General features: G+C 35.6%; 1 protein-coding gene across 1 annotated transcript; it reads left to right on the top strand.

Moving 5' to 3' along the window:
* Positions 1 to 18158: 18158 nt before the first annotated feature.
* Positions 18159 to 63545, top strand: LOC149072427 (pyrokinin-1 receptor-like). Its single transcript, XM_089246856.1, has 5 exons — positions 18159 to 18604; positions 54763 to 55053; positions 55257 to 55526; positions 60067 to 60198; positions 62053 to 63545. Exons 1-5 carry the CDS (start codon positions 18349 to 18351, stop codon positions 62712 to 62714), a joined length of 1611 nt encoding a protein of 536 aa, XP_089102982.1. The 5' UTR covers positions 18159 to 18348; the 3' UTR covers positions 62715 to 63545.
* Positions 63546 to 72089: the final 8544 nt, after the last annotated feature.

Raw genomic sequence — 72089 nt, 5'->3', positions numbered from 1 at the left:
ACCACAAGGGAGCCATATGGTTCCAGGTTGAGAATCACTGGTCTAAAAATACAGCTACCCAAAAATAATAAGCCAGAAAAAGTAACTAAACAATTAGAATACCCACCCATACAAATCACTTATCATAATTCCTCTTGAAGGTGCCTATCGTGGGGGGAATTCACGACCTCAGAAGGTAAGCTATTCCCTGTTAGAGAAAAACTCCCTGCGACACAATGACCTAGAATTATTCCTAACTAATCGGAACTGGTGTCCTCGAGTCGAAGCACTTCAAACACGGCGTAACAATATTTCATGATCCATCATATCTATCAACTTGGAAATCTTAAATACTTCAATCATATCTCCACGACTCTCCTACGTTGTTCCTAAGAAAACATATCCAACGAATTAAGTCTTTCTTCGTTCCTCAAGCCAGTGCTCTAGTGGCTTTTCTTTTTGCACCCCCTTCAACTAAGTCTATATCCTTCTGAAGATAGGGTCTCCAAAACCCTACGGAGTACTCTAGGCCAGGACGAACTAAGCCTCGGAAAAGTGGAAGGATGACTATGATAGAACGCGAAGAGACCTTTTTAAGAATCAAACCGGGCATTCTCTTTGCGTTTTTGACCACCGCGGCAGAACAATGTTCAAAAAAACCTAAGCCGCTCGTCAATGAGAATTCCCAAATCGGTGAGAGCCCAGTTTCATCCGGAATAGTTTTTCCCATTTAGATCGTAACTGAATCGTGGGTTGTTCGGACGAAAATGAGCGACCGCGCACTTGTCAACGCTGAAGGTCATGCCGATACACTGCAATCCTATTAAGGTTGGCCCGGAGCAACTCCTTATCGATTTGATTCCCAACTACTCCCGTTAATTTAACGTCAGCCTCAAATTTGCTAACAATCGATAAAAATTGAAAAGAGTGGATTCGTGGACAATTTCCAGAGGGACTCCGCTTGTGACGCCTGACATGCTTGCATTCTTTCTTTGGGTCTTTCACTGACCTGGTCTCTCACTCTCTAGGTCACACTTTTGCTCACTCCCATGATCACACACACTCTCTAGGCCAGTCACTCCCATGATCACACACACTCTCTAAGCCGATCACTCTTTTGGTCATCCCCATGATCACACACACTCTCTAGACCGGTTACTCTTTTGGGCTCTCCCATGATTACACACACTCTTTAGGCCAGTCACTCTTTTTGTCGCTAATCGACCTGGTTCCCCGCTCTCTAAATCACCATTTTGATCGCTCACCTGCTCGCACATTCTTTAGGTCACTTTTGGGTGCGGTAGCCCAGGTCGATAAGATACTCGCCTAAAGCACCAAAGGATGTTTAGAGGTGTCGCGAGTTCGATACCCGGTTCGTCCTCGTCAGAAAACTTTCCTGACACAGGGGTACAACATAAACGGCGATGTGACCGCAGAGAAAATTGCTACCGCAGGGAGTCCCCCATCGAGAGTTTAGCGCACCAACCTCTCGAAGAGTATAAAACAAGCCTGCCGTTCTGAATCGGTAATAAATTGTAGGTCTCGGTCTAATTAGCCCTCGTGTGCAGAAAATGACCGTGCTGCGACAAAAAAGATCAAATTAGGTTACCCTTTCGACCATTCAAATGCTTGTACACTCTCTAAGTCACTCATTGGATTGGTCTGTCTTTCTCTCTAGCTCACTATGTCGGTCACTTACATGCTTGCCCACTCTCTAAGTCACGCTTTTGGTTTCCACGTAAAAATTGTTTTCATAACTACAGTCGAATCCCGTTATAACGAACTCCAAGAGACCGGAGAAATCACTTCGTTATAGCGAAATTTCATTATAAAGGAATTCCAGGTGTTTGAATTTTCCCTATGTGAACTTATTTGGAGGATTAGAAAAGTGTTCGTTAAAACGAGATTTTCGCTATAACGGCATTCGTTACAACGGGATTCGACTGTATCTGCCAGGGATGTGTCTGGTCTTAAACTCTTTTTGTTTGCTCGCTGATCTGGTCCCTTGCCCACTAGGTCGCTCTTTCTTTTGCCATCGTGGTAGGGCCAGGTGAGAGCCCCGCTTTGATTTCAAAGCGCAAAAACCAGAAGAAATTATCTGTAGATATCGTAAAAATTTGCTAAATAAAAAAAATCCTTCAAATTCAATTTGTAAAAACCTCCTCGAGAGAAAATCCGCTTTAATGGAAGAATAAATAAATACGCAAACTCTGTCGGAAAGACGGAATTACAGGAAAATGCAAAAGAAAAAGCGTCAGCAAATCCTGGATTTTGAATCACTTCTTTAGAGAATCTCTTTCTAGCTGTCTTCGATTCAACAGAAGCAATTGAATCCATAATTACGTCACACAACACACGCACACACTTATTCTTTCCCGTTATAAACAGCTTGTAAAGCTCCTGCTGGGGAATTGATTACTTCGGATATAAGCATTGGAGCACGATAGAGCGATTATTGAACCCTAATTCCATCTTGTCCTATTGGAATTTCATTTTATTATTATTATTATTTTTTTGAAATACCTTTGTTGAAAACCACAGATTCTTTCAAACACGTGGGTTCGAAAAATTTTTCTTCTCCGATGTATTTATCTATAATATAGGAGAAAGTGTGAAACCCTATCTAAGCAAAATCGTCAATTCTGGAAATTTGTTTAAGAGTTGAAAATAGTTTAAAAAAACTGATTTAATCAACTCGATTCCATATCTATTAGTGCCGTAAATGTTTATTGCACTGAATGAATTTTTTTTCTAACCGAAATACAGTTGAATCCCGTTTTAACGAATACCGTTATAGCGAAAATCTCGTTTTAACGAACACTTTTGCAATTCCACCGGATAAGTTTGCATAGGAATAATGCAAAAATCTGGGATTCCTTTATAACGAAATTCCGTTATAATGAAGTGATTTCTCCGGTCTCTTGGAGTTGGTTATAACGGGATTCGACTGTATAACAAATAATCAAAACAACTCAGAATTTGGGTTTTTATCAAGGATGTCCTATAATTCCGTCCCCGTTTTCCAGTTATTATCTACACATTTATTTTTGTTGCTTATATTTATTAGTTATATTACATACAGGGTGATTCAGAAAAGATAAGGGAAAACTTTAAGAGGTGATGGTACACACCAATACAAACAATTGTCATGAAAGAATGCATGGTCTAACATGAAACGCAAACGCGTTTTGAGAACGAAACGGCCGATCCACAAACGTTAAAACAGCATTCCTGTTAAAATTTATCCGGAGAAAAAGAACACCATGTATGCAAATGTAACCTGGGGAAGAAGAAGAAGGAACCGTATGCAAATCTGCGTCGCAATGAATGAAAGGCGCGGACGTCGACCCTGTGGAGTTATTTCAGCGTGCAACCGTTCTAACAATTGTAACGTACAGGATAATGGCACACTTTAGTAATACTGAGTCCGCGCCTTTTATTCATTGTGGCGCAGATTTGCATACGGTATCTTCTTCTTCTCCAGGTTACGTTTGCATGCATAGTATTTTGTATTCTTTTTCTCCCGATAAATTTTAACAGGAATGCTGTTATAACGTTTACGGAGCGGCCGTTTCGAAAGCGCTAGCGCGTTTGCGTTTCGTGTTAGACCATGCATTCTTCGATGACAATTGTTTGTATTGGTGTGTACAATCACCTCTCAAAGTTTCCCCATCTTTTTTGAATCACCCTGTATATAATATAACTAATAAATATAAGCAACAAAAATAAATGTGTAGATAATAACTGGAAAACGGGGACGGAATTATAGGACATCCTTGATAAAAATCCAAAATTTGAGTTGTTTTGATTATTTGTTATACAGTCCAATCCCGTTATAACGAACTCCAAGAGACCGGAGAAATCATTTCGTTATAACGACATTTCGTTATAAAGGAATCCCAGGTTTTTGCTGATTAATTTTTGTTATTTTTCCGGTTTTATTCATTTTTAAAGTTTCTACGGACTTTTTGCTCACCCTGTATTTTCTTTGAGAAATTAAAGCGCAAATGAAGAGAGGAAAGCAACGACGTTACTGGAAATGGTCAGCTGTATGGTGATGAGTTTCCTGGCACTCTAGCAACATAGCAGCTCTGTACAAGCCACATAAGAAGGGGGAACGGATTTGGAGCACTTGTCGTTGCATTTAGGGTTCCTTCAAGTGAACATTTTTCTTAAGAAATTCTCTTAAATCAGGGGTTCCCAACCTTTTTCAGCTAATGCACCCCAGCTGGCTCGGTTCCTTTCCGCGTATCCCCGACCCCGAATCCTCCAGGATCCCCCCCCCCCCAATCTGTTTCACCCATTGCAGATTCCGAAAACTTTTCTAAAAAATAAGTATATGTTGAGAATTAAATTAAATGATCTATTTTTTCATTATATAGTTTTTTATTTTTGAAGTAAGCAAACAAATTAACACAAAGATTGAAAAATAAATTAATGTGATGTTTGGGACTGTATTGAATTACAAAGTTTTGAAAAATTAAGCTCGAAAGAGGAATAATACAAACTCAAAACCGGAGCTGCGTTCAATTTGCTTCTATATTTATTTTTTATATAAGTACAGACAAACCTCGTTAATGAGTCACTCTTTGGAGAACAAAAATATGACTTGATAAGCGGAGTGACTCGTTAAACGGAGTGAGCCATAGCTGTGCCAATTCCTGGTTGAGGATAATTGGTATTTCCAAAAAGTGATCCGGTAAGCGGAGTGACGTGTTAACCGGGTGACGCACTAACGAGGTTTGACTGTATACGAAGAAAACGCCCGTTCAACAAGCTCCGTGATAACAAACGGCAATAAAAACATTACGGCTTTTTTTAGAAAGTTCACTGTATTCGACCGAGGCGAGCCCAAAAACTCACTAGGTTCGCCATTCCACCATTGAAGAGAATCTTCAGAGTGCTATCTGATGTGAGCTCTAGCAATTTCTCCTTTTCTGGAATCGATAATGAAGCCGGTTCGAAATACTCTTCTTTGAAAGGATTAGACATATCCACCGATCACCCATTTGCAACTCTGAAAAATAATTTTCAAACGAGGATTTGAATTATTCCAAGCGACTGACTGTCACATTTAGCTTGGCTTGTGACAAGAAATCGTGAAGTATCGAATACTTCCAAAAAAAGAGCTACATCGTGCCGAAGTTCGAACAGCCGCGTCAAGACTTGACCCCGGGACAACCACCTGACATCGGAAAATTGCAAAAACAAAGCGTTGTGAAGGCTGTCCATGTCTTCACGCAACAATTCAAACAACCTGTAGTTGGTAAAATTCACCTTGATAAAGTTGCCAACTTTACCGCTTCATCAAGAACGTTTCGCAAATTTGGAGGCAAAGGTTTCGATATGCAGGGCTCTGTCTGTGAAAATATTTTTTTTAAATCACGTATTTTTAAGGAAGAATAAAGTTTAATTTTAATGTTGTTTCTATGGACATATGGGAAAGAGTCCAGAAAACCATACAAGGGAATTTTTTTCTGATTGATATGTCTAAACTAAAGGATCAGGAGAGGAAATAAAAGTAAAAAAATTTTAAAATTCAATCTATATATATATATAAATCTGAATTCGGCCGGTAAAACATCCCATGTGGACACGGGGTTTCATATCCGGGAAGAGGGCTACATGATGAGATCTGGTGCTATGGTTTTTGAATGTAAGTAGGTAAATATATAAGCTGTTAGTTCTCCAGATAAGTATGGGGCCAGAGAACATCACTTTGCCCAGGGACCGATGATATTGAGACGGGCATGCGTAAAGCCTCGATAAGAGGTAGGTGCGAACCCAGGGTGATGTGTCGGGAGGGTTGATTGCAGGTTCCGTTATGGATAGTCTCACATATTTTACACAGACCTATTTTTCACATTTAATTCCACTCTTGGGAGGGATGATCATCCACCATCACCCACCTTCTGGATCTGTGCCTGGCCCAGGAGTCCAGATATCGATCTTATTCATAAAATCTTTGTTCATTATATAAATTTGGTTTTCATTAATTCAATTCTATAAGTAGAGCCTCGATTTGGGATGAGGGCATGGGGCCCTAGATAAGACGTGGGGAGGGGACACGAGAGGAAAAAATTCTCCAACAAAGAGGGCAATGTGCTCAAAAAGGTTGAAAAACACTTTATAAACCGCTAATAATCATAATATTTCTAGTAATGATGATAATAATAATAATAATGTGGTTTTTTTTTTTGGGGATCCACGTCTTGCTAAGTTTAAAATTGTCTCCTCACTCAAATTGTTGAGATTTTGTTGTTCGTTCAAATAATTAAAAAAATCTGATCTGACAAATTGGTTTTGTCAGCTCTAGTTTTTGAGATAAAGTGAAAATTAATTTCAATGGTGATACATAAGATGCATGCAAATTACATTCGAAGTGTGTAGAACGCAAATCTAAAAAAACTTAATGTCAATAAATATAAATAAGTGATCACATGATCACCGATGTCTGATCATGATATACATGTAATAATATATTGAATAAAATAGAAAAATAAAAAAGAATAGAATTAAAAGAAAAACTAGTGGCTGCAGACTATGTTGGAATGTTTGGACTGAATGAATGAACGCCAGAACTTTGCCACTGGACTTATCCCGTTGCCGAGATCTCTTCCAGCCCAGCATGTTTGGACTATGCATTATCTCAAAAACTAGAGCCAATTCGGCATAACCAACAGCAGTTGTCCAGCAGCCCCAATATACCCCAAAACCATTAAAAAAAATTTTGAAAACACGAAAAAAAATTTATTTTTTTTTGTTGAGCATGGTAAACTCTTGAAGCGTTTACACGAGATTGGGATTGGTTGGATAGAATCGTGGTTAAAAGATAGGTCACAACGGGTTATAGTAAACGGCGAATTCTCTGATTGGACAGGCGTCACAAGTGGAGTTCCTCAAGGAAGTGTCCTTGGCCGCATGCTTTTTTCACTTTTTATCGAAAAACTCCATCAGGGATTGATAGCAAATTCGAAGCTAATCGGGGTAGTCGGGAATCAAAGCGATAGGGAATTCCAGAAACCACTAATTCATACAGGATTGCAGCATGGACAAATTATAGGAGCATGACGTTTAGTGTTAACAAGTGCATGGTCGCTCATTTTGGTTCGAGTACCCCACGTTTCTCGAGTTGAATGGAACTAGGGTCACCGATTTGGGAATTCTCATTGACAAGCGGCTTAGGTTTTCTGAACATTGTTCAGGTGTGGTCAAAAAATCGTATAGAATGCTTGGTTTTATTTTCAAAAAGGTATCTTCGAGTTCTCCTAATGTCATCCTTCCGCTTTTCCAAGGCATAGTTCGTCCTGGACTGGAGTATGCTGTAATGTTTTGGAGACATACCTACAGAGGGATATAGACTTGCTTGAAGGGGTGCAGAGAAGAGCTACACGTGTCCTCAGTGGTACACGGGGCTTGAGTTATGAAGAGAGACTTCATTTTTGAATATGTTTGCATTGAAATAACGTATGGGTCGTGGGGGGGGGGGGGGATACGATCGAAGTGTTCAAAATTTTCGACAAAATGGACCATGAATTATTAATACACCGTCAATCGACTACTTTGACAAGGGGACACCAGTATCGATTTATATGGGACAATTCTAGATTTTGGGGTCGCGCAGAGAATTTTTCTCTAATGGGGTTGTTAATAATTGGAATAGTTTACCCCTAAGGGTAGTAAATACCAACACAATTGGCATGTTTACAAATAAATACGATAAACATGTTGGGGTAAATCAAACGGTAAATAAAAAGACAACCATAAATGTTTTTATGGGCATTGCATTATATTTTATCATGTATATATAGTCTTTAGTTTTTATAATTGTATTTTTAATTGGGTTGCTGTATTTTAGAAATATATGGTATCCATATTTGTTATAGGCATCTATCTCTTTCTGTTGTGGCCTTGTATTTGTATCAATGTTATTATCACCAGTGGTTGTTATTTCGAGCCATTCCGAAATCGACTTCCATTACAATCACCCTGTATACCAAAACAGTATTTATTCATCCCATAAATTATAAATAAATATTTAATTATCTCGAAACACGTCGCTTTCATTCCACGAAAATAGGATTTACTCTCTCTCGACAAATGTCTTTCACATTCAGCTGTTTCTCCCAACGTTTATCGCCATTCTTTTCGTAAAAATTTGAGAATGTATTTCCAAGAAATAGAAATGATCAACGACGGTTTTTTTCCGGTTACATAATTTTTCTCCAGAATTTCGAAGATGCTTGTGGTTTCTTTTCGAGAGCGAATGGGACACATTCATTGCCGCAGCTAAATTTTTCCTGTCCTGGGGGATCACTATCAAGACAAGAAGCAAACCATACTTTAAGTAATTGAAAACGTTAAAAATATATACATTCTTTGGTTTTGTATGTATTTCTTGAAGAAATATTCTTTGTTGACTCACACACACACACAAAAATCGTTGTCAGCAAATCTTTAGATGCGTCTCTGGAGAAAATACGCATGAGCCCGTTAAATTTAAGAGTTTTTTATACTCTTATTTTTCTAGTTTTTTTTGGAATTTTCCAGGTATATCTCGAGTACCATTCTTTCCATCTGAATAAGGAACACTTTATAAGGTGATAAGATATCGTTTCGTTCTTGCAGCAAAAAGAAACGAAAAATGATGTCAATATCACATTTTTCTAGCGTACTTTGAACTTTCGCATGAAAGACCATGAAATATCCTCAGAAGTAAACAACTCCGGGCAATACACGTGGTGATAAAGAGTTAAAAAGTATTGAATCCTCACTGAATAAATTCTTGAATTTTTCGGAATGATGAAAATATTGATATTTTATGTATGGATATATTACTGTTTGACTCGGTAAAACAAAACCGCAACAATTCTGTATATTTTTGGTACATTTATTTTATCTTGTGTTTCCCAAAATCTCAATTGATTTCATTTGAATACGAGCTTCTTTATGTTTGGTTTTTGAATATGGGTTTGAAAATTGTCAAAATTTCTTTGTTTCCTGTTATTTTGAATTCTATTTTATTTATCAAAACAACAACTCATGTACAACACAGAGCTTATGTAAGCATATATGTTTTCTTTGAAATTAAACAATTTTGTGTGTCATTTGATGATTATAAAGTGTGTTTGAAGATGTGTCCTTATGATGCAGTTATCATAATACCATTACGTCGAATCAGTGAGGCATAAACAATTTTCAAGTAATTGGCAAAACCCGTTGGACTATGGACCACCTTTTGAAAAACTGTAACGTGATGTTCCCCCCACACCGTTGCAGGGGATAGGTCAGTGTTTCTCAAAGTGTGCAACGCGGTTCCCTGAGATGTCACCTTTTTTCATGGGCATCGCGACGAGCTGATGATATTTATTTTTGTGCCTATTTATGCTTTGAAGTGGTTCTTTTACAAGTGAACATATCTACTAAACTGTTCTGTTGATACGCAGTTGAATGAGGAATTGGGCCAGTGCCGTCTTAGCGCATGGGTCCACCCGAGCACGGTCCGGGGGCCTCAAGTGCAAAGGAGACCATCGTAATAATGATACCTGGTCAAGATTTTTGAGTTTTAGCATGTGAATTGATAAGCAGGCATTTATTGTCAGAGATAAAGAGAATCAAACAAATCAATTAGCCCTAGGGTCTATGATGCTCTTAAGAAGACCCTGAATTGGGCAAGGGAGCCGTGGGTGACAAAAGTTTGAGAACCACTGGGGTAGGCAAAAAGTCCATGAACATTTTGTAAATAAGTAAAAAAATCAACCAGTGGACACATAAAAGAAATGCGGTTTTTTTTATAACTGAAAAAAAATTATTTCGAAATAATTTCACTCACAGATGGCGCTGTGCCATAAAAAATCTCGACGTAACGCATAAAAGCAACAACGATATTTTCGGAATTCACTGGCCGATGGATTGGACGAGATGGACCCGTGTTGCGGCCAATTCGCTGCTGGTACGATTTAACCCCCCCCCCTCCCTCCTACCCAGCTTGATTTCTTGATGTTGGGATACGGCAAAGGTGAAGTTTATGTCTCAACTGTATCTAGCATCGAGGAACTGAAGATAAGAATCACAGAAATGATCAAGAATCTTCTGAAATGGATTTTAATAGATAATTGGGTTGGAAGAGTTCAGGTGCAGCCCGAGCTATAGAGGGAGCTTAAATTGGAGTCTGGTTGTTTTACGTAAAACAAATCGAAATAAACAGTAATTATGCACTGTTTGTAGCGCATTCAAGTGTTATGCCCGGTTTTTCCATTATAAAGTGCTACCTGTGAGGAAAATTTTGAAAATTTTTTTAAGTTTTAGAAAAAAAATATTCTACGCCATGAAAAGCATTTTGTGCAAACCGTACATTTCCTATGTCTATTTGTTGATTTGTTATTAGTTTTTGTTATGTGCCTTTTCGCCCACCCTGTACAGTCTGTTATTTTATAGATCTAACTATTGCTATGACCCCGGCTTTTATTCCTTTTGGTGTTGATCTCAGCCATTACCAGATTATGCGCGAATGAAAAAAATTATGCTTTGGAAATTGATTTTAGTACGTGCTGCCATGTGTATTATTTTCGTTTTCAGTGGATGCTGTCATATATTGGAATGTTGTCCGATATATCACTCGGAGGTGAATCTCTACTACAACATACCAGCTCGTATTTGCGTCGTAAGTTCAGAAACTGCAAAAATAACTCTATCACGTTTTCACAGAATATAGGTTGTCCGGACTAAAGGTATCCAAAAGTAATGGCTGCAGTGGCTCTGCAGATATCCAAACGGTACTCGAGCAACTGCTGCAGAGACACGCTGTTTTAATTCGAGTTAAGTCTCCAAATTCCACTCAGTTTGCGCACGGCGTTCAACGCGTGTCCCCGATTAAAAATTTAGCTACCCAAAGCACGCGCTTAACCTTAGGGTATGAACATAGTGCATGTTGGTTTCCGATTATTGAAGTCGGCGCCGTTACGAATTGGTTAAAACTTACTTTGTTGCGTTCACCTGTAGACTGACAGTCAGCGAACGACAACTGTGAAGAGTAGCGCCCGAGTGCTGCAGCGATAAGACACTCGTCTACCGTCATGAAGGTTACCCTCAGATCCGCGGGTTTGAACATAGATAAAAATTTCTTTCCCCCTATCGAACCTGAAACCACCACCGATAGATGGTGCCGTCATGTCCGACCCAACTCAATCGGTAGTAAATTGCGTTACGGCAACATGATCGGACTTGGTGTGTGGTAAGATGTTCGTCTACTACCATGAAGGATACCCTCAGGTCCGTGAGTTTGAGCCTGAGGAAGAACATAGATAACAAGTTATTGTTAACTCTTTAATTGATATTTGACCCTCTGGAAGTACTTTCATTCCCTTGGGTTGATAAAGTCATCGTCATGTATGTCACTTTGTGTTTTCTCAGTTGTTTTGAATGTATGTTTTATGTGTTGTGTTTCAGGCCAATAAATGAAAATATTTTTCATTTTCGAACCTGAGATGATCACCGACAGATGGCGTCTTCATCTGCGGCAGAAGTCTATCGGTAGTTCTATGCTGTATGAAATAAGACCGAAGTTGTTGTGTGGTAAATAATAGTGGCTGTACAGAGTGTCTCAAAGCAGCTGTCGACAGTACGCATGCAAAACCTGGAAAAGAAAAACTTGGATAAAAAAAGCTTCTAGCCATCCCCTATCGACAGCGCATCACTTTCATTGCCAAGCATGCGTGGTTGTCTCAGTTAAAGCTACTACTTTTGGATACTTTTACCCCGGACACCTTGTATAAAGTCGCAGTTCAGAACTACAGTGTAATAGCGACTATTCGAAGATGATGTTACTCCCCGCTATTACTACGATAGCTGGTTGATGAAAACATAAATCCAGGGAAGAAAATTCAACTGGCTTTGCAAGGAATCGAACCCACGTCCTCTCACTTGCCGGGTGAACGCCCTAGACCACTAGACTGCAAAGCAAACGAATCCCCTCTCCAAGTTAGAGGACGTGGGTTCGATTCCCTGCAAAGCCGGTTGAATTTTCTTTCCTGGATTTATCTTCGCATCAACCAGCTGTCGAAACCTTCGTAGTAATAGCGGGGAGTGACATCATCTTCGGATAAGTCGCCATCTGGTGGCAATGTCAGAAATTGTGCGCTTTGACCTGACAAGGAAACGGTCCAAAACTGTCATCCTCAAAAAGTTTCGAAAAAAATCGCCACCAATTCTACTCGTTTATTTATGCACAAAAATATAAAAATATCCTGCAGAATTATTATGAGTCACTCGAAAAAAATTGCAAATACAGTAGAACCTCGATTATCCGAACACATCGGGACCGAAAGGTGTTCGGAAAAGTGAAAAGTTCGGTAAATCGATTTCAAAACTAATTCGATAACGCAAATGAATAAATTGAAATTCGGCAACAAATGATAACCACCCGGCAAATAAGAACTTTTTTGTTCTCAAGAAGAGGCACTCCTCCCTCTCATTAAGGCACACCCATAGGATTAAGATGAATTCGTGAAAAAAAAATGGCAGCTAAATCTGCTCTTATTCACGCGGTTTTTTGCTTGTCAGTCGTTCATAACTACATAAACTATACCCGGATTCACACACACGCCTACTTACATCTATAGCTCACAAGTACAGTATGTACAATTGTATGGAAGTGGATTATTGTACATTAGAAGGAAGCTATCGAGTTGGGAGATAAGATGATTCAAGTTCCAAGAAAATACCAACTGTTGAGCCTCATTGACTATAGAAAACTGAAAATGAAAGGTTGGAAAGGTGTTCGGTTGACCGGGTTGTTCAAAAAATTGATGTGCGGATAAACGAGGTTCTACTGTAGTAGTATTTTCAACGCCAATAGAGACCAAGAATGAAATCAAAAATCCCGTAATCCTAAAGTCTTGGAGCCACGTCATTCAAACAACACAAGATTGAATACAGCACAGGGAAAAAGAGAAACAACTAGAGTTTCTGGGAGGGGGGGGGGGTAGCTGCAGAAAAGAGGGAAAAGAAGTTTTTATAGATATCGCCAAGAAGCGCGAGAGATGATGAGTAGCCAATTGTTGCCATTTTTCATAATTTTTTGTTGCTTTAATAATTTGCATTCTACCGCTAATTTTTTTTTTGTTTGTGTTTATGTGTTTCTGCATGAGATGAATACACTTAATTTTTTTGTCATAATTTTTGGAGGGTGACAACTTCGGACTCTTTCCTTGTGAAGTAGGTTTGGCTGTCCATGTTCTGCCCCGTTCAGCGCACACGAGCTCTAAGGAGAGATTATTCGCTGGCTTTGTGTTCTAGTGCACTCACGTGAGAGGACATGGGTTCAATTCCCTGCAAGGCTAGTTGAATTTTTCCTTTCCAGGATTTATCTTCGCATCAACTAGCTGTCGTAACCTTCCTAATAGCATTATATTCTTCGGGACAATAATGTTTGAAGCCAAATTGATATTAATCGAATGCATTACTTAATTTTTTTTTAATTCTATAACATGAATTTATCAACAACGAGGTTAATCTATTCCGACACGTCCATGCTCAAAACTTTCTGAGCGTTCACTAATCCTATTAGTTAGATGTGCTGTTAGCGGTGAAGCACGCTTCCAAGAACGGACTAAACATCCCCTTAGGGAACTAAAACTTTCGGAAGTATTTAGTGCACAAGTCTCTAGTTTAAGCGTAATGCGAAAGGTTGGTACTTATGTTATCCCAAACAAAACTCTCTCTGGTCGAGACTAATTCATGACAAGAACCGTCTCTTATAAATTATTCTGGATAATGAAATTTATTTCTAAGGCTATTATGTCGAAGACTTCGTACCAGTCTTGTCAGAAAATTTTAGGCGATCGACGCGAATCATTCGTGTGTTCACTTAGGAATTATTGTCTAAAACATGTTTTTTAAGATGAATAGGCTATCTGGATATGGCGAGGTGAACTTCAGAAAAAAGTGTCGTTCTATCCACCGGGAAACGAACCCAGGATCTGTCGCAGACCGGGCAAGCACATTGATCATTATCCCACAGAGAGACGATCCTTTTTTTTCTTTGGACATTAACCGAAGTTAAGAGAGACTGCATATCTCAACTCGACGAGTTACACTACTGTGCGTTCGATGGAAAAATGGCCATATCTCAGTGGTGATGGTCAGTGCGCTTGCCCAGTACATATGCAAATGGTCCTGAGTTCAATTCCGGTGGAGAGAATGAAGTTGTTTTCCGAAGTTCACCTCGGCATAATATCTAGATAGGCTATTGATTTCATATATTTTAGCCGAGCAAAAAATCATTATCAGACACGGTATTTCATTTTTGTACAGTTCCCCTCTCTCTCTGAACACTGCAATGTCCATATTTAATTGTAGGTCCTTTTCGATATCAAAGACGTTCATCGATTTACAGTAAATACCATAACGTTTGATCACTAGTTGTTGATACGAAGGTTTCGACAGCTGGCTGATGCGAAGATAAATCTGGGAAACAAAATGCAACTGGCCTTGCGGGGAATTAAACCCACGTCCTCTCATTTGCCTGGTGTGCGCACTAGACCACTAGACTACAACGCCAACTAGTCCTATTTCCTTGAAGCTCGTGTGCGCTGAACAGGGCCATACATGGACTATCAGACAAAATCCAGGCCAAAACTCGCAATTTCTGACACCACCAGCAGATGGTGACTTATCCAAAGATGGTGTCACGCTTCGGTCTATCAGGCGTTTCGCATCAGCCAGCTGTCGAAACCTTTGTTGAAATAGCGGTGAGTGACATAATCTACGGAAAATATTCGTTAACCACTTCCCTTAAAAAGGCAATATACCTCGTCTTAGAATAGCTGTAAGAAATGCGTTAGAGTTCTTTTTTCTTTCCCCTCTCATCATTGCGATGTTTCGTTGAAAACCCGAAAAAAAGTTATAATTTTTATAGCATTTATCAAATATACTGACGATGCTTGGATATTGCGCATAATCACCGGTAAAAATTTAAGAACGACAATTTTTTCAATATTCATCAAATTTAAAAACGACGCTTGGGTATTATGCAAAATCGCCGATAAAAGTGATAATTTTTTTATTATTTATCAAATTCACCAATGTCTCATGGGTATTATACATGATCACCAGTATTTCCCTTCGAATAACTCTCACATATTTTTGCAAATTCCATTCATACCATGGCCTGCAATTTGCATATACATTTTCCAAGTTTCATTCCCGACCGCAACAGACGCCAAATAAATTCATTTCTCGAAAATAGCATTTCTATTTCAAGCATAAATATTCCAAAAAATACCTTTTACGGAAAAAAAATTGAAAAAATACGGTAAAAACAAATTTCATGCAAAAAATCTCGATATATAAATTCTATACTTTCTTTTAAAACTCCAGGAAAAAATCCCGGCTCCTCTGAGGCTATAAATGACAACATACGCGAGCAAAGGAAATAAACACGAAAGCAAAATAATGAGTTCTAAAAAATAAAATAAAATCTACATTTCTCCGGAAATTTTAGTTTGGATTCAAAAATGTATCCAAATATTCAGAAAAATTAAATATATATATATATATATATATATATAAATACATTCCCTCCGGGGAAATATATTTATAATACACACTTACTTTTAAAAAAAATCTGGAAAAAAAATTTTGCGTAAATTCCAGGTATGCGGATCCATTTTTAAAATTTTCATGCGATGTTTATAACAATTAGCATTTATATTAATTTCTCGACCTTTTGCATGAACTTACTCGCCAGCGCAAAACGGTTTTTAATCAAGTGTTGCGTGTGAATTCGAATGTGAATGCAAAAATACACGCTTTGAGACGCGCTCCTGCCCAACGGATCGTTTACGATAGGGGGCCCTGCAACGCATAGCCCGCGGGCCAAATTTGGCCCTCGGAGCTTTTTGTCGTGGGACAAAAAGATCATTTGCCAGAAAAAAGTTAAAATTATTGAAATACGATATTAATTTCATAATAAATGAAATGAATAATTTCGAAATTTTTTGACGAGAGAAGCAATTTCGTAACTGTGGAAGAAATAATTTCGGAATAGATGATAGAAATAGTTTCGGAATTGATGAAAGAAATAATTTCGAAATTGATGGGAGAAATAATTTTGTAATAAATGAAAAATAATTTTGGAATAAATGAAAGAAATAATTTTGGAATAAATGAAAGAAATAATTTTGGAATAAATGAAAGAAATAATTTTGGAATAAATGAAAGAAATAATTTTGGAATAAATGAAAGAAATAATTTTGGAATAAATGAAAGAAATAATTTTGGAATAAATGAAAGAAATAATTTTGGAATAAATAAAACAAATAATTTTGGAATAAATGAAAGAAATAATTTTGGAATAAATGAAAGAAATAATTTTGGAATAAATGAAAGAAATAATTTTGGAATAAATAAAAGAAATAATTTTGGAATAAATAAAAGAAATAATTTTGGAATAAATAAAAGAAATAATTTTGGAATAAATAAAACAAATAATTTTGGAATAAATGAAAGAAATAATTTTGGAATAAATGAAAGAAATAATTTTGGAATAAATGAAAGAAATAATTTTGGAATAAATAAAAGAAATAATTTTGGAATAAATAAAAGAAATAATTTTGGAATAAATAAAAGAAATAATTTTGGAATAAATAAAAGAAATGGTTCTAGAATTGATGAAATTCTAAGAACACTGTAAGAAATGATTCAAAAAAATTTAAAACAAATAATTTCAGAATTAGTGAAAAAAATAGTTATATTTTTTTTCAAAAAATAATTTTATTTCGTTATAAAAATTCAATGAGAAAGATAACTTCGTAATTTCTCATAGAAATTACAATGAAACCTCACTTTTGCGGACACCGGCGGTGCAGAAAATTTCGTTCTTAAAAGAGGGATGACCGTTAACCAGGGGTTTGAAATATTTTTATTATATAAGGAGAAATTATTATTTAGCCGTAAAAGAGGGGTGACCGCATCTGATGTGTGTCCGTTGAAAGGGGGTTTTACTGTCATTGGTAAATTTGATAAATACTTGAAATTCATTTATCTGTGTTTATGCATAATACTCTAGTCTAATTGGTGAATTATATAAATTTTATAAATTGCAAATGAGCCCAGTATGCGTGATGAATGTAGTCGGACCCCGATATAATGATATAATACATGTATGAATTGTCTGGTAGGAATTGTCATGTCACTATCGCATAGTACGGATTTATCATCTTTACCAAAGACCCGACGTTTAGTTACTATGCATAATCACCGATAAAAGTAGGCCTGTAATTAGAGGGGGCAAGGGGCAACTGCCCCGGGCGGAAAAATTTACGAGGTGGAAATTTTAAGTGGGAACAGTTATAAAATTATATAATTCTAAATTTGTGGGGGCGGCAAAATAATGTTTACCCCGGCCGGCAAAAATCCTAGTTACGGCCATGGATAACAGGCATTAATTTAGGAAAATTTATCAAATTTACCAATGACGCTCGGGCACTATGCATAATCGTCGATGAAAGTGATAAATTTAGGGAAATTATGAAACTTCCCAAAATGCTCGGTGATTATGCATAATTTAACTGATCATTATTTTCTATAATAATCGGATTTATCACATTTACTGTAACATAAACATGATAATAAGTATAACTAACAAGATTAATTACAAATTATAAATTTCAAAACCATTTTAATTATTCATAAATTTAGTCTTAATTATGGATTTTTTTTTAAATTTTATACATCTGCAAATTTCAATAATTTTATATTTAAAACAATTTACCTATTGGTTTTCCAGATTTCAGAAACTTTTTCAAGTTTTTTTTAAACAATCGAGTTAAAATACACTCTTTTAATGCAATAAGTTATTTAATCTTAAAACATGGTTGTCATACTTATATTTAATAAAACAATAATAAAATGTGAAATGTTGTTATCTCTTCTATTTCGGAGGTAAAACGGATGTTCGCGCTGCTATTGGTCGAAAGGGGAATGACCACGTGACGGAGCGCAGCCAATCAGAAATTTCCTTGCAGGTTTTCCTTTCCGTCCCGTTTTTCCCTGAACCATAAGGACGTGTTTTTGCGCTTTTTCATCAGTTTAGCTCTAGAACTCTTACGAGAATCTTTTCTAACCTCTCTTGAGAATTCCATCGTAAGTTTAAGACTTTTTATCAAGAAAAACCACCGAATAAATTTCAAAATGAAATTTGTTATCAAAAATTTATAAAATTTACACCCCGATTAAAATTTTTTTTTTAAGTAATTATGGAGTACTTTGTCCTCAAAATTACGTGTTTGAAAGTTCTGACATTCCTGGAAACTTTTAAGGGACTGCTATAATTAATTGTTTAGGTTTTTGATTTTTTTATTGGCGATAATGGATCCAAGCGTTGATTATGAAGATGATTTTAATTTGACTGTCAGAGAGTATCTTGAAGCTCAAATGGGACCGCAGCGAATTTCATTTTCGGTGGTATTACCGATTACCGTGGTTTATCTTGTGATATTTGTGAGTGGTGTCGTCGGTAATATCGTGGTATGTCTCGTTATATCGCGGAACTCTCATTTTCATACCGCTACGAACTATTACCTTTTCTCCTTGGCTATATCCGACTTGTTGATTCTCCTATTTGGTAAGTCACTTTTAATTACCTAACTAAATTTCAAATTCGAAAGTAAGTACAACTTTTCTGACATTGATTGCCAAATTAAACTTGGCATTAAGCCCGCGGGCCACCATGTCATACCCTGGCATTCTCGGTTATTAAATAGGGTTCCCCCAAATTATTGAGCAATTTTATTTACTCTGGATTTAGTTTTTTCATTAAATTTGAATTTTTATTTAGTTTCAAATAAGTTCTTCTCTAACATTAATTTTTTTATCAATCATAACTTTTATTAAATCTGAAATTTGCCCCGATAATTCTGAAATTGATTTTAAATTAATTTTAAATTTTTATTAATCATGAAATTGTTTCTTTCAAAAAAAAATCTCAATTTATTTCTATCAGTAATTCTGTAACAATTTTTTCATTAACTGTAAATTTTTATCACAATTATGTTTTTAAATTATTTTTCAATAATTCTAAAATTATTTCTTTTCATCAAATATTTTTTTTTTTTGTCATTTCTGTAAATTTTGTACTTATATACATCTTTTGGATGCCGAATTTGTCCTCTCGAAATATACGTAGACTATATAAAATCATAGGCCTGAAAAACTGTATTGCCTCAAGGCCCTGCTAATTTGTTACGACGGCCCTTTCACGGCATCAGCTGTATTAAATGTATCGCTATTGAATCTGACGAGTATCTCACAGTTCTAAATACAGCAGTACAGATTTTAGTGGACAGAGAACTCTTTAACGAATAAATTTTTATTTTTTGGAATTTAATCGCTTTTTATGTAAAGTTACTATTTTCTAAAAGTGGTCGGTGGGCCGCAGCAGAAAACTCGGCTGGCCTCAATTGGCCCACGGGCCATGGTTTGAAGACCCCTGATGTATGGCACGAAAAGTAAGTATGGACTAAGTTTCAAGACTCCGGATATTTCTCAAGTTTCTGTGTGTATTTATCTGCATGATTTCTTATTAAATTTAAAATTTGTATTCATTTAAGGGGGTCTCAACTTTTAAAATTGTCATAAAGCCAAAAATCTATGTGCTCTAGTAGAAAAAAATTACATTTAAAATATTATTTAACCATCGATTGATTTAAAATTTGGTACAATTTTTTTTTTGATTGCGTGTGCTATCCAATGTTAGCACAAAATCTTACATTTTTCAGTGATACCCAATTTTTCTCAAATTTTCAAAAAAATGCCGTATCGACACCTTCGCATGATAAAACCTCATGACATTAATGTAACTGAATAAAAATTGATTCGAATAAAGGGAACTGTTTCGTTCATGAGGAAAATATTTGAGGCTCATTCATAAATACTTGATTTGTACATTTTTTTAATTTCCAAAAATGCGAAATTTAAATTTAAAAAATTGAATTTTTAAGCCAATGAAATCTCAATCTTTTGCCTCATTTTATAAAGTGAATAGTTTTCTTCATTTTGAATTAATTTTTATTCGATTACATTGATGTCTCATGTTTTATCATACGCGTAAGATGTTAATAATGCATTTTTTCCTTAATGTTTGAAAATGTTCAAAAAGTAAATTAATTAGTATTGAAGATATGTAAAAATTGTATTGGTATAGCATAGCATATATACAATCGAAAATATGTATGGGAAAAATTTGAAATAAAATATCAATGGTTAAATAATATTTGTAATCATATTTTACTGGAACATAGTTCTTGAGGCTCTTTGACCATGTTTAAAGGTAAGAGACTCCTAATTGTATTCTAATGGTAGAATTCGGATAATGGTAAGTTTAAGCATCCCAATGGCATAATTTGATATTTCATGTAATGTCTTTTGATACTTCTCTCTTGCGCTCTTCTATTTACAGTAGATTAGGTTATTATCACACATCCGAGGACTAGAATTAAGCAAAATAAAGCCTTAATTTGAACATTCCTCATTGATAATCAAAACTTGGCCCGAAACATGGTCAGCTAATACTGACCATTCACGTCTTTAAATAGCATATTGAAAATTAACTTTAACCCTCTATGATTCACCCCCATAAAAACGTATTGAAAAATAAACATTTATACAAAAAGTGGTGTAAATTGACGCTGTACACAAATTTCTGTTTGAAACAACACATCAACACAGCAATTTAATTGATTAGAATGAATTTTTGATCAGTTAAAATGAATAGTTAAGGATGAAATATAAAGTTTTATTTTATTTTACTGTTATTTATAAACACATCAAATCATGATTCGCACCCCCCCCCCCCTAATTTGGTGCGATTTTATAAATCTCTCAACGCGTAAAATTTCAGCAGCTCTCAAAAAATGATACCAGCAAGAAATCAACTCTTTTTTGATAAAAAAGTAATGTTTTTACAGTCATATTTTGCACTGAAATCGCATTGAAACATGTACATTCCAAAATAACAAAAACAAAATCGAGAAAATAAATTTGTATAGGTTTTTTTGGCCATGTATTTGCCATGTATATTCAAACATACACGAGATCGTACAGAGGTTAAATGCATCTCTACAATCAATATATAATCAACTAATCTACTTGAATGATAACAGAAAAAATTTAGATAACTCTAGTAAATAGTATATGTATAACTGATGGTAAATTTTAAACGAAATTTACGTTAAAAAAAATAACGTACCATAGTGGTAAGGTTTATCCTATTACCGTAGGGTAAAACATGGTAGATTTTGAATTATAAAATGAAAATTCATACATTTCACAGAGTACTAGGGATAAAATAAAGAGATATTCTATGATGGATCGAAAATATCTGAACCAAAAATAAAAATCATCTTGAATATCCAGTGAATATGGATTCCATACGATACTGAAAGCGATAATGCCATGCTTTTCCCGTTTCTTGGAATTTTTTGCATGACTTTTCGGTGTTTTTTTGCGCATTTGACTCGCGATAAGAGGCTTTTTTCCCGTTTTCTATCCGCATTTTCCCCTAGAAATGTTTCCACGAAAATCTCTAAAAGAAAAACAAAAAAAAAACTTAAAAGCTAGAAAAGCAGGGCATGATATCACGAGAAATCTATTCGCATTCGCTATTCACCGTCTTTGAATAAATCCGCTTTGAACCAACAATAATTTAGTGTCATACTTGGTTACTCGGCTATTTAAGTACTTCAAAGAAACATGTTTCATGTCTTCATCAATCAGAAACACCAATCGATCACTTTCTATGTTCATGGGAATATCCGATATCAATAATATGCTTATAGCACAAATCCTGGTGTACATGGGTATGAAATCGCTCCATATGACATTTGACAAGACATGGAAGTACGGGAAAACATGGACCTCTTTTGTTATAGCCTGCTATACTTGATAAGAGTGTATATGTCCGCGTCGATAGCAAATGCATTAACTCCCTCCCCCCATCAAGTGCAAGGAAAAGCCATTTTATAGCCTAAGTACTTGTTCCAGAGGATAGTTCTCTAGAGAAGAAAGCTTCTGTACACGTATCCACTCCGCTTTCAGCGTCAAAAATGATGATGTTGTAAAAGATAGAATCTTGACAATAAGAAAAGCTGTAATAGGCATTTTTCTGAGTATTTTATCTTTATGTTAATCCAATATCTGTCATTATTCAAAAATAATGACAGGTATAAAAAGTAATGGCAGAAAAAATGTCAGTACTATGTACAGAATGTTGTAAGAACTGTGATGTTAATTATATAGAACGATTTCCGGGAGAGAAAAAGGCCGTAAAATTGCCGTTAATCAATTTCTTGCTTAAGTAGCAGCTGCTTGTTTCGGTTTTGAAGATAATGAGTATAATCAGTACCATTATCAATAACGATGATGAAGATACATTTATAAGTGATTTTTTTAATAATTTTTCAGTGATTAATAAGCAATGCTGAAGTGTCGGTATGGTCATCTTTTGCAGATAAACTATCTCACTGGCATTGACGAGTTATCTCGCCATTTTAAATGCCTATTTTAGCAATGAAATTCCAGATATTTTGGTCGATTTCTCAATGGGACACTTTCCCATACCCCTTACTTTTCACTTGCTGAAAATTACAAAAAAAATAACCCTGCACCATCAACCTTCTCACCACCATTAACGAGATATCTCGCATCCTGAAAAAAAAAAACCCTGTTATTTTAGCAATGGAAAAGGCTAGACATTTTAAACGCTTTATCAATGGAACACTTTTCCCTATCCCTCATACTTTGTACCTGCTGAAAATCAGAAGAAAGTCTACGTCATAAAATCTTTCACTGGCGTTAACGAGATATCTCGCCTCCTTAAAAGATCTTATTTTATCAATGAACGATAAACCCAGGCATTTTGTATAACTGTATGTGCGAACGTACCTCAGAGGCTTGCTTAAACAATCGGTGTACTCTTGTGGAGTAAAGGAACTCTTTTTCCATTTACGGTATTTTTTACCTGCTGAAAATCGGAAAGAAGACCTTCATTAACTGTCTCATCGACATTGACGAGATATCTCGTCTTCCTAGAATCCTTTTATTTTAGCAATAACAAGCCCAGATATTTTGGTCGATTTCTCAATGGAACATTTTTTCCCATACCCTTTACTTTGCACCAGCTGCAAAAAAAAAACATGGGGGGAAAAACTATACTTCATTAACCACTGGCATTGACGAGATATCTCGCCTACTCACAAGTGTCCTCTTACTTAACGATAACAAGCCCACATAGTTTCTAAATCTGCGCGATATACCTGAGAAGCCTGCCAATTCAACAAATCGTTATGCTCTTGTGGAGCAATAGAACACTTTACCTATACACCGCACTTTGTTCCAAAAATTATTTTGAAAACCTACTTTTTTTATAATACATTATAATTATTAACCCTCAAACAGGCATTGATGAGATTTCTCGCCTACTTAAAAACCTATTTTACCATGACAAACATAGACATTCAGTATATTTCTCGATGAAACATTCTTTTCCATACCCCGTGCTTTTATCTTCAAATCGTAGTAAAGCCGCTTAATTAACCATCTCACCTGCATTAACGAGATATCTCGCCTTCTTAAATATATTCTATTTCAGCAATCACAAGTCCAAATATTTTGAAAAGCTGATTTCTCTCTCTCTCTCTCTCTCTCTCTCTCTCTCTCTCTCTCTCCGCACAACACATTTTCCCAATCTCCCTACTTTGCTGTTCGTAAGGTTATAACGACAATACTGTTCAAGTACCAAAATACGGCTGTATACAATGCTGCTATAAGTACCGAAATACTGCTATATACAATGTTGCTATAAGTACCGAAATAGCGTGTGGTTCCCAAGTAGGACTGGCTTTCCATAAACCCACATTCATCAACGAATTCAATATTTACTCGATCGCTTAAAGGCAGCAAGATGAATACAATAAAATGACACTAATACAGTGACAGAAGTCGAATTCGGTGTATTCAACAGACGCAATCATGATCCAATATCGCGTACATATCAAACGAGATATTCCTTTCCCAAGTGGTTTCCTTTCATGTTCTTATTACAGATAATACCAACGTGCTGTTTGCAATATTCAGCCGTTCATATTAATATTCTCCGAAGAATACTGAAGGAGAGAGAAAGAGAGAGGGAGAGAGATGTGTTATTCTGATAAATACCTTCATGATAAGTTTTCTTACACGCAGTTGTAAGTGATTATCTGTTGCCAGTGAGTCGATGATTTTCATCATCGTTTGGTAATATACTGAAATATCTCATGAATAACTTTCATTAACTCGACTTCATACGATTCCCGAAACGTAAAGCCGGGTCCCCATCCGAAGAATTCCGCAGCGGAAAAACCAATTTTAAGGAGAGACCTCTAGCCAGGGCTATATAGTAAGGGCTGTTTCATCTCTTCATCTCTTTGATGTTGCGCTTGCCACCTTGGTTCAGTGGGCGTGATCTCGGAGCTGCTGTGTAACGTCTCACGGTCCGGCTATTTTTTTTTTTTCTCGCAGAGGACATCAGCTTGCAAAATGTACTGTATTGAAGAGGATTATTTCAAATTTTAGTTGCTTACTTTACTGTTTTAAGTTAATGATCTCTCGTTTATGATGTTTTTAATGTCATGTGTGCGCGAGTGGTATTTCCATAATGTTTCTTGTGATTCATGTGTAAATCAGTGATAAACAAATATAAGTCCTTGGGTGCTGAATTAAAAGTTCGAATGGGGATAAAAATAAAAGCATATTCGAAAAGAGATGAAAAAAGCAAAGAAATGGATAGAATCCAAGAAATAGTTGGTAAGTAATGTGATTAATGTGTCATTTCACATTAGCATTCAAAACAATAATAACTCCAAACATTTTATATATTTATGAAATTGCTTTATATTCTCTTCCCATGTTTTTGTGTTGCAGTTATATTGCTAATAATGAAGTACACGAGGCTTTTAAAAGCTATACCTAATTCAAATGAAAACAAAAAGACAATTAAAAATTACTAGAAAGTTCAGAAGATAATTGAAAATATCTGTGCGGAGTTGGTTTTCAATCAATTCGATAAAAGTTAAGGTAAGTGATTCAATTGAAACATATCCGAGAAAAATATTCTTAGCGGAAGTTACACTAAAGGAAATGCAAAACTTCTTACTTTAAATGGCTGAACAAAGCAAGCCAATAAATAAACAGATACTAATTGAAATAATTGAAAAGATAATTTTGGAAAGAATTCTGTAAAATGGGCAGTACACAGCGATTGTGCAAACTACCGTAATTAGCAAGGTAAAAAAGCGGATGCACTCGATTCTGCAGGGGAATGACATCATGTCTGACGTCACCTAGTACCGATTCCAGGGCTTTATGAGACAGCCCTTGTTATATGGCCATGGAGGCTAGCACAGCGGGGGTAATTTTAATGGTTTATTTTGCGTAGCTCCACACCTCAAAACTGGTTTTGCGTTGAGACTAGCACAGCGTTGGCGAATTTTAATGGTTTATTTTTTCCATGGACCCACCAAAAAACTGATTTTGAGGTGAAGTTAGCACAGCCAACACCATCTATAGCAGACGGCCTCAGCGCGAATCTCATGACGACACTGAAGAATGTTTATCTCACCTATAGCCATTGGATATGGCAGGCCGACGCATGCGCCATCTTTACCTTTTTTTGTAGTATATCCAATGGCTATAGGTGAGACGACCTTCTCCAGTGACGTCACGACCTTCGAGCGGAGGCTTTCTGCTACAGATGGTATTGGCGCAGCGCGGGAAATTTTTGATGATTTATTTTGCGTAGCTACACACCAAAACCGGTTTTTTTTCTCCACGGAATTCTGCCGAGTTCCATGAGTGTGGCGTCGGCTTAACTGTGTAAATGTATATTATGTGATTATAATGTGGTTATTTACATACATTACATTAAATGTGTTATGTCTACAGTTAAATATCTCCATGTCATCATAACTGTTTCTATGAAGGTGATTTTCAACTGTAATGGTAAACGAGTTTTATCGATTCTTTTAGGCGTAACACTGGCGCGATATTGCAACCAAGTCGCCCTTCTTGCTTTTTCTTCCTTTCTCATCAGCATGCAGAGGGAAGGAAAAATATCTAATTCATTTTGATCATTTTCGTCGCACCACGGTCATTTTCTGCACCAAACAATCCTTCAAATTGAATTTTACTCCTCCAAATTTTATTGAGGAGTGAAAACGCTCCTTCAAATTTTAGCTAATTTAACGAAGTTATTATTCTGTTTTTAATTAAAAAATATCCCTTATTCAACAATATACTATCCTTACCATTTTGGATACTCGCCTAAAGTACCAGAGGATGTTTATAGGTGTCGCGAGTTCGATACCGGTTCGTCCTTGTCAGAAAACGTTCCTGACATAGGGTTACAACAGAAACAGTTATACGCTATATGGGCCATGGGAAAATGTAAAATGCAATAAAAAGCTCAATTTTTTCCCCTGATGGTCGAAAATTGAACATTTTTTTTTTTTAATTTCATGAACCTCTCTCCCATAGTTTTATTAAGATATTCTAAAAATTTGATTATATTTGTATAAGCAGTTTTCTAGAAAAACAACTCAGAATACGGAAACTTAAATTATAATCACCCTGTATATTCAGCACATAAATACACATTTATATTGCATAATTTATAAATACAGAATCAACAATCGGAAAAAAAATCCATTAAAAGCAAAATTATTTTTCGTAAGACTCGAAAAATCATCGAAAGACGGTAATTTTCGCAGAAAAGAATCACCAATCGTCATGAGAAAATTAAATTTTAGATAATTTTAGGATCATAATATACATGGATACCTGATTAATCAGTTCCGTATTAGAAGTGATAATTAGAAATTTTATAGTCAATGAGTAGTCTGATCGTTTCCTGTATTTCAATTATTTCTGGAGAACGAGATTAACTGGATAGAAGCGAGAGTGAATCGTTCAGCAAGTGGAGGTAATTAGGTGAAGTTTCATCAACGTTGTATTCATCCGAAATGCATGTTTCCACCTTGTTTAATGAGTTTAAATTATGACTTGCTAATGAAAACAGATGTTTAAGGCTTTAATGGCCATCTACTACGTTAATTAATTTTTAGATTAATGTTAAAGGAACTGAATCTTGAATATCGACGCCATACAAATACTTATAAAATCTCGAATTTCTTCTAAACTATCTGGTATTTTCCATAAAGATTTTCCAAGTTTTCATGAATTACTGTGCTTCATTTCATCCATTCTGGAATTATTTCATTAATGATATCTGGAATTATTTCATTAATGATATCTGGAATTATTTCATTCTTGAATTCTGGAATTATTTCATTCTTGAATTCTGGAATTATTTCATTCTTGAATTCTGGAATTATTTCATTCTTGAATTCTGGAATTATTTCATTCTTGAATTCTGGAATTATTTCATTCTTGAATTCTGGAATTGTTCCATTCTTGAATTCTGGAATTATTTCATTCTTGAATTCTGGAATTGTTCCATTCATAATTTTCATTAATCAAAGTATTGTTAGTTCTGCAAATATTTCTTCCATTCGTTTCCAGTCATTTCTTTCATTAATTCAGAATTATTTCATTCATTAATTCAGAATTATTTCATTCATTAATTCAGAATTATTTCATTCATTAATTCAGAATTATTTCATTCATTAATTCAGAATTATTTCATTCATTAATTCAGAATTATTTCATTCATTAATTCAGAATTATTTCATTCATTAATTCTTTAATTACTGTATTTCATTCAAAATTCTGAAATTTTATTAGTTCTAGAAGTATTTCTTACACGGATTTCTATAATTTCGTTTTTCGTTAATTCTATGATTACTTTCATTAATTCTGTGATTATTTGTTTTTATTTAATTCTGTGATTATTTGTTTTTATTTAATTCTGTGATTATTTGTTTTTATTAATTCTGTGATTATTTGTTTTTATTAATTCTGTGATTATTTGTTTTTATTAATTCTGTGATTATTTGTTTTAATTAATTCTTTGATTATTTCTTCCATTAATTCAGTATGTCATTTTCCAATCGAAAAATTTAATTTCCATCAAATTTTAAAAATACGTCATTTTTCAATTGGAAATCCATTTTTCTTAAATTTGAAAAAAATTTCATTTTTCAATTATGAAATTTCAAAATTTCTATGTACTTATAAATCTAGAAAATGTCATTTTTCAATAAAAATTCCGTTTCTTTTAAATCTAAAAATAGTTTTTCTTTCGATTGATTAATTAAATATAGTCTTTTTGGTTAATTTGGTTAGTTATTGATTAATAAATCAAAATTAAGTTAAATGAATAAATTAATAGGTTAATAACTCCTTCAAAATCAATCGTAAATTAATCCCAAATATTGATGGCAAAAATTACGATTTTTAAAAAGAAATAACTCTCAAATTTCTTCTAAAACCTGGATTTTTCCGATATTTTTAAAACCTAATTTTATCGCAATTTTTTCATCAAAGAGATCAATTAAAACTTTTTTACGATCAAATGACAGATACGTAGACTGGAAGTAACTATTCGAGAATCGATAGGAATCGATACATAAATCAATATATTTTTTCAATGGTAACAATACATAGAAAAATTACATCTTCAAGACGGTAGATACATTGTAGAGAATAAAATAATAAATACTACATTTGTATGTGTTATGTTATACACGGCAAAAAAGCTGAACGTAAGTAATTTATCATTGCTTATACCGGGTGTCCTGTAAGTGCTAATGCGTCCTTTACCTCATCGACCATCCGTCGTTGGGATATAATTCCAATTTAAAAAATGCTCAAAAGGAGCTCAAAAATTACCCTGTACGGGTTTTAAGAGTGAGAATACAGTGTGCCACAAAATCGAAAATCTACATTTTTAAACGGTCCCTTTCTCCTCTAACTTCCACCTAGAAAGTTGTTGTCATGTCTCTCCTGAGGCCAACAAAAAGAATCCAAATTTCCAGGTGTAATATTTACTAAGATATTCAAATTCAAAAATTGTAGAAAAGTTGGGAAAAGACAGCATAAATAAGGGGACAGGAGCGTTGTCCGATTTTGAATGCAAATATTTTTACGAATATTACACTTAGACGTGTGGAATTTTTTTGTGTGTGGACCTGCTGCACTCTGCCATTGCTGGATTTGTGACTCGCCTCCAGTGTGTTATCCCCTGTGGTAGTGGTCATGTGAAACACATATTGCTGTAATAAACGATTTGGAGGCGTTCTTATTCGCGTATCTTTTCTTCGACTTGTGTACGTCAGCGGCACCTACCGGCTGTTTTTTTAGTTATTTTTCCCTGTCTTAATAAAATTTCCGTGACCTAGCGATGCTAACCCTGCAAACCGTTCTTTTATTTCGGTTATTTTTCTGGTTTTTATGATTTTTTAAAGTTTCTACGGACTTTCTGCCCACCCTGTATTTCATTCAATTATCTTACCCGTTTTCTTTTCACTAGAAGGAAACATGACTAAAAAATTTCGGAGAAACGCAAAATTTTTTAATTCTGTTTCCATCAAATCTAACAGTGCAATGTGCGTTTATGTTCTACACGTTATATATATATATAAAGCTGAACGTAAGACATTTATCATTGGTTATATAAAGAACAAAACGAAAAACTGACCAGAACTGACCACTATGGATCATTTACAATGTTATAAACCCGAAAAAAATTCTTGATTTAATGCATATAAATGAGCATGAATCATCAATTAGACACTTAATTGAGTGATTACCTAAACTTAATGCTCTGAAATTCAAATATTTCTCTGATTTTACCTGTTTTGTTTTTATTTGAAGGAAACGTGACTAAAAATACGTAAAAATACAAATTTTTCTATCAAAAAAAATTTCGTTTCCTTTAAATCTAAAAATAGTCTTTTCTGAATAACTTCATAATTAAATACGTTTTCTTTTCTCATTAACTCAGTTCCTTCAAAATTAATCTCAAAAACTGACGGAATATAATTACGGTTTTTGAAAATAAATAAATCACAAATTTCTTCTAAAACCTGGAATTTTCCGAAAATTTTAATTTCTATTTTATCGCAGTTATTTCATCAAAGAATAAAAACTTTCCATGTTCAAAATAACAGATACGTAGAAGAAAAATGCTCGGGTGTTCAAATATTTCTCGATTTGACGTGTTTTGTTTTCACTGGAAGAAAGCATCACTAAAAATACGTAAAAACACACTTTTTTCCAATAAAAATTCCCTCTCCTTTAAATCTAAAAATAGGTTGTTTTTTTTTGCAATGTATCCGAACTTAAATACATCTTATGCATTAACTGAGATTTTTTAAATGAATATAAAATAAAATTGATGGGGTATATGCCTACGATTTTTACGAAAGAAATAAATCTCAAATTTCTTCTAAAACCTGGAATTTTCCAACAGTTGAAACTTTATTTTTATCGCAATTATTTCATTAAAGAAGTCAATCAAAAATTTTCTAGGATCCAGAAATAGATGAGTAGATAAAAAGTAATTTTCTGGGAAGTCATCAAAATCGATTCGGGAAACATTTTTTCCGTGGTATCAATACATAGGAAAAATATATCTTGAAAATAATAGATACAATAAAGAATAAAAGAATACATTATGCGTTTGTGTTATGTTATACACGTTAAAAAGCTGGACGTAAGTCATTTATCATTGATTGTATAAAGAGGAAAATCAAAAACTGACCACAGCTGACCACTAGGAATCAATCACAATGTGGTAAACCAAAAATAATAGCGTCAAAAATAATTTTTGATATGATATGTATGAGCATGAATCATCAATCAGACCCTTAATTGATGATTATCTAAACTTAATGCTCTGAAATTCAAATATTTCTCTAATTTTACCTGTTTTGTTTTCAATGGAAGAAAGCGTCTAAAAAAAAAACGAAAAAATTTCAAATTTTTTCTATCGAAAAATTCGATTAATAGTTTTCTGCAATTTATCCGAACTTAAATACCGTCCTTTTAATGCATTAACTGAGTTGGTTTTTTTTCAAATTAATATTTAAAAAAATTGACGGCATATAGCTACGATTTTTACGAAAGAAATAGATCTCAAATTTCTTCTAAAATCTGGAATTTTAAGGAATTTTTAAATTTTATTTTTATCATAATTATTTCATCAAGGATATCGATCAAAATTTTTTTACAATGAAGTAACGGATACATAGATAAAAAGTTAATTTCTATTAAATCATCGGAATCGATACGAAAATCAATATATTTTTTTCGATATAGTAGCAATACATAAAAAAATATATCTTGAAGATAATAGAGATACAATAAGAAATATAAAATAATACGTAGTAGGTTTGTTCTGTTATAACGTCAAAAAGCAGAACGTAAGTCGTTTGTTATTGATTATATAGATAAAATCAATATTGACCACAACTGACCGCTAAGGAACAATCACAGTGTTATAATCCATAAAATAATAAAGTCAAAAAAATCTTTTTTGGAGTAAGGTGTATAAATGAGCATGAATCATCAATTAGACCTCAAATATTTCTCTGATTTCATCTGATTGTATTTTTTCAATGGAAGGAAACCTGACAGAAAATACGTAAAAATGCAAATTTTCCAGTTAAACTATTTCGTTTCCTTTAAATTTAAAAATATTTTACTTTTAGATTTTATTCAAACTTCAATACCGTATTTTCATTCATTATGTAACTGAGTCTCTTTCAAAATTAGTCGAAAAACTAATCGCAAATATTCCATGATCAAGTGATAAATATGTAGATGAAGAGTAATTTTTTTTGAGAAATGAACGAAATCGATACGAAAAACTGGCCACAGCTGACCGCTAGGAATCAATTACAATGTGATAAACCACAAAATAATAGCGTTAAAAATAACTGTTGAGAGAGATTTAATGTTTGTTAAGTCCGAATTCTGCCAATGTCCGAAATTCGGTGATTTAGCCGGCCCCTATATATATATGTACATCGATCCCCATGATTCCGGGTCATCGCCACGTTGGCGTACTTTTTTTGTGATAATTATGGCCATTTATAATTAGCCATAGCTAACCATAATGATCAACGTTAGCTATGGCAACCCTAACTATCAAAAGAATCTGAATATCAATATCTAAGTGATCCATACACAGGGATATATATAGGGATTAACATATAGGGGCCGCCCAAAGCAAAGCGAAAGCCCGAAATTCGGCCATTGGCCAGATCAACTGGACCAGCAAGTTCGCGAACTGACCAACTTTGGGCTTTGGCAATAACATATATAAATTATAAATGGTTATGAAGTATTAATTACATCCTTAATTAGATGATTACCTGTACTTTGAAATTCGAAAAAAAAATTCATTTTGGAAAAATGTTTTCACTGATAATTGAAAATGACTAAAAATACTAAAAAAATTAAAAAAAAATTTTAAATTCCGTTTCTTTCAAGTCTAAAAATAATCTTTATTTCCGATTGATCAAAAATTAAAATACCGTACTGTTATTAATTGAGTTTTTTAAATTAAAATAGAAAATTAACGGAATAACTACAATTTTCACATAAGAAATTTATCTCAAATTTCTTCTAAAACCTGAAATTTTCCGATATTTTTAAACTCTTATTTTTCATCGAAGAGATTAATGAAAAATTTTCTAGGATCAAATAGCAAATATGGAGATAAAAAGTAATTTTTCGGAAATCGATATGAAAATTAATAGTAATATTTTGAATACATAGAAAAAATACCTCTTGAAGGCAATAGATACGATAAGGAATAAAATAATACACAAAGTCATCTATATCATTGGTTATTTAAAGAAAGACACACCAAAAACTGACCACAACTGACCACTAAGAATCAATCGCAATATTATAAACCCAAAAATAATTCTTGATTTAATGCGTGTAAATGAGCATGAATCATCAATTAGACACATAATTGGGTGATTATCTAAACTATAATACTCTGAAATTCAAATATTTCTCTGATTTTATTTGTTTTATTTTCATTTGAAGAAAACATGACTAAAAATACTTAAAAATACAAAATTTCGTTTCCTTTATAAATCTAACAATAGTCTTTTCTGAATAAATTCATAATTAAATACGGTTTTTTTCTCACTAACTCAGTTCCTTTAAAATTAATCGAAAAATTAATCTCAAAAACTGACGGAATATAACTGCGGTTTTTGAAAATAAATAAATCACAAATTTCTTCTAAAACCTGGAATTTACCGAGATTTTTAAACTCTATTTTGTCGCAGTTATTTCATCAAAGAGATCAATAAAAACTTTCGAGGTTCAAATAACAGATACGTAGAAGAAAACTAAATTTCCGGGAACTGATCGGAATCAATACAAAAATTAATATTCAAAATATGAATCAATATAATAATTATATATATGTTATAAATGTCAAAAATCTAAACAAATCCCATTTATGATTGATTATATAAAGAACAAAACTGACCACAGCTGACCACTTGGGATCAAACACTATGTAACCGTGAAATAATAGCGTCAAAAATAATTTTATGTTGTAACATGTATAAATGAGCATGAATGATCAATCAGATGATTACCTGTATTTAAAACTCCGAAACTCAAATATTTTTCGGATTTTGTGTGTTTTTACTGAAAGGAAACATGACTACAAATTCCTAAAAAATGCAAATTTTTCGATCGAAATTCCGTTTCCTTTATATCTAAAAATAGTCTTTTTTCCGATTGATTCAAACGTAAATAAAGACTTTTTATTCATTAACGAGCATTTAAATGAATTCTCATGCAAATGAAGTTCGAAAATTTTATTCCCGTGACCCGGATGGAATGTACAGTGACAGCATAAAATAAAATACACGACAAAAAATTATTATTTCATGCGTATAAAGAGCTTTAATCAAATTTATTGCGCGGACTGTTTTACATATTGGTTTATAATGAAATAATTCAATTTTTTTTTATTCGCAATGTAAAAATATATTACATTAATATATTATATATACATATATCACACACGCATGAAGACAAGTTTAATGAAAATTTCTATTCATATTTTTCGTTGAATATCATGGCTAAAATCGCTAAAATTTATCGGATTTATACAAATAAAATATGCTGAAATATTTTTGGAGATTTACGGGTTTCTTGAAGTAGTTGAGACTGATCTTTATGTTTCAATTGCTTCACAAGTTTCAGTAGAACTAAACCAATTTCAAGATGGTACCACCATCTTGAAATTGATTTAGTTCTACTGAAACTTGAATATGTCATTATCTATTATGCAAGCGCGATCTACGTATATTCCCTAAAAGAAAATAGAGACTAGGAAAGGATGTTTTTCCTGCTCCCAGAAAGACCGAAAAAAAGTGCTAATGTTTTTCTACACTTTGGTATGTGCAGGGTGTCTTATAAGTCAGGCATCTTCAACCCGTTGCTCGCGAGCACCATGGTGCTCCCTGACGCACTCAGAGTGCTCGATGCTCGTGTCCGATTTGATGCTCGCGAGCACTTGATCAAAGTTCCAACTAAACATCTTGTACAAATTGCATTCGAGGATTGAAATCATCCTGATATGTCATACATTCGTATATCAAATTTTCCTTAAGGGTGCTCCTGTTTTGGTGATGGGTAAGGGCAGTGCGCTCACGACTAGAAAAAAGGTTGAAGAATTCTGTTATAATGCGGCCTTTATGTCATCAACCATCCGTCGTATGCTTCCAATTTAAAAAAATGCTCAAAAGGCGTTCAAAAATTATCCTTTACCAGTTATGAGAGTGAAAATACAGTGGGTCACAATCTTTATCTTCCAATTAGAAAACTGTTGCCCTGTATTTCCTGCAGCCAACAGGTAAAATTCCATGTTTCTAAGTGCATTATTCGCTAAGATATTTTTGACCAAAAATCTGAGAAAAGTTATGAAAGAACGGCAAAGACTAACGGACAAAGCTCTTTTCCCTCATTTATACTGTCCTTTCCCAACTTTTCTTCAGTTTTAGAATATGAATATCTCAGCGAATATTGCACTAAGAAACTTGGATTTTTTTTTTTGCTGACCTCAGGAGAGACAGGGCAACAACTTTCTAATTAGAAGTCAGAGGAAAAGAGGACCGTATGAAAATTTTTGATTCTTTATTTTGTTGCACACACTGTATTTTCACTCTTGAAACTGCTATAGGGTAATTTTTGAATTCCTTTTGAGCATTTTTTTAAATTGGAATCTACGACGGACGGTTGATGAGATAAAGGCCGCATTAGCACTCACGGGACACCCTGTATGTTGCAGATACAAAAATTTGTACACATACAATTCAAAACATACAGAGTTGGTGAAAGTCCATGACACATTTTTAAACTTTATAAAAGAAAATGAAAATAATAGATAGCACCACATACTAAAATTTCCAAAGGCAAGATCAAGACAATAGTCAAGATCAAGACACCTTCTTTATTACATCTAGGGTACAGGAGAGTTCTGGCGCAGCCAGTCTATGTCACCGCAGTCACATAAAATTACTATCGGCAGTCCTAAGATGATTGTGGATGTGAACCACTCCCATCAAACACCCTTTATCAGATTATTGTGCAACTCAGGGGTGCAATTTCATTGAGAAAAATTAGGGGAACTCCGTGGGATCTTAAATGTAGTAAAATGCGGGACGTTGCCGATTGTCATCAGAAACGTTGTCCTAATTCGGCAAAATCCCTAATTGCAGATAAAATCTCTGAAAAATTAAGGGAGAAAACGTTGAATCTGAAAAATACGCAAGGTGAATATTTGTATTTATAGCCATAATTATTATAATAATAATTGAAACGCTGTTTATTCACGATTTTAGTGAACATTGCAAATTCAAATAAGCATCGTTGAAAAAACTGGGCAAATGTATAAAAACGGTTCGGAACAACTGAAAATACTGCAATGTCCCTTAATACGGGACACAAGTGGACCGTCGAATTGTTTCAGATATTTTACTAGTCCTTGGGTTCAGAAAGGTTGAGAAACGCTGCACCAAATCATTTACCAAAAATACCCCCCCCCTCCCCGCAAGCGGCTTACTTTACCACTGAGTTTTTAGTGGATAAAAGTCGTCTTCCTGTGATTGAGGTGATTATTGAATTGGTTGACTCTTATTTTCGACAACAGTTGGCTATTTCCTGTTTATCTCCTGACAACACTTGGAAATTTTTTTTGCCTCTGTCTGTCAAAATACTTCAGAATTCGGTCTTTCTTGTGGAAACCATTCCAAAACTTGAACATCGTTCTAGACAACAAGCTTCATTCAAAGAAATCGTCCAATTTCCTACCACAATTCTTTTTTTTAAATAACGTCCATCCAGGGTGGCCCTTACAAGAAGCGGGGCCCGGTGAGGGAATAATAGCGAGGCCAGGGCAGTCTTCAAATTTTCGGGTTTCCAAAAATGTTTGTAGTCCCTTTTAGCATTGATTTCAAACATTTTGTCGGGGACGGGAATTGGCGCATCCGAAAATTCATATATTTACAGAATATACAGAAATGCTGAAAAAATATCCATACAGAAATGCTGAAAAAATATCCATACAAAAAATATGAACACACAAATTCTAATGAAAATTAATACAAAAATTAATGAAAATTCGGAACCGAAGAAAGTTTTAAACTGATAAAAACAAATTCCAAAACTAATTTAAATTTAGACTTGATGCAATAAAAATAAGAAATATTTCTGAAAGAAATAATTCTATATACACAGGGCCGTCATTTCAACTTTTTCCAGGGGGGCAAAGAACATGTACTCAACGTATTTATAATTTTATATATATATACTATTTTTAGTGTATTTTCAAAAGCCGGGGGTGGGGGCAACGGCCCCCCCTGACCCCCCCCCCCCCAAATGACGGGTCTGTCTATATATATTGCTTATGAGGATTCAGGAGTGATGGCAAAAATAATTTCAGAATTGATGAAAGAAATAATTTCAGAATTGATGAAAGAAATAATTTCAGAATGGATGAAAGAAATAATTTCAGAATGGATGAAAGAAATAATTTCAGAATGGATGAAAGACATAATTCTAGCACCTATGAAAATTCAAACTTGATGAAAGAAATTATTCCTTTTGCTAATGATTACTTGAGGAATTGACTAATTAGTTAAATTGAAAGGTTCAATTGATAAAGAAAAATTTAATGGAAGTATTTTTTCACTTCCATTACGGTGAGCACGGGACTCTCTGGAGCCCCAAGGGCTGCTCCGTGTCCATCCTTGGGTAAAAGTGGCATGTTTTTAAAGCCGGGTCGAAACCAGACACGCTAAGCGATTCTGAGCTGTGCAAAACCGGTTTTGGGGAGGAGTGGCTAAGCAGAATTGACCATTAAGCTGGGTTTTCCTAGGAGTAGAATTTCTGCGTCGTGTGCAGCGTGAAAATGCTCATTGGTTAAAAACCTGAAATTCAGGTTTTTTTTTACCAATCAGCGTTTTCACGCTGCAAATGCTGTAGAAAACCCGGAAGCTAGAAGAACCCGGCTTTAAAATCATTCGCGCTGAGCTAGTCATACCTCAAAACCGGTTTTTGAGCGGGTATAGAACGGAAAAGAAGTACAATGTTTGCATTGTAAGGGATACCAACCGGATTTTCAAAGATAGCAATGACATTGCAAAGACAACATTAGCTTTGCTTTCTATTTTAAAAGCATGTTTTTTAGTGAGCCACCTATACAAAATTCGTGACACCGGAAAGAAACCTCCGAGAGACATATTAATGGGAATAGGTTTCCTCGACACTCTGGTAGGAGGAAAGAAAACGTTTGTCATTCAATTAAGTATTTTGACGTTGTACCGTTGACAGTTTTGGGGCGACGTCCCCAAAATGTCTCTCAGAAAAAGAACCTCAGTCTATGAAAGAGAGGATGGATCGTGTCTCATAAAATTCTTCGTTGCGTGATGGTTTTTCTCACGAACCCTTGAAAGGAACCCATCAAATAATTCTTTTTTTAATACCGTCAGTAAATGCCATCCTTTAGAGATTGTTTAGTGTTTTGATAACCACAAAATTGTCTTGATAATTAAAAATTATTTATAGGGATTAATCCTATGTAAAAAATTTGCACGTTACTAACCCATCAACCTGCGTAGCAGACTAAAAACCCTGTAAAATGCTTCAACTATTTTTATGGAGTAGGCTTTATTCAGATTTCTAGCAGTAAGAAAACGTGTTAAATTGAAAAATCCGCTTCACAAATTTTTTGGGTTTGTCATTGAGGCTTTTCAGAAAGCGTGCGTGTGCGTGTGTGTGGTCTCCCGCTTTTTTGAACACCCTAACTAACCTAGAACAGTGTTTCTCAACCTGTGGTCCGTAAGAAAAAATTTTAATTAAATCAATTTCGGTTGTAATGACATCTTGGTTGTAACGTCAGTAATAAGTTTTTCCAGCAGATTTTCATACAGAATAATGTTAATATACCTTACTAAGCTGTGTGTTAGCTGCTAAATGTTAACGCTGATGAAAACGATTCGACTTCGTATATAACGATAGATTTTGCTTCCATTTTCATGGCGTTTCTTCAAGGAATTTCTAGAATCAGCTCTCATCGTATAAAGCCAATGATTTTCTGTAGTTTTATCATACAGGGAGTTTCAGAAATGACTTCCTAACTTTGAAATCCCATAACTTGGAAATAGTGTTAAACATTCAAGATAAAACATGAGTATTTAATTCATTTAATGGACAGGCCTGGAATTTCACATTTTTATGAAATCAGTTATAGCTTTAGCTAATAGATGGCGCCACAGTTTTGGTGCATTGGTGATATTGGTCTTCGCAAAAACGTAGGTCAAATCGCATTACGATGGATTTTCTACAGCAAGAAAATGGTCGTTAAATAAATCGACCGTGGAGCCATCTGTTAATAAAAATTGTAATTAATTTTACAAACCGGTGTAAATTTTTTTATTGTAAACAAATACATACATACATGTTATACAAATATTAGACAATAAAAAACGAAAAGGAATACAAAAGAAAAAGACATGCATATAATATTGCTAATTTTATATTTATCTAGCTTTCTTTTTTCTTTAATTTATGATCGTCACGTATTCCTAAGAGATCTTTACGATCTGTCCAGGGAATTTGTTAGTGTGTTAATAAACATCCATGCCCGAACCGGGATTCGAACCCAGACCTGCACAGTCAGAAGCCAGCTCCCTAACCACTTCCAGAAGCAGTAAATGAGAAACACTTTTGAAAAAGATTTTGTTTTTTTCGGCACACAGTTGATTTTTCTATTGTTTACATATCGGCTTGTGTTAGCATATTTCTTACCTTGTTATATGTGTTACTTAGTTTCATGGTATTACAATGGTATGCTCCACCCCACTCACGTAAACCGTAAGTTGTAATTGAGAAAACCCACGCGTAAAAGACATCGACATCTTTCAAAAAATCCTCTCCTACTAAATACTTGAGCTTGTATAAAAGAGCTGCGTAAAATTGAAGTTTTTTTTTTTTAAATTTTATCGCAATGAATATTAAATTTCAAGTCATCCTGTATTGTTACCCCCAAGTATTCGTATTCATGCACTTTTTGGATTTTTTGGCAGTTGCAGTTTTTTTGTGCTTGAGGATGACGGATATGAACTTTAATTGAGATTTCTGTGTCGGAATTTAAGCTTCTCGTTTTAGTAATCTGATATTTGGTCTTTTGCGCGTTCAATTCAAGTTTGTTTGCAACCACCCACTGATTAATACGTCTCAGGTCATCCTCTGTCTTTGTTATTTAAGTTGTTATGTCGTCATCCTCTAAGTACAGAGCTGTGTCATCCACAAATAAAATTAATTGACCGTTTAGTTTTAGTTTACAGAAGCCGTTTATGTAAATGAGAAATAATGTGGGACCCAAAATTGATCTCTGGGACCCCTTTTTGAACCTGGAGATAACTACTCATTTTCCGATTTATAACTACTGCTTGTTGTCTGTCAAAGTAATATGTTTTGAACCGTTCCAATATTCGTCCTCCTATACCAGCTCTATGTAATTTTTCGGTTAATACGGTTAAATCCACATTATCAAATGCTTGTTTCAGGTCTAAATAAACAATAATAGACAATTTATTGTTATTGTAGCCGATATTTAAATAGTGACAGATTTTGATTATAGCTATTTCAGTGTTTTTATTTATTTTTTGAAAACCGTATTGATTCGGGGCCAAATAATTTCTATGGTTCAAAAAACCCATTAGCTGTTGATTTATATATTTGTCGATTATTTTAGAGAAAAATAGAAAAACCGATATTGGTCTGTAGTTTATTATTTCATTTGGGTCTCTTTTCTTATAAATTGGGAAGACAAGAGAAATTTTTAATTCATTGTAGAAATAATTTCTACTAATAGATGAATCAATGAGGTGTTTAAGTACATCAATATTGTAGGACGCAATAATTTTTAACATTTTTGGAGTTCATATCCAGTTGCTTTAGTTTCATTTATTTCATTTATTGTTTTTTTTTTCAAGAAAGGGATGTCAATATCCATGCATACCATTGAGTTTATAGCATCATTCTTACTTTCGCTTTGATATGTACTTGCACCAAAATTTGTATTATTTAAATTTCTTTCAATAAATTCACTGTTAAATTTATTTGCTAAAACTTGTGGATGCTGATGAATTGGTAGAACTTGCTTTCCATCATTTTTATTAAGTACAAAATAGTTTAAGCATTTCCATTGCTTCCGTTTGTCACAACATTCAACAAATTTAGCCTTTTGATACTTCTTGTTTAGATTTTGGTATTGAAATTTCCAACATTTTATCATACTTTTTATATTCTATTTCATACGATATTATATTAGGATATTTCCTTTACTTTTATACAATTTTTCTTTGATATTTATCTTCTCTATTAGTTCCTTAGTAATCCATTTATTCTTGTTTCTTATGTTTGATGTAATGTGTTACCGGACTTTGTTAGTAATTTTTGATGATGATTTAGTCCACAGGTTAAAGTTGACAGTAATTTATGTCTAAGAAACGTTGATAGTTTTGTTTGGTTTCATCTTCATAAAAAAAATTTCGAAAGATATGTTTGAGATAAACTTTTCAAATCTTTTGTCGTTAATTTTTGTCTTAATGTAATCCTGGTCATTTTTAATACACTGCTGGTCTTGATAAACAATATATCCTAGGATTGGGTAATGATTTATAATACGAGTTTTAAGTACAGTAAATTGTTGTATGCAATGTTGTAATGCTGCTGTAAAATACACCTATATTTCCACCTAATAAACGAACTACTCGTTTCATCTTTCTATGTATTGCTGTTTTTTTTAAGTTATGTCATTTCCAAGTTAGGGTAAAGTTTCATTTCTTTCTAAAACACCCCATACTTAGAATATATCACATGTTTGACGCTCCGACTTACTCATTGCCATTCCCGTATTTTTCCTTCCTGTAATTTTTTGTACAAGAATATCCTGTTTTTTCTCAACGAAGCTAATTTTAATTCATAATCTATACAAGAGTCAGGGATGAAAATAATTTGCGTAATTTTTCTCTTTTTTTTTGGAATTAGAACATTGACACAAAACATACAAAACAGGGGGGATATAACATGAATAAAAGAAAAACAAACACAATGGGAGAGGGAGAAAATCAATGCATATATCCATATTAGACCCAAGAGATCTATATGTTATCTCTCCAGGGTCGAACTACAAATAATTTCAACGTTCGCAAACACATGCTATTGAAACACTATACTCAGCATTATAATTATACATAAATGATACAAGTTGATCAAACAATATGTACAGTACAAGGTATGGTTAATATTTTTATCCAATGGGGGGTGTTTCTTACTTTTTTTTACATAGAAGTGGAGCATAGAAGCGTAAGAGAGACAAAACAAACTTGTTTAAACACTTGACATATACTGATGCGTCTTTAGAATTTTGAAATTAGATTTAAAAAAATTTAGAATTAAATTATAAGGAGTTAATATAATCTATAAGCAGTTTTTTAAAGCGGTTTATTTTTCTTTCGAATTTTTTATCATTACTTAATGTATTATAAGATCTTGGTGCTAAATATTGTTTCTGAATAAGTGTCTTTTTTTAGGTTTTATGATCTCATATTGAATTCCATATTGTCTTGTTTTTATGAAAGTGTGTCGCAAATTGAACCACGTAGGGTTTTTTTGTAAAAACAGTAAAATTAGATATAAATGAAGTTTATGTATGCCAAATCTATAATCAGCATTATAATCAATATTTGAAGTATAAGAATATTGACTAGATATTATATTGATGGTTTTCCTTAAATTATTCGTTATAAGTTCTAAATTAGATCTGTGGTCATCACCCCAGATGCATATGCCATATTGTAAAGTAGAAAAAACCCATGCAAAATAAAGCATATAGAGAAATTCACTTGAAATTATGTTTTTCAGATGTTAAAATCTAATACTAATATATATTTTAGTTTATTACTGATTGCAATAGCGTGCGATTCCCATTTGTGATTTCTATTTAACGTAAGTTAATATTTCCCAGGTATTTCATTTCTTCGACCATTCATAAATTTTTTTTTAATGAATAGGAATATATGAATGTAAGTCTCAATACTTTTTCATGTTAAATTATTTTTTTCGTTAAATGCATTTTAAATAACTGCAAATTCGCTATAGCACTGTATTTCTCGCCAAGCTCAGCTCGATTAAAAAGCCGTGCAGTCACCCAATTTTTTTTTAATTGTGTTTTAGTTGAGCTGATGAAAAGAATCTCATCAGTGTTTCCCTTAGAAATAGTATTCAATTCATGCTATTAGAGAGAGAAAGGAAGCACATCAATCCAATCAAATATGGTCACCCTAAAGCAGGGTCCACTACTGCAGAATCCCGCAGCGTAAAAACTGTTTTGAGGTGTGGCTAGAATAGCGCGAATAGGGCGATTTTAATTGTCGACTTTGCGTAGCCAACCCCAAAACCGGATTTGCGTTCTGGAATTCTGCGAAGTACTGCTGTTGTTGACCCGTCTCTACCATAACGAAATAACAACTTCATTCTTAGTGTTTAAGAGCTAATTTGATGATTATATTTTTCGCCAAAAAGTTCTTGAAAGCGCCAACCTCTGTTATAACGACAAACTCGGAATCTTCAACATCATTATAAGTAGGTTTGACTGCACTATTGTAATTGTAAATCTATACATCGTAAGTTGGAGGGCCTACTGAATTGTTTCCACCATTTTAATGGTTCTCAAATTAAGAAAAATTGAGAAATGCTGACTTAGAAGTGTTTGAATCCATTTGTTCCTCAGTAAGTTGAGTATTTCAATTCGATTAAAATGTTGAATTATCTTATTCACACTCATAGGTGTCCAAATCCTATTTTGCTCAATGTGAAGTTTCGATAAAACCGTCAAACCAGAGACTTCAAAGTCGAATTCCGGCTATTGATATGTCCGCGGCACAAATCTGATCAAAAGCTCAGCCCTGCAGTCAACCTGATTGTTGGGGATTGTGATTAAGTTAAGCTGATGAAAAGAGTCATCAATGTTTCCCCTAGAAATAATATTTGGTTAATGCCGTGTTGGAAAAGGAAGGAAACACCATCAATCCAGTTGAGAAATCTCCTATATAAGAGATCGATTCTAGCTGAGAACCAAACAATCCTCACGCGCGAGCTTTCGCGCTTTCCCTTTCCCTATCACTTCTCGCATTTCTTAGGATTAGGAAAAGGCTTTGAGTATCATATCCGGAAAACAGCGATCCGAGTTAGTGGAGGTAGACCATGACACCAAACAATAACATGGCGACGGGGGGAGAAAGATGGTTGATACGAAATTTCCAGAAACCAGTCGATGGAAACGTATAAAGACTAGAACGAATGAACGCCGACACATTCCCCCGTTACGGATTAACTTCAAAGAACTCATAACGAGAGAATATTGGAAACACGTCAAAAACCCAACCAAAGAACGGATTCATTTCGAAGGAAACACAGATTTTCTGTCAGTAAGATTTTTTTTCAACATAAAGATACAATTTTTTTGAGGTTTTTGTTCTCGCGCCATCTATTGGACATCGATACCACTAGTTTCTATGAAATGTCATCTAATAAGGAAAGAGTCCCAAGATGACGTTTTTATAAGAAATTTTAAAAAAATTGTCACTCATTCTACTCATTTAAATATGAGCAAAAATATTTTTTTGAATCCGGCGGAATTATTATAGGTCACTCAGAAAAAAAGTGTAAATATTAATATTTTGAACCCAATTATAGAGGCCAAGAATAAATTGTAAACTCCTCTAACCCTATCCTCTAACCTAGACTCTTGGAGTGACGTCATTGAAACAGCACGTGATCAGGTTAAGAAGCCTAGAAATACTAGCTTTTGTATTTTAGCTATTGTACTTATGAGCTATCCAAAAGCTATATAACATCTAGGAGGGATTTCCTGCTATCGTATGCATGGGCGGAGATACACCTTTAACGCTGGGCCCCCACCCCCCAGCGTCAAAGGTGAAGTCGACTGATCTAATGTATATATGAATTGTCATCATCATCGTGCCCCCCCCCAGACTTCCAAGTCTATCTCCGCCTATGATCGTAAGGGGGGGGCATAACAACAATGAAGTACAGTTTTTTTCCTGATGTCGATTCCACCTCGACATAGGACGGCACAGGGTTAAATTACAATTCCAAACTACAAATTGCTGATCGAAAACGAGTGAGTTAATAAAAAGTAGCCTTTAAGCCGGGTTTTCCTAGGAGCAGGTTTTCTATGGTGCGCGCAGCGTGAAAACTCTGATTGGTCAAAAAAACCTGAAATTCAGGTTTTTTGACCAATCAGCGTTTTCGCGCTGCACCCGGCACTGAAATTCTACTTCTAGGAAAACCCGGCTTTAGAGACAGGGCTGTATTACATAAAATTGAAGATCTGGAATTGCACGTCGTGAAACAAAATTCAATGTCAGATTTCTCTCTCTCTCTCTCACTCTGTCTCCATTGCTTCTCATACCAAAAATAAATAACCAGGTAAGAATCTCGAGGAGGAAAAAACGGTAATAACTTATCGTAGAATAAGAACAACAAATGTTCAGGGAGAAAAATTACGTTTCATATAGTATCTCTACGCCATCTATTCTGAATAGAGAACTCAAAAAATAAGATCACAAAAAACAATTCAGTCCGCGAAGTATATTTATTTGTAGCAAAATATACACAAAATTTTACTAAAGAATCTTCAATCTCTTACTATCCGTGTAAGCATTATCCACTTATATAATACACAGGCTGTCTATCTCTGTAAGCGTTGACTTTCGAAACATACTTTCAATTACAAAAAGTTTTCAAATGACGTGCAGCAAAAGGGTTTTTCCCGCATATAGAGCTGTTTTTTTCGAAACTTTCCTCCGTTTTTTGAATTTGAATATCTCAGTGAATATTGCACTTAGAAACGTGAAATATTTTTGTTGGCATCAGGAGAGACAAGACAACTTTCTAATTGGGTTTTTGGACACACGGGGTCTTTATAAAAAGTTAATTTCTTTATTTTTTTTTTTCATATATACGACCCCTCAATCAAATTTTGGGATTTAAAGTAATTGCCCGTCATCTGAAAACTTTTTGCAGTTGAACGTATGTGCCGAAATTCAACAGTTACAGAGATATCCGCTGTGCAAACAATTTGGGACAACCTGCATAAACATTTGTGTGTAGGCATCGTGTTCGACGGCCGTACACCCCTCCATGTGTTTGACAGAGGGTCCCTGACTGCTAGGAGATATAGAGAGATCTTGAAGCCCTATGTTTGACTTTTCAGTGGCGGAGTTGGCCCTCGGTTCCTGTTCATGAACGAAAACGCTCGTCCACATTGGGCTCACCTCATCAACGATCATCTGGAAAGTGAGAATATTCGACGTATGAATTGGCCAGCCAGAGATCTCCTGACCTAAACCCTATAGGACATGTCTGGGATGCTCTTGGGAGAGTAATTGCATCTCGCCGTCACCCTCCGAGAACCATCCCGGAGCTGCAGGAGAGCAACCGATTGCCTCAGGGACTAATCAACCGCCTCGTGTCCAGTATGCCGAAGCAAGGGGAACCTACCCAACATTATACTCATTTTCAGTTCAATCTCTCAACGTGGATTTCGGACATTCCTGCAATGATGAGATTTACTGACAATCATGCGTGCTTACTATGACTTTCATATAGTACATCTCTTTTCTCTGTTATAATTGTGTATTCGTACCAAATTTCATTAAAATCTGTCCCTTAGTTTTTCAGAAATTCGGCATGATGTTCTGTCTTAATTTTGCACACGAGTGTATTGTTTGCCTTGTGTTCTCAAAGGCAACACGCTTGTTTGCCTTTGAGAATTCACACGGATCACGTAAATAACAACTTCTTCCAGTTCAAGAAAAATAATAAAACTTAAAAAGACGGGATATATGCCAAGTATAACCCGCTCTCCCCAAATCCGACAGATTTCCAGATTTTCTACGGTTGTCTCGTTCGTAGCCTCAGAACATTTTGCTCTTCTCGATTTCGATTAGCGAGTGCACGCTTGCGTTCACGAGTATATTACATACCGAGCAAAAATTCTCGTTTGCTTTTCCTGACGTGGAATGTAGAGGCGATTTTTTTTTTTTTTCCTATCTAATACTCTCGCTGGAACCTGGTGAAATCTTTCGGAACAGAAAATGAAAATAAGAAGGGGGGGAGAAGAAAATATATGTGTGAGACGGGCAAGACTTAAGATGGATGCTGCTGTAACATCACACGGTAGATCTCTCATGCAATCGTTGAATCACCTTCTCTACCGTAAAAGTTGGAACAAACTTGGGAGAAAAAATAACATAGGAAAAGGGTACTATATATATATATATATATATATATATATAGAGCTCAAATTCACTTGTTCGTCATGTTCGGATTTTTTCCTGTGTTTAAAAAAATATTCATATTAATTTATTTTTCATAGGGTTTCTTGGTAATGTATCGAGAGATTTACTCTTGATTTTTGACTTTATCAAGTTTTGCCTTCAGAATGTGTATCAATTTCGCGAAATTATTTGGATTTTTATCAGCGATACATGTTTCTTGATGTCTAGAGAAATTCAGGGTGATTTTAAATCCATGGGACGAATTTTAAGAGACGATATAAGGCTTCTAAACAAGCATTTTTGATCATAGAATGTGCGGTCGAATCGCAATAGTAAATAACAAAGACGGTAGAGGGTGTTTTTAGAGAGTTCACAATAGCACTTCACCAAAATCAAATATCATTTTTTTCTGATGGATTTGCTGCAATAAGTGCATTCAAATACCCCAGAGTGTAGGGTATTGTAATGTGGTAGGCCTTCTCATGGTGCAACTTGGGTAATACAAATTCTACCGCAAGTCATTGTACCGTGTGATCATTGTTTGGCGCTGCATAATCTTGATGGTCCTTGCACCAATAAAAAAACAAACACCAATCATCCGAATTCGAATGGCTGATAGCACATACCGCAACCAAATCCGTCGGGAAAATATGACATTTGTTTTTGGTGAAGTGCTGTTGTGCACACTCTCTAAAAACACCCTGTTCTTCCTTTGCTAATGCGATTCGACTGCAAATTTCTATGATCGAAAATAATTGTTCAGGTGTCTTATATTACCTTCTAAAGTGTTAGCTTTTAAAAATTTGAAAAATCGGTTTCCTAGTGAAACCACCACCCCTCAAGGGGTTAAGCTAGGCTTTTTGCGGTCATTATGCTCACATTTTATATATCTAATCCACTCTAAAATTAAAAAAAGTTCAATTATTTTCTATGAATATTTCAATAGTACGAATCGACTTTGTTACTTACGCCTTACATATTTACTGGAAATCTCCTGCATGCAGTTCGATCATACAACAGAAACCTCACGGTCTAAGGACGGGATTATATACACTATAAAAGTTTAATAAAAGACCTTTTAAAAAACGTGAAAAATGCAAACATTAAGTGCATCGGTTACATTTGAGCAAATGTAACCGATGCGCTTATTGTTTGCATTTTTCACGTTTGATAAAAGAATCTTCATTAAACTTTTATAAAACTTGAAAAATGCAACTAATAAGCGTATCGGTTATATTTCAGCAAATGTAACCAATAGGTGGTTGTTTTTTTTCCCAAGTTTGATGAAACATCTTTTAAAAACATGAAAAAAAAAACAACCAATATGCCGATTGGTTACATTCGAGCAAAGCAACCAATCAGTTTATTGTTGCATTTTCCAAGTTTTACAAAAGCACTTTCACAGCGTAATCCCGGCCTTAGCCACTATCGAGTCAATAAATTTCAGCAACCATCTTGCTTTCTCACTAAAAAATTCACGATTTCGATTTATTATTCATGTTTATCGACGCCTTATTAACGGTTCCTACTCCAAAATCTGAAAACTGATTGTTTTTGTATTCTGTACCGTGAGCTCTCGAAAATATTCAGAATATTTTGAAACATCTTAGAAGATTGATGAGTTTTATTCAACAGCAATATCCTGTATAAACATGCATATCATAAAACGTTTCCATTACGAAACGTATATGCGCACATCGCTGTTCATTAATCATGGATATTCCAGAACTCTGATAGTTTGAGACTTTGATGTTGTTTTCTAAGACAATGAAGATTCCGTCTATTTTGCTATTCTTGGCAATAAAATGTACATCCTAGTATATAGCGAGAATATATCTATATATATAAAAGCTATCTTTAACATGATGTGATCGTAAACATGATTCAAATATACAATATTGAAGATAAAAATATGATGACTAACGACACCATTGTGGCGCTTATCTTCCATATTTTTGTCTTAAAGTCGGTTTATCTTGGTTTCCTGGAGTAAGATATACAGCAGGCATCTTCAACCCGTTGCTCGCGAGCACCACGGTGCTCCCTGAAGCACGTAGAGTGTTCGATGCTCGTGTCTGATTTCGCGCTCGCGAGCACTTGATAAACGTCTCAAGTAAACACCTTGTACAAACTGCAATGAAAGACTGAAATTATCCTGATTTCACACTTTGGTAATGTCAAACTTGCCGTGAGGGTGCTCTTTTTTTTAATGATGGGTACGTGACTGTGCTCGTGACTAGAAAAAGTCTGAAGACCTCTGATATACATGGTGCATAGCAAACAGTTAACATGGCATTTTACTGGCAAACTCGTGTAGTACTCAGATATGTCATTCATGTTTCAAGGGATTGTATAGTTATTAAAATAAAAAAGTAACTTTCTATACAATCCCCGTGTCCCACAACCCAGTTAAAAAGTTGTTGCCCTCCTGAGTTGTCTCTCCTGATGCCAACAAAAAAAATTCTACGTTCCTAAGTGCACTGAGATATTCGAATTCGAAAAATGGAGGAAAGTTCGGGAAAAAAGCAGCTCTAAATGCGGGTCTCCCATTTGAAAAAGTCTCTCCGCAGAGCAGGCAGACCTACAACACGATACTGACATAGCGTGAAAATTCAAGCATTTCCATCTTTACTTCAGAAAACGTAAGGCAGATGGCAGCATGAGCACGAAACAAGAGCAACTCGACAACATAAATACGTTAGGGCCACACATACACCCAGAACACACATCCCGGCATGTGCCGATTCGTTAGAAATTCCGTAGAGGAATGTGTATTAGGTGCATGTACGGTTCACTAGTACAAGTGTTTCTTAACCTTTTTTTGCCCGTGGCCCCTTTGAGCCATTTTTTTTCCTTGTGGCTCCCCTGTCTTACCTAGAGTCCCTCATCTAGAAGCAAGATCCTTTATAAGTATTGAATTGATTTTTTCAGTGAATTTATACTGAACGAAAATTTTGCAAATAAGATTGGCCTCCAGACCACTGGCCTAGAATTTATTGAGCTCCCTGCTAGCTAATCCGAGTTCTGTTCAGGGCCGTCTCAACATCATGGGCGCCTTAAGCAAAGTGATGCTATGGAAGTCCCATACTTAGCTGGAAATAAACAGCCTACATATTTTCAAAATGTATTGTACTACTATACAAAATATCATAAGGTGGGTTCACTTATGGACATGAGACCCCGGGCATGACCCCTCACAAGAGTGGGACTGACAGAGCTGCTGCCCGGGGCCTGATATGGTTTTCATCATTTTTTTGTTTTTCACACTATAAATTTAATATAGAGGGATCTGTGAAAAATGTAGCCGGGGGGCCTGCAAAAAACCCCATCCTAGGGAACCTGCTGCAAAATGTAGGTGGTGAGGCCCGGGTAGGTCCATGCCCTAAGATGGCCCTGGTTTTATGGGTGATTTTGTTGGATTCTGTAAGTGTATAGTCACTAACATAAAAGCTTTATATTTCTTCACACCTTAATTTCTCTTCTCAGCTCTCTGCAGCCCTCCAAACCACCTCTCATGGCGCCTTTCTCCATTTTCTTCTGTGCCCCCCCCCCCCCCGAAGTATCCCAGTACAACTAGAGAGCCATATGGCCCCCGGTTAAGAACCACTGCCCAAGTAGATCTAAAAAAGGAAAAACCGTTTTACCCGTATTCAACGCCGTTTCGCCCCCCCCCCCCAACAAATTTCCTCCGTTTATCGAATTCGGATATCCCAATGAATATTGTACTTAGAAACGCGGAATTTTTTTGTTGGCATCAAGGAAGACAGGACAACAACTTTCTACGTGGGTTTTGGGCCACACGGGGACTGTGTGTGTGCGCGTTCACACCAATAAAATCCCATAACCCCCGTTTGCTACGCACCCTGTATGTGTATATATTTTCCATAAACCCAGAAGCCTCGTAAATTGTGGATCGAAAACGGATGAGTCGGTCAACCTGTACTTTAGGGCTGCCGTGGGTTACGTTATACAGGGTGTACTGTAAGTCTTAATCCGGTGTTTACCTCATCAGCCGTTCAACGTAAAGCTATGATTCTAACTCAAAAACAAAAAAATCTCAAAATATGTTCAGAGATCACGCTGTACCAGTTTTGAGAGTGAAAATACAGTGTTGTCAGTAAATAAATAAAAAAATCTAAATTCTTATTCGGTTCCCGCCCCCGTCCTCTAATTTCCAGTTAGAAAGTTATTGCCCTGCCTTTCCTGAGGCCAACAAAAGAAAATCCCATGTTTCCATGAGCAATATTCACCGAGATACATGAATTCAAAAATCAGAGAAACATTGGGATGGGGACAAAAACCAACGGACAACGCTACTTTTCCCTTATTTATATTGTTCTTTCCCATCTCAGCGAATATTGCACTGAGGGGAAAAGCGAAACTTTTTTAGACTTCGAGATGTTGTTTCCTAAGACAATGAAGATTCCACCTATTTTGCTATTCTTGGCAATAAAATTTACATCCTGGTATACAGCGAGAATAAAAGCTATTTTTAACATGATGTAATCCTAAACATGATTCAAATATACAATATTGGAGATAAACAAATATGATGACTAACGACCATTGCGGCCCTTATCTTCCCAATTTTTCTTTTTGTCCCGTTTTTTTTTTTATCCCGCTCCCTCTGATCGTTAAGCCGCTTTATCTTGGTTTCCTGGAGTAAGATATATATATGCGAGATATGTGCCATAAACCCGGAAGCCTCGTAAATTCTGGATTCCCCCGGAGTTTCCGGTTTCGCTCGCAAACGTATATATCCTCTTGCATAGAATTTCCCGAACGTGTCAAAACGTTCGAAATTTTCTCGTGTTATGTATTTTTTGTTGTTTTTTGCCTAATTCCTATTTAGAATGTTCTTTTTTTTTTTTTTTTTTTTTTTTTTTTGGAAATATATTTTTTCTAAGTTTTCAAGAAAAAACATTCAAATATTCATCGGTTGCGTTTTTGGATTCGAATATCGTGACAGTTGCGCATGGATTACGCGTACCTGTGCTTTGCTTATAATGTCACATACATGATCTTCGGAAATATTTCATATTCGGAATTTTTTGTATAATTTAGTTTTGGATAAAAATTTCTATAAAGAATTTGATGCATGGGTATTGGTGTGAAATGTGACATTGGTAGATTTTCTGAAATAGAGACAAGTTGCAAGTATTGATTTTACGGGAATATGAATTACTTTTAAATACAATGTACAAGGTGTCTTGCGAGTCCTAATTCAGCCTTTGTCTCGCCAACCGTTCGTCGTAGAGAGAGTGATATGATACCACTGAATACCTAAACAAAATTTCTTAAGCCTGGATCTACACCCGTAGCTCTACGCTGCACCGAGGCGCTCAAAAATCTTGCAAAATCACCTCAGACGCACCCCAAAACTATTTCACCAACTGTGGCTATATCGCAATTTACTGCCATCAAATGAGGTGGGTTGGAAATGAAGGCGGTGACTGTCAATGGTCGCCTCAAATTCGTTAGGGGGAAAATATCTTGTCTATATCCTCACTCGGATTCGAACCCAGGACCGTAGCCAGAAATTTGGATCGGGGGGGGGGGGAACCAAAGAGATAGAACAATAGATTTGGCCACCTTTTTCCCTTTTTTCGGTCATTTTATCACATTTCGGGGGGACCAGACCCTCCAAGTCCCCCCTCGCTACGGCCTTGACCTTCACGGTGGTAGACGCGCATCTTACCACAACGCCATTCGGGTGTCTCATCCCAAAACTGGTTTTCAAGCGGTTCGGGAGCGCTGCTGGTTTGGATCGGACTTCCAGACTACAATTCTTCATCAATGATTTTTCTGTCAAAACTGTGCAATCAAAAGACGCAATCGTGCTTCTCTATTAACCTCACTGAATATTTCACAGCTGAATATCAGCTATTTCTAGGTCTCTTATTTAACAATGAATTTTCAATTTGCAGGCCAGTATCTCTTAGTTGACTGAATGTGATATTTTATGCATTTTTTTTTTCTTGTAGTTTGAGCACGAAACACGTGTCGCGATTCTCAGATATTTTCAACAATCCAACAGTGTTTGTAAAAAGACTTGAAAATGTACAGTGAAACCTCGCTACAACGATATATATATATATATATATATATATATAAATCCCTCTAAAACGATATTTTTCAAATCGTATTTAGAACCTCCTATACTCTAATGTAAAACTCCTCTCGATACAACGATATTCTTTACTACGAGGAATCCTTCTAAAACGATATTATTTTGAGGAGATTTCGAAACTGTTCTCTACAACGATATTTTTTATATTTTACCCAAAATCGCCTTCAATATATTTTTAAATTCCCCACACTAGTTTTTGTTCTTTCGAGGGTGTCTAATAGCTCTGGTATTTTTCGCTACCTACCCTTCAAATGTGTTAACCGTCACACCGGCAATGACGAGATATCTCGGCTCCTTAAAACCCCTCTCATTTCAGCAATCACTATCCCAGCTACTGCGTTGAAGTTATTTTCACCGTCAACCATGATTTCCATTCCCCCCCCCCCGCAACCTGTCAATCAACCGCCAGTGGGCGTGATCAACTTTTATTCAAAGTTTGATAACACGAGAGAGAGAGAGAAAGTGTCTTTTCCCTTCTTTTCAGAGCAGTATAGGGATATGCGTATAGAATAAGTAAAGAAAAAAATAGTATTTCTCTCTTTTCATGGTTTTTATTATTATTCTCAATATATATTTCGGGGAGAAAGCAACATCACATAAAGCAACTCGGCAAAAATATATTCTTGAAAATAGCTGGAAATTTTTTTTTCTAGAGCCTTTAATAATTCCCTCTATCGCCTTCATATTGCGGATCCGGGAAATTGAAGTGAAAGAATTGAAGTGAAGTTCAATTGAATTGAGCTGTTTAAAGGGTTAATGAAGTTGTCGTGAAGCTACTGTCTTTGTAATACAAAAAAGTATTGTGGGGTAAACTCTTTCACAGAGTGAAGCAACTTTTTGAATTTCATTCATAACTAATCAATTACAATTTTTTGCTGTGAATAAACGCTCATAAATGCAAAAGGTGCAGTGCACTCGGGTGGCAAGTTGTTAGGGGAGGCAGCTTAGATAGGCTTTAGATAAGTGATTACCAACGCGGGCGAGGAATATTCCACGGGGCGGTTGAAGCTACGGGTATAACATAGGATCCTATGGGTTAGATTGCGTTGGGGGGGGGGCGCGATGGGAAGAAAAAAATTTCTGAAGAAGGGGGCGTTGGAACAAAAAATATTGGGAAACTATGCTTTTTAGATAGACAGCTAAATTTTTAAAAATTTCCATTGGTAAAAACGTGAATGACATCGCGCTTTTGTGCCTTTTTTTGACGACAAAGATGTTAACAAAACTTGAGGGGTCAGACAGGTAATGCGACCGTAATATCAGAAACAAGAATATGCTGTTTCATAAGGGGCAAGTGTGACTTTCGGTGTTCCCAAACAGTAATTTTTTCCCGAATGGTCAAATAAAGGCTAAATAAAGGCGCGAGAGTTGTCTTTAGGGGCAGCGCGTGAGGATTTGCAACCGGGCGGTAAGTAGGCTGCAGCCGCCACTGCATAAATGCATTTTATGGTGGTACTAACAACGCCAATTCAGAAGAGATGAAAACAACAGCATATAAATTTGACGGTGCCTAATAATAATGCTATCTCTCGATAAAACGATATATATTTTCTTGGTCCACAGAGTTTCGTTGCATCGACGTTTTATTGCATTTTAAATTTTAATTGATATACAGAATTATTATTATTTTTAAATTTTTAATTAGTATTTTCTGAATTTAATTTGTATTTTGGTCCTTTTCTTGAATTATAAATTAGTTAATAATAATTTAGATTTATATAGCTGACACAAGTTTATCTTTCGAAGGTTTACCAAATGATTTGAAGGTTTACTGGCAGCAGTATCCATGGGTCTTTGGTGAAGTTGTCTGTAAGCTACGAGCATATATAGCGGAAACTACGAGCTATGCTTCCGTGCTCACCATCGTCGCTTTCACCGTAGAGAGATACATCGCCATTTGTCATCCATTGTTCATGCAGACAGTTTCGACGCTGCCCAGAGCGATAAAACTCGTTATATCTGTTTGGATCATCTCATGCCTCTGCGCTACACCTTTTGCCAGCTACACAAAGATTAATTATGTAGAATACCCTACAGGTAAATCCGCATGTATTTGTATAGCCATTGCTTTACGCCACTGTCATCCGTATACAGAGGGTTGACCAGAGTAATGAAAATTTTAAGAGCACTTCCTCTTGAAAAGTTATTGTAATTAATTGAAAACTTTTGAATGCACGTGATTCAGTGTTTACTAGTGTGTTGTGTTCCCACTAATTACGTTGTTTATGACTTCTTTAAAGGTTCTGGACATTTGGTTCAGCAGTCGGCTTTCTGCGCCCTTCCCGGCGAGAACCAGTATATTAACCGAATCTTGGTTCAATGCTCGACTTTCGTCTTCTTTTGCTTGCCCATGACCATCATTGTAATACTTTATGCCAAAATATACATGAAATTACGGAATTCAAAGTTCTCGAAAGTCTCCTATAATGAATCTTCAAGATACTCTTCGTGCAGCGTTTCGAATGAAGGACGCAAATCTGTTACCAGAAGATCGATCAGCAAAATGCTTGGTGAGTTTCAAGAATTATTTACTTTTTTGACTAGCATGATGAGACACATCTGGCATTTCCACTTTGGCGGAATAGCTAAAAATAATCGAGCATGTGAAATAAGACATTTGTCTGATATTACGATGTCTAAAGCTTGCAGAAGTGACTGACGTCGAATCTGATAAGTTCTTTCCCAGCCGGACCTGAGTCGACCAGCAAATAAATGGCACCTTCCCAGTATGCCCTCGCAAAGTTTCCTTCCGTACTCAAGATGCGTACGGAAGTATATCGGGATTTTCTCTAGAGCAGCGGTTCTCAACCGGTGCTCCGTGGGCGTGCAAACTCCCCAGGGGCTCACGGCAGCTCAAGAAAAATGCAAAAAAACAGTAAATTCGGAAAAATAATTATAAGTATTTTTGAATAATAATAATACATCAGTAACGTTAATGAATAAATAAAAAATAGCCCCAAAAAAATGCGCTCCTCCAACAAATTATATACCAGAAAGGACTCCGCGTGTCAAAAAAGGTAGAGAACTGCTGCTCCAGAGAGAAAGATTTCTGACCCAACTCGATCGGTGGTAAATTGCTGTAAGGCATACATGCTCAACCCGTGCCCCTCTGAGTCATCTGATACGGCCCGCGACTTCAAACCTAACTTTATAAAAATTAACAAAGTCATTATTCACATATGTATTGCTTGATTAAACAGTGTGGTATCTCATATTGTTCTGTAAAAATTTATAAGAAATACTAAAATCAAAAAAAATATATCATTTGATTGTGGCCCGCGACCAATTACCAAACCACTCAAGTGGCCCGCGGCACATTTACAACACAATAAAAATAGCTCGTGGCATATTTCCAGATAGTTATATGTCCGCATAACATTTTCAGATCGCTGAAAATAGGTCGTTGCATATTTCCAGATCAATCAAGTTGTCTGAGGCAAATTTTCAGATCTATTAAGCTGCCCGCGGAACATTTCCAGATCCCTTAAGCTTTCCGCCACCTTTCTAGATTCCTGAAAACTGATCGTTGCAGATTTCCAGATCGATTAAAACTATCCGCGGCTCATTTCCAAATCATTTAACCGACCCGTGGCATACTTCCATATTAATTAAGTGGCCCGCAGACCCTTTCCAAACCAATGAAGTAGCCCGTACTTTCCAAAAGGTTGAACACGCCTACTGCATGGCAATGTGACCGGAGTTGGTGGACGGTAAAGTAGTAGTCAAATATACACTCATGTCCATAAATTAAGGATAATGCCAGCTCCGGCAAATAAAGGTTCAGAAACAAAACAAACGTTACTTATTCATAAAGCCCATTTATTAAACAAAAGATAAAGAACAAAAACGATGGTGTATTTATGATACCATTCATAAAAACTACGATTTTTGCTCCCTGGAGCAATTGTAAAAAATATCTCCTTTACAAAAACTTACTATTGCATGGTTGGTGTGATGGTTAATACATTGTATGTCTCCCATGCGATGAAATACAGTCCGTACAACGCCTAGGCATGCTGAGTATCAAATTATCGATCTGATCTTGGGGAAGATCACTCCACTCAGCAAGCAATGCTCTCCGAAGTTCCGGTACACATGTAGGAGGTGGTTGACGGGCTGCAACTCGTCGGCCAAGCATGTCCCACGCATGCTCTATCGGAATCAAGTCAGTTGAGAATGCTGGCCATTCTATACGGGTTATATGCTCAGATTCAAGGCATTCGTTTACGATGTTTGCTCGGTGAGGACGGGCGTTGTCATCCATAAACACAAATTCTGCGCCCATGGGACCCCTAAACAAACGTACATGTTGTTCCAGAATGATGTCCCGATAAATTTGGGCTTTCATGGTTCCGGTTTGAACATGCAGATCTGTTCTGGAACCCAGTATAATTCCGCCCCAAACGAACAATGCTGCACCACCGTAACGGTGTCGTTCAATGATGTTGTCTTGGTGGTAACGGGTACCTGGCGTTCCCCATATGAAAGTCCGACGTGAATCAGACTGCAAGCTAAACCTGGACTCGTCGGAAAACATCACACAAGCCCACTGTGACGATGTCCGCATTGCATGTTCTCTACTCCAGGCTAATCGCTGCCGACAGTGAGTTGCCGTGAGCGGAACACATCTGATAGGCCTGCGAGCATATAGACCAACATCTCCCGAACGTCTGTACACGGTTTGCCTTGAAACTGTGGTACCCGTGGCTGCAGATAGCTGACGAGACAGGTCGGATGCTGTGCTCCGTCTGCTTCTTTTGGCAGTTACTGTCAAATACCGGTCTTCATTCGGCGTTGTAACTCGGGGGCGACCTGTACTGTAACGTCTACTGACATTTCCGTTATCTTGGAATCGTTGCCAAAGCCTAGAGATGACACTTTGGACAATTCCAAGTTCCTCGGATACTTTCATCAGAGTACGCCCACATTCCAGGCGGCCGATAATTCTACCACGTAAAAAATCATCCACATGCGTCCTCTGTGTCATAACTATTCGCTTATGGCATTGAGCGCCTTACAGAACTCTTGTGAACAATTTTACTTCTTTGCCACCATTCCTTATATACCCCCTCTTACACTCTCGTCATTGTGACGTACCATCGGCATCATCTGGTGGCTTTCTGAAATTTGCATATCATTCTTGCAGATGTGTGTGATAATTCTACAGGTGAAATTTTTACTTTAGATTTCGATATCCGTGTGATTCTGAATTATCCTTAATTTATGGACATGAGTGTAGATAAACCTTTCAGAATATGCGGTTACTTAATCCATTTTTACACATCACAGTCACTTTACGGCCACTTAGATAGGCTTCAAACTGCAGGTACCAGCCTAACTCAAACAGCTAGACAGAAATATCCACGTTTCGGCTAAATTTCAAACCAAAACCTGCTGTACTAGTGACCAGGTCACCGTATAAAGGGTGTTTCATAAAAGACTCCCTCTCTCTGAAATGACCAAACTTGGAAAAACAGTGATTGATAGAAGGGTGGAGCAAGTAGTACGTTTGATGGGCAGGACTAAAACGTTAAATACGGCGGTTTTAAAAATCAATTCCAGTTTTAACTAGCAAATGGTACCACGGTTGTTTTATGTCACGGTCTCTTTCTATGGGGTCATTTACAAGTGAATTTTTCACAGTGAAAATTGAATCACAGTGAACTTGCTATGACAAAAGTGAACCATTACGAATCTGTCGCAATGCGATTTTCCATGTTTGTGAAGGACAATATCACCCACTGGTTAAAAGACGGCGGTGCCAGCTACTAGCAAAGTTGTAAATGATTTCACAAACTGGCGAATTTTAAATGTCAGGCCTATCCATTAAACGAACTGCTTTGTTTCATCTCTTTCGGTCCATCACTGTCTCCAAGTTATGGCATTTCAAAGTTAGAGAATTCTTTTATGAAACACCCTGTGCTACCAAAGCCGATTGTCGGCTAAGTTTCGAAGAGGGGACACTAATCTCTGTGATTCAAATCCCGGTTAATAACCATGAAACGTATACTCTTAGGGTGAGAACATTTTTGCACGCTGGTTTCGGATTATGAAAATCGGTGCCGTTGCTGATTTTTTGAAAACCTGAATTTTATGTTTTTTAACGAATCAGTAACGGCACCGACTCGTAGAATCGGAAACCAGCGTGCAATATGTTCATATACTCCTTATGTCAAGCGGATAGGATTTGGAATAGCCTACCGTCAGACCTGGTCCTGTCTCCTGCGTATTCATTGTTTTGTAAGCATCCATCTACTTCCCTGACAAAGTGTCCGTTCTGATACGGACGCTATCAAAACGCTACGAAGATTACAATAAATATTGTAATTATTTACATATTTTTTCCTTATACATTATTGAGATTATTATTATTGTCCCTTCCTGCTTACGTTTCTGCATTGTATGTATTTTCCGTTACGTTGTGAGTATGTATTTTCCGTTACGTTGTGAGTATGTATTTTCCGTTACGTTGTGAGTATGTATTTCTGTGTTTACGTTGTGAGTATGTATTTCTGTGTTTACGTTGTGAGTATGTATTTCTGTGTTTACGTTGTGTGTATGTATTTCTGTGTCAAGACGGAGTGCAACAACATCAGTTTTTGTGATTTAATTATATAAATAAATAAATAATCCTATAAAAACATTCTTCAATGGAACTTGCTCACTTTAGAGTGAGATAAACAAAACCAATAACAAATTGGAAAGTTCCATTCTTTCGTCGTCATCCTCTCAAGCATCCAGTTTCAACCGTAATAAGCTGGTACTAAAGACAGCCCTCGATCAGCCAACACTCATAATTAGGTCCTAACCATACTCATGATGGAAAAAATCCCAAAAACTTCAATATCTAACAATCACTAACAACAAAGCGCCCGGTGTGACTGTTTGGTATCGATACCTTTCATCTTTTCCGTCACAAAACAATTGGTTCCGTGTATGTGTGTGTGTATTACAGTTCGATCATAACTAGACAAATTATTTGTTGCGCAATAATAAATTTACTTGGGCAATGTATTTGTTTTGACATTAAACCTTTTTCTCTTCTGACAGTTGCCGTGGTGATAGCGTTTTTCATATGTTGGGCTCCATTTCACGCACAGAGACTTTTGGCTGTGTACGTTGAACCAGATAGCTGGACTGTTCTGTTGCGCACAACTAATGAAATTCTATACTACACTGCCGGTAAGCAAAAGGAATAAAAATAATAATAATAATAAATCTCCACTCGGAGACACACAGTTAGTTTATGTTTATTGAATATTTCAAGCCCAAACAAAAAAAAAATACAAATTTCTAAGAAAACCGTCGCTTATGGTTTATCTGTTGTCATAATGTTATAAGGAGCGTTTGTTTCCTGCGTGTAACTCCTACGCGTTTTGTTTTTTGTGTGACGCTTTTTCTTTCTCAATTGCTTCTTTTCGTTTGTTGCTAGCTGTGTGACAGATGTTTTGGGTCTTAATGGATTCAGTTTCATTTTATTGCTTGTAACACTTAGAAGCGAATATCTCCTCGACGCTTTTCTTTTGATTCTACTTCTTTGCCTTTCGTAGCGATCAATTATTTAAAGAATTTGTCTCACTATTCCGTGATTGTGAATTGAATTCTTAGATGTTTCGTACCGAGAAGAAACAGTAATTTGACTAGGTTGGCATGGATTTTTTTTTTTTTTTTTCGAGTCTTATATAGACTTGTATAGTCTGGAGCTTTGAGTGTATTATTACGATTCGGGAGAGAGGGAGTGTTTCTAGCGTCACATGATAGGTTAGAAACTTTGAAGGACGCGGTAATTGAATAACGTCTTGAGTAAAATTAGGCTTTTCCCTGTGTTTGTGTGTAGCCTATTTTTTTTACTCCTGGATGTAATTGAAGATGGTTAATTTCCGTCGGCGGGGAATGTGATACGCTGTGATTATTAGTCATTAAATATTTTCGTATTTGAAAATTTGAAACAGGTGCTATTTGTTATTATAAGTTGCCTGTACACGTATAGAGTAATGTGTGAAAAGACGGTTTTGTGTTTGTTGAGCACAAATTAATTTAATTATTTGCAGTGAATTTAGGACAACACGCTAGCGAAGCATTTGTGTGTTTTCATCTTGCACTCTTGACGTTCTCTAACCAGAATTATTACGCTCGTTATAGCCCCTTTGCGTCAGAGAAATGGCAATAATCGCAGTATAGATTTCGAATTTATTTTTGCCGATCTTCACGGGTTCAAAAAGGATAGGAATACCTTGTTGTTCGAAAACTTATCCATTCCCGTAACTATAGGAAAGGTGTACAAAAGCTGCCCCCCCCCCCACACACACGTGGATAATAGAGGTTACTATGGCCCGATGAAGATAGCCTGAACGAACTAGATGTTTTTGCCAACAAGGGAGAGAGAGAGGGGTGCACCTCCTGTGACTTCCTATATAATCTGCAGACTAATGGGGGGAAGATTGGTGCAACTTTTAGTTTCAAAATGCTTGTGAAAAACCTTTGGAAGGAAAAATATTTAAACCGAAAATCCCGATAACACACACACAAAAAATGAAATTTTTCAAATGTTAGTATATAAGTACGTTTCGTAATTTGCGAAAGTGATAACAATATCTGAATCGTAACATTATCTATAATTACAATAAGTGACGTCTATACTGTAATTTGACTCAATCAGACAGAAGAAATTGTAATCAAATCGGTGAAAAAGTTAATTAGTGCGCAACATGGTGAAATTGGTAACATTGGCGAATAAATCCTCGTTATGTGGCAAATTATATCTTTCATTCATTCGCCAAATGAAAAATTTCACCGCAATTTGATGCAATTGTGATCAGCAGCAGTAACTCTGTAACCAACTAGTATCCAGTAGGGTTATTTTACCTTATAAGAAGTTCGTAAGGGTAAACAAGTATAGCTCAATCGATAATCCAGCTCTTCAGAAAGTACGAAAATAACCGAGTTATTTTAGGTTTGACATATGATACTGTAAATGCTTTGGTATATCACTAATGTCTACACATATTTAATACAATTTTGTTTTTTCCTTCATAGGATGTCTTTATTACTTCAGCGCTACAATAAATCCGATTCTCTACTCTCTTATGTCCGTGAAATACAGAGAAGCTTTCCGAGAAACATTGTGCAACTATGGGAAAGGAAAAAGGAAAGGAGATACAAGTCCGTACAAGTTTGGCAGAAACCACAGCGAGCACTCATACGCTCTTTCGGAACGTGAGTTCTCAGTACGAAAGACATCGTACGTATCATTCTATAAAAAGGACAGTAAATTTAAATACAACAGTGAATCTGTTGACTCGTGTCAACCCCAGACGACCCTTCTCGGCACATACTCGATGAGTTCAAACGCTTCGTACGGCGGACATTTAAAGCCATCAGATGCATTGAATGCTGCCAACGAGGACACCAAACCGAATCAGGACACGAGCGTATCTCTGTATAAGAGTGATAAAAAGAACGGTTCGTTGCCAGTTAATTTTGAAGTGGGATCGAACAAATTCCAAGAACAGGCTAATGAAGATCAATCTTATGAAATTGTGCCAAAAAATAAATGTGAGTTGCCCTTGTTAAAAAAACAGAGCAAATCACAAAGTGAGAGCATGGTACCAAATGCTGAAATGTTTCCCAGCACTGGAGTCCAATCCCCTAAAAATGATGAATTTCAAGACGATTGGCAAGCAGAGAGCTCAGTATAAAATCCACATTTCGATTTCGTTCCAGTATAATAATCGTCGAAATGTTTGCCCATCAGTATTATCCGATGTATCTAAAATCAAAATATTTACCCTTTTATCAATGTATGGATAGTCCTACCCTAGAAGACAATTTGAATTTCCCCTTTTGTAGATCTGATGTATCCTCAACTAATGTAGCACGTGGTATTTTCGTCATCTGAAGCACCAATGCTTTGAAATTCTGGAAGGTGGTATCTTCTGATGTTCAATGATTTACAGAACCTCAAGCTTTAGAACTCACAATTCATCTCCCGGTTGCCATCGCATCGGAGAAGCTTTTCCTGTCTGTATTGTCAAAAATGAGACCAAGAACATCAAAAAAGTGAAGAAATTACCTTATAAGAAAGCACAAGAATCCTGAATTACAATCGGCATTCCAGCAGATAATGTCACCCTGTTATCATGTTGCACATCCCCGAAGATTACCGCAATCTTCACGCGTACTCTAATTTCGCTTAGACATTTGACTTTGGATTTTGAACTCTGAAAATCTGAATGTCCATGTTGTGGTTGCTGCCAAAAAAACTGAAACGTTGTCCATTACTTCCCTCACAATCGGTCATAGTAGTTGATGTAAACGTGCATGTTGTTCATTCATATCTCTTTTCAACATCAATGTGCGTATTTTTTTTTGAACATTCAACTTCAATGTGCGTGTGTGTGTGTGTGTGTGTGTGTGTGTGTGTTACCTGGCACGAGCTTTTCATCGTTAATTATCATTTTTCACTACATATAATGATTGTCGTTTCGTATTTTAAGTACCAAAAACTATCCAGTGTATAAAAGTCGATCCCTTTATTGAAATAAACATTTTCTGCTGTTTTTATAATTATTATTTTTGGCTTAATGATTTATAAATAATTAAACCCGAAGAAAAACAGATCCTAATCAGGGTTATCTTCAGTTTTTCATCAATGTAGCAATTTAGCTCATCAGAAAAAAATTATTTAGCCAATTTGGAGGCAGTTTTATATATATATATATATATATCGATAAACTGATATGCACGAGAGATTTGATGACATTAGGACAGCGTTTCTCAACCTATAGTCCGCAGGCAGACTTGATCATTTTAATTCTAACTAAATGAAAAATATTCTTATTGAATTTAGACTGAATTTAGCAATATTCTATTAAATGAATCTTTTTTTATTTTACTAATATTTTTACGGGTTCAAATAGAAATTAGCCTTTCACACTTAAGGTAACCATCTAATTCAAAAAAATACGGGAAATTGTAATCTGAAATACGGCAAAATGCGGGATATTGCCAATTGTTTTTCGAAACATTGCCACAAGTTGGCAAAATCATTAATTGTTGCTGAAATGGTTAAAACTTATGAATGAGTGGGGACTACTGCAACTGTATGAGCACTTACAGTAACTTGAAATGTAGTTCAAGGTAAAAATATTGATCGTGACAATTATATGAGATGAGTATATTCATAAATAGTCATAATTATCATAGTATAATTTATAAGTTATGAAAGTTATCTTCATTGGCCATTTTAAGTAGAGATTACAAATTCGAATAAGACTTTTTGAAAAAAACCGGAACAATTTTATAAAGTCGGAACGGACAAAAATACAGGAATGTACCGTAAAATACGGAACATGTGGTCACGCACCTTATGCTGTGAGTTACAGGTCCGTAGAATCATCTCAGATATTTCACGGGTAATTGGGTTCAGAAAGGTTGAGAAACGCTGCATTAGGGGGTGGTAACTCATTATTTGGCGAATTCGATCTCTTATTTACTCGCCAAATGAAACATTTCGTCGAGATTTGGCCTTACATCGATCGGCAACTCCGACCCAGACCCTGATGAAGAATTTTATCTTAAAATATACAGTAAATAAAAGAACCAAATGTCTGAAAGCTGATCCTTCGTCTTTCAATGATAATTCTACCCAATTAATATAACTTCGACCGTATTCACCGACAGAGTAACCGCAATCGCATGTTGACCGAACTTACAATTCATCACTAAATCGCGCAATTTCTTTTATATATGATGACTGGCGGCTCCTTGGATAACATATTTTCATAAGTTTCAAAAAATTTGGCACCAATTTAGCACGTTTTCTTTGTAATTAACATAAATTTCCGATTAATTAACTTTCTAATTAAAAAATAATAATTACTTTAGTTTAATCAAAATAATTAATAATTATAATTTTGGGAAACCTCATGTACCATGTAAAAAAAAAAAATTCTGTTTTTAAAAAAAAAATTATTTCTGTTCATGGTCAGGAAGAAAAATTTAGAAAATCGGAGAATAAAATTTCTAAAAATTTCATTTTTGAAAAATCAAATTTCATTGTAAACAAATTTTTACAAAATGCTATAACACTCATTAGACCTTTGAAGGTTCCCAAAAATGTTCATTCCATACAAAAATTTTAATGAAATGTATTTGGAAAAAAATCTTAAACGAAGCGTTGCGCAAATGCAACGTCAGTCAGAAATGGGTTAAAGGGTTGGTGATCGACTCGGATTGGTTATAATCCCGAAAATTTAACCAATCCGTTCCAATCTCCAATCCTTTAACCTGCGATTACAGTTAAACACCGCGTTAATCTGTTTAATTTAAATATTTAAAATCATAAATACCAATAATACTGCAAATATTCTCGTCTAAATACCCGTTTAGACTCCGCTAAAATTGGCAGCGACTAACCGAAAAATTAATGTTTTGCTTTAAGGGGATTAAGGGTGAAGCTTTTCATAGTTTTCCCGGAATTTGATCGGGAATCAGATCCTTAATCAGCTTAATGAACAAAGCTCAACGTCATAGATAGTCATTAAGTGCACTAATTGGATTATCCGAGGAAAAAAAGTCTTATAAATGCATGTACTATACATTGAGAATTCTCATGTAGCGCTTCTCTATTTTTAGTCTTAAAGTATTTATAGGTACTAAAAACTACTTTGATTCTAGACTGGAATCCAAAGAAACATGTTTTCTGTCAAATTATGGTAATTTTCTATCCCTAAAGACATGTATTCCATAGTTTTCAAGGATTCGAAATGTATTTACTTGGTGAATATCCTTGAAATTTCCTCTATAAATCAGGATCAAACAAAAGGTATTATTTCTAGAGGAACTTGACCTCTAATTCAGTGTGCATATTGTAGTTGGTTGCGCAATTACATGCATGCAAAACACAGAAAAAGACAAGCAATTACAGGAATGACAAATGATGTTTTTACTCGGTTGTAATAAGTAGCGTTTTAAGGTAAGCACGCAAATATCCCAGAAAAAAAAAACTTAAAATTAGGAGAGAGAAAAAATAGAAACGTGTTTTATGGGTGGGGTCATGATACGTCGAAGTCCCGAAGAGCAATTATTGACCATGCGAATCGTGGTTAAAACAATAAACAGATGTGTAAAAGTGTATCTTCAATGACCCTGATGATTCAAATGCATTTAGAATCTTGGACTTCTGATCAATAAATCCTCTCAAAACATTTCATCCCACAAACGAGTGCTAATTATTTCAGGACCTACTAATTCTGAGAAAATTCTGAGCAGCTGTTTGATTCAAGACCAGTCAAGATTCAAACCCAGTTTAGTTTGGAATCTTAGTCTTGAAACCCGTAAAGATTATAATTAGAACGACTAGAGTGATTAACGCTAAAAAAAACAATGTCTTAGTGAATATTTTATGGAGTATTATCTGGTAGGTATGCCAAGGGAAATCGAACACATTCGCGAGACGTAATTTCCTATTAAAATGTCTCTCTTTTTAACGCTGTGGAGAGGTTTTTCGCCCGTAAACTAAGATGTCAAAAGTTTATAGCCAATTTGAGTTCCTTAATTAAAAAATATGGTTTTATGTGAGATTGTTGTAGGAGGCTTGAGAATTTCGTAAGTTTAACGCGCGGTTTATTAACTTAATTATTTTTTATGGGTAATTCTTTTCACGGTATTTCAAAGAAATTACGGTTTAGAAAAAGAAAAAAAAATTGCATTATACCGTGTGTGAAAAAATTCTTCACAATTGTCTACCAAATCATATTGGTATGAAGGTTGTGCTAACTTACTTGAGATTAATTTAGCCACTATGTTCAAACGAAATATCTCTAATTCTTATGCTTGCCATTATTTTTTTTTTTTTGCCATGATAAGCTTTATCACGTTTTCCTGTTGATTTGTTTTTGTTTTCAAGGGAATTTGTTACATGCCGAAAAACACCACATGAACGTGGTTAGAAACGTGAACGCCTTTAAGGGGACACGTGACATTCAAATGAAAATTTCTTATCACACTGTATATCTCTGGCTAAAAATGCTTTAATGACATTTCAATATCAATATGATAACGTCATTTCTTTTAGTTTAAAAAATGTGTGTTTCAACAAGCTTGGCACCTTATTTAGACACCAAGAGGCGCCAAACTGGAACGGTCATTTTTTTGTCCCTCTAGTCTCAAATTTCATTGAAAAGTATAATTTTTTTTTTATTTTGCTCTGTAGGCATATGACAATGATTTGTAGCATGCATTTTTATTATGAGGAACTGTTAATGAACACTTTTGAGAAAGTGTAAAAAGACAGAAGTCTGGTACTCAGTGTCATGCGTGCTTCGGGCTTTAACAATTTTTGACTTTCTGCTGATTTTAATGAGAGATGACGGTATACCTATCAACTCTCATGTCCAGCACATCATTGGACACTCCTAAAATGCTCGAAACATTCCGATGCAACTCCTCATTTTCGGGATTAAAATGGTAGTTAATTATACATTTTAGTGATAGACCGGGTAATTTTCTTCGTGGTCAACTCATCACACCACATGTCATAAAGATGCAAGATGGCCAAAACATAAAGTTCTTACGTTTTAACGTTTATTGGCCGTTAAAATCAAAAATGTATGCAGCGAATGTCGCGTAACGATGGTTCTCAAAATGAAACCCATCGGCATCAAACACCTTAAGCCAGCGTCCTACTAAAAGAGTTTTGCCAAGTGATCAACCATAAATCATTCTTCTCTCGTTAGAACTAGTTTATGGCTTTCGAAACGAAGGTCCGTTGAATGAATCGGGCTGGGTGTGGTGGAAATCCCGACAATGGGAACATCTCGCCATTTTGAAACAAACAGTGACGACTAATAATGACTAAAGAAATAAAAAGAAATGTTCTACAGATAAAAATTTTCAATATTAGAAATTTTAAACCAAAACATTTCTTCCTTGATTCATCATTATCTCTGATTGTTACTAAAACTCAATGAGACCTGCTCTCCAATTCTCGAGTATGCCCTGAGTCACCACAAGAATACACGAACTAAACCTGTTCATCGTATCGTGTCCATGTTTAAATCCTATATTTTTTGGCGAAACTCTTTAGGTGGAATGATGAATAACCTCGAGAAACTTGGACTCTCATTTTCTAAGAAATCGTGCTGCTGGTAATGGAAGAGGGTGATAATCTTTTGGCGCAGGGTCCAAAGAAGACATTGCATCATTCACCGTACTCTTGGGACCTTACGCCAACAAATTATCACACCTCCTAGACAAACACTTTCGTGGGAAATCCTTCGCAAATGAAGTAGTCTCGAAGCAGGAATCCCCTTTGACTCCTTTGTATCGGGAAGCCCAAATGCTTGTCATTGGACATTGCGCAGCTACAGACAAGTTGGCAAAAGATGCTGGATATGGATGGGGCCAATTTGAGGATCAGTGGTATCTGAAACTGTTGAATACATTTTTTTTTCCGACAATCAAAAACGTAAAAACTATATGGTTGCATTGCACTATAATGCGCAGAAATTTCTTGTGGATGATTAAAAACCATCTATTTGATACAAAATTCAAATTAAATTTCAGCCATGTTAACCCCCCCCCCTCCCTCATTACTACATAGATCATTTCATTTCAAAATGTAGCAGGGTGTTTCAATATTCATGGTACAAACGGAGTGAGACTATACGAAGGTTTTTAACAGCTGGCTGATGCGAAGATGAATTTAGGAAAGATAAAAAAATTCAACTGCCCTTATGGGGAATCGAACCCACGTCCTCTCACTTCTAAGACACTCACCCAGCAAGTGAGAGGACGTGGGTTCGATTTCCCTCAAGGGAAGTTGAATTTTATCTCTTTCCTAAATTTAAATTCATCTTCGCATCAGCCAGCTGTTAAAACCTTCGTATGGATAGCGGAAAGTGACATCATCCACGGAGATCAAAACTAGACGAGCACAAATCGTCCAACAATGTATTCTCAGATCTCAGGAGGTGAACTGCTAGAGAGCGTTACTTGATATTTAATGATATGTTTTTCAAGCCAGTTACGCACCGGCATCGCTACACCATGCCGAGAATCATAAAAACCAGTTTGTTTTTTGAGGTGTGGCTCACGTTATTTCGACTGCTGTTGCCGCCAAAAACCGGTTTTTGAGTGCCTCCGCATCGCTCAGCGTGGTGGGTCTGGACCCAGTTTCACAGCAACTACTCAAAAGTGCGTCAAGAGTGACGCAGGCTTTACACCTTCAATGTCCCCGCAATGACCGCCGTACGTTGGTGAAAACATCAGGTTTGCTGATACAATCGCTGGAAATTTCTCATATCAGGAATGCGTGTCATCGAAAAGCGCTTTTGGTACAATCTTTACGCTTCCATTACGTTCACGGCCATGAATAGTCTCGTATATGCAGGTTGCCCTGTAAGTCCTAATGTAGCCTTTATCTCATTAGCCGTTGTAGAGATATGATTCGAATTTTAAAAATGCTCAAAATGTGTTCAAAAATCACTCTGTACCAATTTTAAGAGTGAAAATACAGTATGTCACAAAATAAAAAATCTAAATTTTTATATGGACGCCCTGTCCACTCTAACTTCCAATAAGGCAGTTATTTCCCTGTGTTTTCCGAGGCTAACAAAAAAAATTAATGTTTCTCAGTGAAATATTCGCTGACATATTCGAATTCAAAATTTTTGGAGAGAATTTGGGAAACAACATAAACTAACGAACAACGCTAGTTTTCCTCATTTATGCTGTTCTTTCCCAACTTTTCTCTGATTTTGAATTCATATATTTTAGCTAATATTGCACTTAGCAACATGGGATTTTTTTTTGTTGGCCTTAAGAGAGACAGGGCAACAACTTTTTAATTGCAAGTTAGAGGACGGGGGGTGGACTGTATAAAAATTGAGATTTTTTATTTTATGACACACTGTATTTTCACTTTCGGAACTTGTGCCGAGTGATGGTTTCTAAAAACATTTTGAGCATTTTTAAAGTTAGACCCATGTCCTGCATAATCCATATCCGCCTTTTCGTATATGCATCTTTCTGTTATTCCAAACGATGAGTGCCGCAGTAAAAATCACCTAGAATTGAACCACAGATACAGCAAAATGTTTAAAATTTCGTCGTAATTTCCTAGCGTGCTGCGAACGGTAATATGATGAATTGGTAACCCTTAAAATACCTAGAAATACAGAGTAAGCCAAAATGAATGCCGGGATTTCAAAGCTTTACTACGCAAAATGTAATTATGGTATTTATTCAAAAGATACATACATGTAGAGGTATTATAATCAAGTTTTGAATGCAAACCTTACGAATATTCAATATATGCTCCTTTTGTTACACGGCATACATCAAGTCTGCAATGCAATTCTTGCCGAACCTTGTGTACCATGTCCGTATCGATGCTGACGATAGCAGCTGTGATACGGGCTTTCAAATCAGATCTGGAGGCACATACGCGCGATCCTATGAAACTACCACAAAAAAATCGCACGGGGTGAGTTCCGGGGATCGTGGCGGCCAAGGTAACAGTGCTTTGTCTACATTTTTGTGGTAACGTGTTATTGAGGTGGTTCCACACTTCAGTCAGAAAATGGGCTGGTGCACCATCCTGTTGCAGAATAAAGCTAGGCAGGTCATCTTGTAGCTGCGGCAGAATCAGAACCGGAACGTTCGGCAAGAATTGTATTACAGACTTGATGTATGCCGTGTAACAAAAGGAGCGCATATTGAACATTTGTGAGGACAACATTCAAAACTTGATTATAATACCTCTTCTACACATGTATTTAACTTTTGAATAAATACATTAATTACATTTTGCGTAGTAAAGCTCTGAAATCCCCGCATTCATTTTACCGTACCCTGTAGTATCTAATAATAAGTTGGTCTTACATTCGTCATTGCAATTCACTTATTTTTATAAGCCGAAGTATTTTTACCAACAAATGAAATATTCTCTATTAAGGTAATGTGTGTATTCTGATACGAAACCATTTCCACAATCCGTATGAAATCATAACCAAGAACAAGTGAATCCAGTTGTGTCCCTGGTGAGTGTGCTCTTCTAATTAATTTGATACTGTTCGTACGTGATGAAACAATGTATAACTCTAAAATCTAAATTCATTATAATTGGAGTGGGTTTCCCGTTTTTCCTGGAGAAATTGAATCGTGTTTTATTTGTTCTTTTGTTTTGGTCACTGATTTTTCTATTCCTTAATGAGATTTATTCCTTTATTTGTTGAAAAGGATCATAGTTAACATTATGCATAACTTGCTTCGACGTATTTAGAATTCTCTAAAAATTGTGTTTCCGGCTTTGAAATACAAAGTATTGGGGAAAACTTTCGGCAGCATATGTAATTTAGTTGTGAGTCGAAAAAAACATGTCGAGAACGCAATGTTGGGTTCTGGTCTGGTATTGGCTTTATTTTTGATTTTAACACCAATTACTGTTGAGTGTAGAGATGAAAATACCATCCGTTGTACCGTGAGATTTTCGCTTATTATGCAAAGCATTAAGATGGCAAGATTTTTAGAAACTGTTGGGTGAATCAACGCAAAATTACGCTACACTCCCTTTAATATTATATTGTATTTTGTCTTATAATCCATAATTCCGTGGCACGATGCAATAAGCATGAAAGTGTGTTTATAAAAAGTGTCCTAATAAGGGATCGTAGCGTCAGATTATTGCTAATTCCGATGGAGACCATCAAGACGACCATTTTAATGAACAACATGGTGGTCTCTGAATATGGCGTCATAATGTATTGCAGCGATTACCAGCCTTTTTGACTAATGAAGTCAGTTTCATAATCAAATTTCTACAATGAAACTCTTTAGGCCTCGTTTTTATTTCTTTATTTATGTATTTTGTTTCCACTGGAGCAGACATGAAGCCCCTGAAAAGCACAGGTCGGGAAATGCCTTTGGAAAGATTATTATAGGCATAACCAGATGATGACATTATATTCAGAGAGCACCCTCTCCTCGTGATATCTGGACAGGTCATCTTGATTACATTCACTGGAATCTGTAGAAATCTAATGCTACGTACCTATCAGGATACCCTGTAT

This window comes from Pholcus phalangioides, unplaced genomic scaffold (assembly GCF_987345545.1).
Source record: "Pholcus phalangioides strain wild (caught in Gottingen) unplaced genomic scaffold, Ppha-v1.0 ptg000017l_1, whole genome shotgun sequence".
Classification (NCBI taxonomy): domain Eukaryota; kingdom Metazoa; phylum Arthropoda; class Arachnida; order Araneae; family Pholcidae; genus Pholcus; species Pholcus phalangioides.
Note: the sequence above shows the minus strand (reverse complement) of the source record. Positions and strands in the feature narration are given on the sequence as shown.

What these genes read in the sequence shown, in the direction of transcription:
- LOC149072427 (XM_089246856.1), top strand. Translation starts at nt 18,349, where the DNA reads ATGGATCCAAGCGTTGATTATGAAGATGATTTTAATTTGACTGTCAGA. An exon ending in ATCGATCAGCAAAATGCTTG is followed by an intron (nt 55,527 to 60,066) that starts GTGAGTTTCAAG and finishes CTCTTCTGACAG; the next exon opens with TTGCCGTGGTGATAGCGTTT. An exon ending in AATTCTATACTACACTGCCG is followed by an intron (nt 60,199 to 62,052) that starts GTAAGCAAAAGG and finishes TTTCCTTCATAG; the next exon opens with GATGTCTTTATTACTTCAGC.